The sequence below is a fragment of the Engystomops pustulosus genome, chromosome 10 (assembly GCF_040894005.1).
Source record: "Engystomops pustulosus chromosome 10, aEngPut4.maternal, whole genome shotgun sequence".
Taxonomy (NCBI): Eukaryota; Metazoa; Chordata; class Amphibia; order Anura; family Leptodactylidae; genus Engystomops; species Engystomops pustulosus.
This window is the reverse complement of record NC_092420.1, coordinates 101017004-101077951: the sequence shown is the minus strand read 5'-3', so window position 1 is coordinate 101077951 and position 60948 is coordinate 101017004. Positions and strand designations below refer to the sequence as shown.

Here is a 60948-nt window from a genome sequence, read left to right as displayed (position 1 = left end):
CATTATATCCCTGGTCATGTGATGTCACACAGGTGCATGGTTCGTTATATCCCTGGTCATGTGATGTCACACAGGTGCATGACTCTTTATATCCCTGGTCATGTGATGTCACACAGGTGCATGGCTCGTTATATCCCTGGTCATGTGATGTCACACAGGTGCATGGCTCGTTATATCCCTGGTAATGTGATGTCACACAGGTGCACGGCTCGTTATATCCCTGGTCATGTGATGTCACACAGGTGCATGGCTCTTTATATCCCTGGTCATGTGATGTCACACAGGTGCACGGCTCATTATATCCCTGGTCATGTGATGTCACACAGGTGCACGGCTCATTAGATCACTGGTCATGTGATGTCACACAGGTGCACGGCTCGTTATATCCCTGGTCATGTGATGTCACACAGGTGCACGGCTCGTTATATCCCTGGTCACGTGATGTCACACAGGTGCACAGCTCATTATATCGCTGGTCACGTGATGTCACACAGGTGCACAGCTCATTATATCCCTGGTCATGTGATGTCACACAGGTGCACGGCTCGTTATATCCCTGGTCATGTGATGTCACACAGGTGCATGGCTTGATATATTCCTGGTCACGTGATGTCACACAGGTGCACAGCTCTTTATGTTCCTGGTTATGTGATGTCACACAGGTGCACGGCTCGTTATATCCCTGGTCATGTGATGTCACACAGGTGCATGGCTCGTTATATCCCTGGTCATGTGATGTCACACAGGTGCACAGCTCGTTATATCCCTGGTCACGTGATGTCACACAGATGCACGGCTCGTTATATCCCTGGTCACGTGATGTCACACAGGTGCACAGCTCATTATATCGCTGGTCACGTGATGTCACACGGGTGCACAGCTCATTATATCCCTGGTCATGTGATGTCACACAGGTGCACGGCTCGTTATATCCCTGGTCATGTGATGTCACACAGGTGCATGGTTTGATATATTCCTGGTCACGTGATGTCACACAGGTGCACAGCTCTTTATGTTCCTGGTCATGTGATGTCACACAGGTGCACAGCTCGTTATATCCCTGGTCATGTGATGTCACACAGGTGCACAGCTCATTATATCGCTGGTCACGTGATGTCACACAGGTGCACGGCTCGTTATATCCCTGGTCATGTGATGTCACACAGGTGCACGGCTCGTTATATCCCTGGTCATGTGATGTCACACAGGTGCACAGCTCGTTATATCCCTGGTCATGTGATGTCACACAGGTGCACAGCTCTATGTTCCTGGTCATGTGATGTCACACAGGTGCACGGCTCGTTATATCCCTGGTCATGTGATGTCACACAGGTGCACGGCTCATTATATCCCTGGTCATGTGATGTCACACAGGTGCACGGCTCATTATATCCCTGGTCATGTGATGTCACACAGGTGCACGGCTCGTTATATCCCTGGTCATGTGATGTCACACAGGTGCACAGCTCGTTATATCTCTGGTCATGTGATGTCACACAGGTGCACGGCTCTGATTACTCTCTGTGATTCTAAGGAGCCGTGCACCTGTGTGACATCACATGACCGTTTTATATCCACAAGAAGTAAACAATGAAGCTTCCTATATCAGGCAGAGATTTGATAAACTGCCTGAATATTGTATAAAACCCTCAGTAAATGTGGCGCACAACTTTTCTGATGCAAATGACTCCAGTTTTCGGGTGTAAACAGGTTGATAAATCTCGCCCACTATAATAATTCTTGTGCATTATATGAGATAAAAGAAGGTCCAGTTGCAGTACCAGCCTCTGCCCACAGACACTGGAGGCGCAGATTCTGGTGACAGCCGCCATGTTTTTGTAGTCTGGACTGGTTCTTGCTCAATCTGTGTCGGTCTATGGACACTGGAGACGCCGTTTATGGTGACAGCCGCCAAGGTTGTGTAGTCTCTCTTTGTGGTCCGGTTGTTGCTCGGCCCTCGTCGGTCTATGGACACTGAAGACGCCGTTTCTGGTGACAGCCGCCATGGTTTTGTAGTCTCTCTTTGTGGTCCGGTTGTTGCTCGGCCCTCGTCAGTCTATGGACACTGGAGACGCCGTTTCCGGAGACGTCACGATTTCCCAGTTATCCAGAAAGAAACAATTGGAAACCCTCCACCAACCCTAATGGACAGCAACGGCTCCTCATCAGTAAGACGCTCCTCTACGACGCCGGATTTCTTCATAAAGTTCTTGTCTGAAGCGCAACATTTCATCAACGTTTTTGTACGACAACATCTCCTCGATGGAAACCCTTCTGGCGCCTCCAAGAAGCATTTGTGATTTTGAGTTCATAGCCTTCAGCATCTCCACGGCAGCCGAGACGGATTCTTCCATCGTCGCATAACAGGGGAAAATACGGATGTTCCAGAGACTCAAAGCCTTTCGGTCGCCGGAGAAAAGATCTTCAGAAACTTGGATGCCCCAAAGCTCCAGACGCTGAACGAGACTCCCCCCAAATATCTGAAGTGCGTTCAGATCCGACAAGGAACCAACGTTCTTCTTCAGGTTATCCTCAATCCCAAACAAGATGGTTGCATACATTACTCGGCCATCAATCATCAGACTTAATGAACTCACGAAAGATTTGTCTGGGACGACGCATCTAATCCTTATGCATGAGCCGCTGATAACGCAGGATCCCCCCACGGACACGCCGGGGCCCAGCCTGGAATATTCAATGACTGAGCGCGGGGAAACTTTGCATTTTGCATCTAATAGGCTGTGAATGACACAAACCTCTCGGCTCAGATTTTCATCTTGATCCGCAACGATGCTAAAAACTTCCGACTGTAATCCCAGTTCTGCCTGGAGGGAAGTATCTGCCGTGAGATGATACAAGTATTCCTGCAACGTCCCAATGTGGCAGAACTTGGAGTTGTTCAAGACTATGACAGTGAATTCTGTGCCTCGAAGGAGAGAGAAGATCTTCTTCCTCACTTCCGCGAGCTCGGCCTCCACTTTGGAGACGTTGGCCGTGTTTTCGGTGTAGTCTAATGTTGCGTCGGGTCCCAGGGCTTGCAGAAAATCTCCGTAAGCGTCGATCTCGCAGTTGATGGCTCCTAGTTCTTCTAAGAAGCCGAGTAAGACTTTCACAGTCCCGTGGTCCATGTAGAAGAGACTGTCGGTATAGACCACCTCGGACAATGAGGCGTCCTTAGGACTTCTCGAAGGATCGAGGCTCCTTGGGTTAAGGGTTACGGCCCCGGATTCATGCATTTTGGCAATGTTGGGCTTGTGCAGGTAGGATCTACATGATCTATATTGTAAATCTCTATATTCAGAGTCAGAATCCTCCAGCACAAACACCCCGTGCGTCGTTCCGATTTCCAGCGTCGATGGGTGAGCCAGAGCCGTAATGCCCGGTCTATCGAATGTGACCGCCAGTCCGCCGCTGCTGTACAGTTCTATGTCGTCTGCACAAGTTACCAATACACCGGGACGCATACTGGAAGGGAAATCCACGTAAATGGCCAGTTTGACGTCCAGCATTTGATAGACAGGATCACCGAACGGTAAAGCGGTAAAGATCTTCCCCAAGGCGCTCGCGTTTGGCAATCGCTGACTGTAACCACCTGTATAAAGGAAGAAAAAGAGGAAAAAATCATATAACGCGAACATGGAGTCAACCATAGAGGGTATATAAGAACAGGTCAATCAATAGCTCTGTATATCAGCCACCACAATTTATGACATCAGTCAGGGGTGCCTGGGCGGAGCTACACCATTTTTGGGAATAAATTATAAAGTAAAAAAACTAGAATATATGGTAGAGAGATCCATGTAATGATCTTTATTAAACCACATGTTATGATACATGGTACAGGGTCAGGAGGGGCCGGGATGTCTGCAGTGTAATAATATCACATGTTATGGATGATACATGGTATAGGGTCAGGAGGGGCCGGGATGTCTGCAGTGTAATAATATCACATGTTATGGATGATACATGGTACAGGGTCAGGAGGGGCCGGGATGTCTGCAGTGTAATAATATCACATGTTATGGATGATACATGGTACAGGGTCAGGAGGGGCCGGGATGTCTGCAGTGTAATAATATCACATGTTATGGATGATACATGGTACAGGGTCAGGAGGGGCCGGGATGTCTGCAGTGTAATAATATCACATGTTATGGATGATACATGGTACAGGGTCAGGAGGGGCCCGGGATATCTGCAGTGTAATATTATCACATGTTATGGATGATACATGGTACAGGGTCAGGAGGGGCCGGGATGTCTGCAGTGTAATAATATCACATGTTATGGATGATGCATGGTGCAGGGTCAGGAGGGGCCGGGATGTCTGCAGTGTAATAATATCACATGTTATGGATGATACATGGTACAGAGTCAGGAGGGGCCGGGATGTCTGCAGTGTAATAATATCACATGTTATGGAGGATACATGGTACAGGGTCAGGAGGGGCCGGGATGTCTGCAGTGTAATAATATCACATGTTATGGATGATACATGGTGCAGGGTCAGGAGGGGCCGGGATGTCTGCAGTGTAATAATATCACATGTTATGGATGATACATGGTACAGGGTCAGGAGGGGCCGGGATGTCTGCAGTGTAATAATATCACATGTTATGGATGATACATGGCACAGGGTAAGGAGGGGCCGGGATGTCTGCAGTGTAATAATAGCACATGTTATGATATATGGTACAGGGTCAGGAGGGGCCGGGATGTCTGCAGTGTAATAATAGCACATGTTATGATACATGGTACAGGGTCAGGAGGGGCCGGGATGTCTGCAGTGTAATAATATCACATGTTATGGATGATACATGGTACAGGGTCAGGAGGGGTCGGGATGTCTGCAGTGTAATAATATCACATGTTATGGATGATACATGGTACAGGGTCAGGAGGGGTCAGGAAGTCTGCAGTGTAATAATATCACATGTTATGGATGATACAAGGTACAGGGTCAGGAGGAGGGGCCGGGATGTCTGCAGTGTAATAATATCACATGTTATGGATGATGCATGGTACAGGGTCAGGAGGGGCCGGGATGTCTGCAGTGTAATAATATCACATGTTATGGATGATACATGGTACAGGGTCAGGAGGGGACCGGATGTCTGCAGTGTAATAATATCACATGTTATGGATGATACATGGTACAGGGTCAGGAGGGGCCGGGAGGTCTGCAGTGTAATAATATCACATGTTATGGATGATACATGCTACAGGGTCAGGAGGAGGGGCCGGGATGTCTGCAGTGTAATAATATCACATGTTATGGATGATACATGGCACAGGGTCAGGAGGGGTTGGGATGTCTGCAGTGTAATAATATCACATGTTATGGATGATGCATGGTACAGGGTCAGGAGGGGCCGGGATGTCTGCAGTGTAATAATATCACATGTTATGGATGATACATGGTACAGGGTCAGGAGGGGACCGGATGTCTGCAGTGTAATAATATCACATGTTATGGATGATACATGGTACAAGGTCAGGAGGGGCCGGGATGTCTGCAGTGTAATAATATCACATGTTATGGAGGATACATGGTACAGGGTCAGGAGGGGTTGGGATGTCTGCAGTGTAATAATATCACATGTTATGGATGATACATGGTACAGGGTCAGGAGGGGCCGGGATGTCTGCAGTGTAATAATATCACATGTTATGGAGGATACATGGTACAGGGTCAGGAGGGGTTGGGATGTCTGCAGTGTAATAATATCACATGTTATGGATGATACATGGTACAGGGTCAGGAGGGGCCGGGATGTCTGCAGTGTAATAATATCACATGTTATGGATGATACATGGTACAGGCTCAGGAGGGGACGGGATGTCTGCAGTGTAATAATATCACATGTTATGGATGATACATGGTACAGGGTCAGGAGGGGACGGGATGTCTGCAGTGTAATAATATCACATGTTATGGATGATACATGGTACAGGGTCAGGAGAGGATGTCTGCAGTGTAATAATATCACATGTTATGGATGATACATGGTACAGGGTCAGGAGAGGATGTCTGCAGTGTAATAATATCACATGTTATGGATGATACGTGGTACAGGGTCAGGAGGGGCCGGGATGCCTGCAGTGTAATAATATCACATGTTATGGATGATACATGGTACAGGGTCAGGAGGGGCCGGGATGTCTGCAGTGTAATAATATCACATGTTATGGATGATACATGGTACAGGGTCAGGAGGGGCCGGGATGTCTGCAGTGTAATAATATCACATGTTATGGATGATGCATGGTACAGGGTCAGGAGGGGCCGGGATGTCTGCAGTGTAATAATATCACATGTTATGGATGATACATGGTACAGGGTCGGGAGGGGCCGGGATGTCTGCAGTGTAATAATATCACATGTTATGGATGATACATGGTACAGGGTCAGGAGGAGCCGGGATGTCTGCAGTGTAATAATATCACATGTTGTGGATGATACATGGTACAGGGTCAGGAGGGCCGGATGTCTGCAGTGTAATAATATCACATGTTATGGATGATACATGGTACAGGGTCAGGAGGGGCCGGGATGTCTGCAGTGTAATAATATCACATGTTATGGATGATACATGGTACAGGGTCAGGAGGGGCCGGGATGTCTGCAGTGTAATAATATCACATGTTATGGGTGATACATGGTACAGGGTCAGGAGGGGCCAGGATGTCTGCAGTGTAATAATATCACATGTTATGGATGATACATGGTGCAGGGTCAGGAGGGGCCGGGATGTCTGCAGTGTAATAATATCACATGTTATGGATAATACATGGTACAGGGTCAGGAGGGGCCGGGATGTCTGCAGTGTAATAATATCACATGTTATGGATGATACATGGTTCAGGGTCAGGAGGGGTTGGATGGGTTAATCCAGGAATTTCCAGTACCTCCCATGTGGAGTGTGATTCCAGGTATTCAGCACAGTTGAGGATTAGTCTCACCATTTAGACAATCTCTACGTGACACGGGGACGGATGTTCGGTTAATTGATAATCGTTACGAGTCCCATTCAATTAAAGTGCATTGATTATGTTTAATTAGTTACAACAAGATGACTGGAGATTATCCATCGACTAAAGGGAAAAAGCCAGGAATATCCGGATCCGGCTAATTATTCCTGGTGTAATGAGAAAATGATGAATGAAATGTCCGGCACCTACCGGCATGGATCAGGATCACGGCATAGGAATCCAACTCTGCGGGATAGAGCCGGTGCAGGGAGCGCAGGGCGTGGAGCGTCGAGCCCCCGTTACCTTCATGGACAAAAACAAAGACATTTCTAGGAAAATGCATCAATCAGTGGGAAGAGAGAAGGTCCTGCATTATTAACCCCTTACCCACCTATTTCCCAGGATCTCATCAAAGACTTACGAGGGCTTGTTTTTCGTAGGCCGAGTGGAATTTTTTCGAACGTAACCGTATTGAGGGGCGTAGAATTTATTGATCAACTTTTCTGACTCCAATAAAGAAGATCGGAACCCATCCTGATAAACCAGGGACATTACTCATAGATCCGGGCACCGGGACTGTGGTATCAGGTTCTATTTGTTATCCATGGCCTCCTTCCTTCTAAAATCAACTTTTAAAATTTTGCTAATAAGTCAGAAGGGCTCTGACGGGTGTTACCAGAGGCCTTTTGTGCTGTAGCTTCACAGGCTGTTACAGTGTCTCCCCTCCCCACTGCTCACTCAGCACTTCCCCTTTATTCTGCCTGTTGTAATCTCACTCCTCCACAGTGTAACGGTGCTACAATGTCTCTCCTTCCCCCTCAGAACTTTCCTGCTTCTGCAGTGTAACAGCCTGTGAAGTTGCAGTACAGAGAGGCTCTGGTAACACCCACTCCATAGCCCTTCTGGCTCATAAGCATAATTTTTAAAGTTGATTTTAGAAAGAAGGAAATGCCACCGTCACAGTGTCTGGATCTCCGAGTAATGTCCCTGGTTTCTTTAATTGGGGGAGGGGAGGGGGGTTATCATTCTGATTACGGGGCGGTGTTTGAGCGTGATTTTTTTCCAAGACAATTTGCAGAATTCCAGCCATGGATCGTATTACAAATACACATTGGAGATCTCTATTATGTGTTATATACCGCCATACTGTACTTGTAGCTGCCCATACGTTACCATATTACTATGCACACAGGTGTATAACAGGCAGCGCGGGGCAGTATAAAGACATAAAACCTGTCAGCGCTGATGAAGATGCCTCGTGCATGTACCGCACATCCGGTCACGTCCTGCGGGGGATGGGTGAACAGGGCCGGGAAGTGTTACCCCCGTCACATGGACACGTGCAACAACTGATACAATGTTGCAACAATGTAAATAGTGTTTAATAAAATAAAAAAACTGAAAATAATGTTCAGCTGCGACTCGCGTTAGGACCTGGGCCAATATCTCAGAGGGCTGGATGACTCACCGGCTGTCACGGAGATGTGTGACCCCCTGCCGCACCACCAGCACACAGCGGGGGTCCGAGCTGTCACCATCTATTGCACAGGAGGAGTAAACCCCCAATAATGAGCTCAGAGGGAAGAATCCTCTGCTAATTTTACGTACAATATAAGGTCCATAGGTTTGTTCTTAGGTTGAATTTGTATGCAAGTCGGAACTGTATATTTTATAATTGTAGTTCCAGACAAAAAATGTTTTTCCATAAGTGACAATTGGAGTTTCAAAATTTTTTGCTGTAATTGGACCATGAATTATCCATAAAGCTTCATTACAGACACCTTACAGCTGATCATTGCAGCCCGGGACCATAGTAACATCCAGAGAGGTCACCAGAGGTCACAGGGGTCCGTCTGTAACTAGGTGCCGTCTGTAAGTCGGGTGTCCTTAAAGAGAACCTGTCACCAGGAGACACATTTTTAGCACTCCCCCAGTCCCCACAGAGCATAGTATATACATTGCCAAAGTGTATAAAAAATAGGTTTTACAGAAAAAAAGATCTGTTATATTGTACCTTTCATTAGCATCTGCTGTGTGACTAGGCACTCGTCCCCTGGGAGGGGCTGGAAAGGAGCATTTCCCCCCCCCCACCCTTGGGGAACAGCTCCTCCATGTGACCTTTTCAAATCACTGGGCTTAGCGACGCCCCCTGCTCCTCTACAGCCAATCCCGAGTGAGGGGAGTTATTCATATATTTGAAAAGGTCACATGTTTCCCAAGGGTGGGGGGGAACTGCTCCTTTCCAGCCCCTCCCAATTGGCAACTGCCTAGTCACACAGCAGATGCTAATGAAAGGTACAATATAACATTTTTTTTTCTGTAAAACCTATTTTTTATACAAAAACTCTTTGTCAGTGTATGTACTATGCTCTGTGGGGACTGGGGGAGGGATAAAAATGGGTCTCCTGGTGACAGGTTAGGTCCCTCTAAGGACTGCCTGTATGGCGAGAATGGAGACACAGCCATAGTAATATCCCTTTAAAGGCAACCCGTCAGCAGCTGTGAGCATACCTACCTACCTTTGTGCATGCAGTGAGGCAGTGCCATACAGATGGCGCCATTATACGGGATAAGGAATATAATTAAATTGTCTCTTTATAGGGGAGAATTTATCAATCAGGCTGAAGTTTGGCCGCTAAAATACCTCCAGCCACATTTACATTTTTAAAGATAACCCACCACCAGATTTTACCCCATTAGCTACCAGACCCCTTAGGTGGGAGATGAAATATCTAGCATTCCCTATTGTTACGGGAAATCTCACCTGTTTACCTGTACAAAATCTCCTCTAAAGTCAAGAAACAATAATCAGAGTAGAGTCATATTTGCCTGAGATGAGTCAGGCTCAGAGGCTGGATAGGGTGTGGCAATTTAGAGGCCTATATCTCGGGTTCTATAGATGCTACAGACATGGTTCCGGTGTCATATTAAAGAAGAGAAATGCATTCTTTACACTCATATGGTTGGTGCCTCTGTGAACTACAGAGCCAGAGGTAGCAGGTAAAATCCCAGCTGTAAATGTGAGCTGCAGCAAAAGGCAACGGCCTATATTTTCGGTTCTATATCAACTACAGTTGTGGTTTCAGTGTCAAGTTAAAGAGAATTTCATCTTTTACATTGTATAAGGTTTGTGCCTTTGTGAACAGGCGAGCAAGTGGTAGCACGAAAAATCCTAACTGTGAATGCGAGCTGCAGCTACAGATCCAATGCCATCCTGTAATGCCAACTGTAGCTCAAAGAACCACAAGACTAATGCGATTTCAAAGATGCAATTCTCTTCTATAAAAGGTTCATGGTACTAAGTACTAAAAAGCCCAATACATGGGCATCCAGCCTCTCAGCCTGACTCATCTCAGGCAAAGACGAGTGAGGCTCAGAGGCTGGAGGGGAAGCATCATTTGAGAGGCCTATGTCTTGGGTTCTATAAGAGGTGGAACCATGGTCCTATGGACTGTGGTGTTCTGAGCTACAGAACCGGAGATACGGAGTATTTGGGAAAGGTGGGAAGTAAAAAGGCAGGAATTGGGTCTTTCTCTTCATATTCCTGGTCCGGAAGCTCACAGAGACCAGACCTCCTCCATACCATCTGGACTTATGGGCTTCAAAAGCCACATAAAGGCCACTGTGCTCCAATAACTTTTGGATAGAGTTACAGGCCGGACCCCCCGGATCTTGTGCATTGGGGATCGAAGTTATTAATGACTCTTTAAAAGGAATTTTCTGCATTGTTGCCTATGAATGTGTCTGCGTTGCGATCAGCATGGAGTGTACACAGCACCTGACGCGCTCATACACTGGGAGATTTGGTGACAGTTCATTAAGTGACAGTCCCCGGGGGGCGCAGCAGTTATTTGGGAAGTCAAGTGTTGTAGAGAGAAGATTAGAGGGGACGCCGGATTGTTTCTCTAACTAACAATAAGGCTCCGGAACGTCGGGATATTTATAGACTCGGATCAAACGCTAATTGGCGACCCGTGTGCAGAGCGGCAGCCACAAAGCCACAGATGGAAGCGCAGCTCCGGGCCGCAGACGACCAATTATAAAAATAGCTGAAGAGCTCACCTATTTTTGGTCCCGGTGGATCAGAGAAAACGTGATAACGAACTCCGAGAGGAAGTTCTCTCCGCGCCAGTTTATCAGCAATCTGCTGCCGATAAGCCCCCTCCTGCCGTGCGTCAGCCGCTGTAATGACAACCACGTCCCAGAATTCCCCAGCCTGCGCCGCTCTACCTGTACGGGGTGTAAGCAAGACACAGAATCAGAGCACAGACAACAATCCGGAACATAGTATAACAAAGTATCGATCCCAACGTGATGGGACGCCGCAGCATTAAGGAGCAACCCCTTCCCCGTCTACTCCCAGGAGGACGATTTATAGACTTGTGCCTTACGCTCATTTTTAAATACGTATAATACAGGCAAAAATACATAGAAAGAAATGAACAGCGATGTCCTGTGTGTCCTGACACCTTTCTATCATAGCCAGCAGTGGTCAGGGGTCAGCATGGGCGCTCTGACCCCTCTGTGACTACACCCCCCATACACAGTGAGCTGCCATGTCCTGTGTGTCCTGACACCTTTCTATCATAGCCAGCAGTGGTCAGGGGTCAGCATGGGTGCTCTGACCCCTCTGTGACTACACCCCCCATACACAGCGAGCTGCCATGTCCTGTGTGTCCTGACACCTTTCTATCATAGCCAGCAGTGGTCAGGGGTCAGCATGGGCGCTCTGACCTCTCTGTGACTACTCCCCCCATACACAGCGAGCTGCCATGTCCTGTGTCCTGACACCTTTCTATCATAGCCAGCAGTGGTCAGGGGTCAGCATGGGCGCTCTGACCCCTCTGTGACTATACCCCCCATACACAGCGAGCTGCCATGTCCTGTGTCCTGACACCTTTCTATCATAGCCAGCAGTGGTCAGGGATCAGCATGGGTGCTCTGACCCCTCTGTGACTACACCCCCCATACACAGCGAGCTGCCATGTCCTGTGTGTCCTGACACCTTTCTATCATAACCAGCAGTGGTCAGGGGTCAGCATGGGTGCTCTGACCCCTCTGTGACTACACCCCCCATACACAGCGAGCTGCCATGTCCTGTGTCCTGACACCTTTCTATCATAGCCAGCAGTGGTCAGGGATCAGCATGGGTGCTCTGACCCCTCTGTGACTACACCCCTCATACACAGCGAGCTGCCATGTCCTGTGTGTCCTGACACCTTTCTATCATAGCCAGCAGTGGTCAGGGGTCAGCATGGGTGCTCTGACCCCTCTGTGACTACACCCCCCATACACAGCGAGCTGCCATGTCCTGTGTGTCCTGACACCTTTCTATCATAGCCAGCAGTGGTCAGGGGTCAGCATGGGTGCTCTGACCCCTCTGTGACTACACCCCCCATACACAGCGAGCTGCCATGTCCTGTGTGTCCTGACACCTTTCTATCATAGCCAGCAGTGGTCAGGGGTCAGCATGGGTGCTCTGACCCCTCTGTGACTACACCCCCCATACACAGCGAGCTGCCATGTCCTGTGTCCTGACACCTTTCTATCATAGCCAGCAGTGATCAGGGGTCAGCATGGGTGCTCTGACCTCTCTGTGACTACACCCCCATACACAGCGAGCTGCCATGTCCTGTGTCTCCTGACACCTTTCTATCATAGCCAGCAGTGGTCAGGGGTCAGCATGTGCGCTCTGACCCCTCTGTGACTACACCCCCCCATACACAGCGAGCTGTCATGTCCTGTGTCCTGACACCTTTCTATCATAGCCAGCAGTGGTCAGGGGTCAGCATGGGCGCTCTGACCCCTCTGTGACTACACCCCCCATACACAGCGAGCTGCCATGTCCTGTGTGTCCTGACACCTTTCTATCATAGCCAGCAGTGGTCAGGGGTCAGCATGGGCGCTCTGACCCCTCTGTGACTACACCCCCCATACACAGGGAGCTGCCATGTCCTGTGTGTCCTGACACCTTTCTATCATAGCCAGCAGTGGTCAGGGGTCAGCATGGGCGCTCTGACCCCTCTGTGACTACACCCCCCATACACAGCGAGCTGCCATGTCCTGTGTGTCCTGACACCTTTCTATCATAGCCAGCAGTGGTCAGGGGTCAGCATGGGCGCTCTGACCCCTCTGTGACTATTTCCCACATACACAGGGAGCTGCCATGTCCTGTGTGTCCTGACACCTTTCTATCATAGCCAGCAGTGGTCAGGGGTCAGCATGGGCGCTCTGACCCCTCTGTGACTACACCCCCCATACACAGCGAGCTGCCATGTCCTGTGTCCTGACACCTTTCTATCATAGCCAGTCAGGGGTCAGCATGGGCGCTCTGACCTCTCTGTGACTACACCCCCCATACACAGCGAGCTGCCATGTCCTGTGTCCTGACACCTTTCTATCATAGCCAGCAGTGGTCAGGGGTCAGCATGGGCGCTCTGACCTCTCTGTGACTACACCCCCCATACACAGCGAGCTGCCATGTCCTGTGTCCTGACACCTTTCTATCATAGCCAGTCAGGGGTCAGCATGGGCGCTCTGACCTCTCTGTGACTACACCCCCCATACACAGCGAGCTGCCATGTCCTGTGTGTCCTGACACCTTTCTATCATAGCCAGCAGGGGTCAGGAGTCAGCATGGGCGCTCTGACCCCTCTGTGACTACACCCCCCATACACAGCGAGCTGCCATGTCCTGTGTGTCCTGACACCTTTCTATCATAGCCAGCAGTGGTCAGGGGTCAGCATGGGTGCTCTGACCTCTCTGTGACTACACCCCCCATACACAGCGAGCTGCCATGTCCTGTGTGTCCTGACACCTTTCTATCATAGCCAGCAGTGGTCAGGGGTCAGCTTGGGTGCTCTGACCCCTCTGTGACTACACCCCCCATACACAGCGAGCTGCCATGTCCTGTGTCCTGACACCTTTCTATCATAGCCAGCAGTGGTCAGGGGTCAGCATGGGCGCTCTGACCCCTCTGTGACTACACCCCCCATACACAGCGAGCTGCCATGTCCTGTGTGTCCTGACACCTTTCTATCATAGCCAGCAGTGGTCAGGGGTCAGCATGGGCGCTCTGACCCCTCTGTGACTACACCCCCCCCCCCCCCCATACACAGCGAGCTGCCATGTCCTGTGTGTCCTGACACCTTTCTATCATAGCCAGCAGTGGTCAGGGGTCAGCATGGGCGCTCTGACCCCTCTGTGACTACACCCCCCATACACAGGGAGCTGCCATGTCCTGTGTGTCCTGACACCTTTCTATCATAGCCAGCAGTGGTCAGGGGTCAGCATGGGCGCTCTGACCCCTCTGTGACTACACCCCCCATACACAGCGAGCTGCCATGTCCTGTGTGTCCTGACACCTTTCTATCATAGCCAGCAGTGGTCAGGGGTCAGCATGGGTGCTCTGACCCCTCTGTGACTACACCCCCCATACACAGCGAGCTGCCATGTCCTGTGTGTCCTGACACCTTTCTATCATAGCCAGCAGTGGTCAGGGGTCAGCATGGGTGCTCTGACCCCTCTGTGACTACACCCCCCATACACAGCGAGCTGCCATGTCCTGTGTGTCCTGACACCTTTCTATCATAGCCAGCAGTGGTCAGGGGTCAGCATGGGTGCTCTGACCCCTCTGTGACTACACCCCCCATACACAGCGAGCTGCCATGTCCTGTGTGTCCTGACACCTTTCTATCATAGCCAGCAGTGGTCAGCATGGGCGCTCTGACCCCTCTGTGACTACACCCCCCATACACAGCGAGCTGCCATGTCCTGTGTGTCCTGACACCTTTCTATCATAGCCAGCAGTGGTCAGGGGTCAGCATGGGCGCTCTGACCCCTCTGTGACTACACCCCCATACACAGCGAGCTGCCATGTCCTGTGTGTCCTGACACCTTTCTATCATAGCCAGCAGTGGTCAGGGGTCAGCATGGGCGCTCTGATCCCTCTGTGACTACACCCCCCATACACAGCGAGCTGCCATGTCCTGTGTGTCCTGACACCTTTCTATCATAGCCAGCAGTGGTCAGGGGTCAGCATGGGCGCTCTGACCCCTCTGTGACTACATCCCCCATACACAGCGAGCTGCCATGTCCTGTGTCCTGACACCTTTCTATCATAGCCAACAGTGGTCAGGGGTCAGCATGGGCGCTCTGACCCCACTGTGACTACACCCCTCCCCATACACAGCGAGCTGCCATGTCCTGTGTGTCCTGACACCTTTCTATCATAGCCAGCAGTGGTCAGGGGTCAGCATGGGTGCTCTGACCCCTCTGTGACTACATCCCCCATACACAGCGAGCTGCCATGTCCTGTGTCCTGACACCTTTCTATCATAGCCAGCAGTGGTCAGGGGTCAGCATGGGCGCTCTGACCTCTCTGTGACTACACCCCCCATACACAGCGTGCTGCCATGTCCTGTGTGTCCTGACACCTTTCTATCATAGCCAGCAGTGGTCAGGGGTCAGCATGGGTGCTCTGACCCCTCTGTGACTACACCCCCCATACACAGCGAGCTGCCATGTCCTGTGTGTCCCGACACCTTTCTATCATAGCCAGCAGGGGTCAGCATAGGCGCTCTGACCCCTCTGTGACTACACCCCCTATACACAGCGAGCTGCCATGTCCTGTGTGTCCTGACACCTTTCTATCATAGCCAGCAGTGGTTAGGGGTCAGCATGGGCGCTCTGACCCCTCTGTGACTACACCCCCCATACACAGCGAGCTGCCATGTCCTGTGTGTCCTGACACGTTTCTATCATAGCCAGCAGTGGTCAGGGGTCAGCATGGGCGCTCTGACCCCTCTGTGACTACATCCGCCATACACAGCGAGCTGCCATGTCCTGTGTGTACTGACACCTTTCTATCATAGCCAGCAGTGGTCAGGGGTCAGCATGGGCGCTCTGACCCCTCTGTGACTACACCTCCATACACAGCGAGCTGCCATGTCCTGTGTGTCCTGACACCTTTCTATCATAGCCAGCAGTGGTCAGGGGTCAGCATGGGTGCTCTGACCCCTCTATGACTACACCCCTCATACACAGCGAGCTGCCATGTCCTGTGTGTCCTGACACCTTTCTATCATAGCCAGCAGTGGTCAGGGGTCAGCATGGGCGCTCTGACCCCTCTGTGACTACACCCCCCATACACAGCGAGCTGCCATGTCCTGTGTGTCCTGACACCTTTCTATCATAGCCAGCAGTGGTCAGGGGTCAGCATGGGTGCTCTGACCCCTCTGTGACTACACCCCCCATACACAGCGAGCTGCCATGTCCTGTGTGTCCTGACACCTTTCTATCATAGCCAGCAGTGGTCAGGGGTCAGCATGGGTGCTCTGACCCCTCTGTGACTACACCCCCCATACACAGCGAGCTGCCATGTCCTGTGTGTCCTGACACCTTTCTATCATAGCCAGCAGTGGTCAGGGGTCAGCATGGACGCTCTGACCCCTCTGTGACTACACTCCCCCATACACAGCGAGCTGCCATGTCCTGTGTGTCCTGACACCTTTCTATCATAGCCAGCAGTGGTCAGGGGTCAGCATGGGTGCTCTGACCTCTCTGTGACTACACCCTCCATACACAGCGAGCTGCCATGTCCTGTGTGTCCTGACACCTTTCTATCATAGCCAGCAGTGGTCAGGGGTCAGCATGGGCGCTCTGACCCCTCTGTGACTACACCCCCCCCCCCCATACACAGCGAGCTGCCATGTCCTGTGTCCTTACACCTTTCTATCACAGCCAGCAGTGGTCAGGGGTCAGCATGGGCGCTCTGACCCCTCTGTGACTACACCCCCATACACAGCGAGCCGCCATGTCCTGTGTCCTGACACCTTTCTATCATAGCCAGCAGTGGTCAGGGGTCAGCATGGGCGCTCTGACCCCTCTGTGACTACACCCCCCATACACAGCGAGCTGCCATGTCCTGTGTGTCCTGACACCTTTCTATCATAGCCAGCAGTGGTCAGGGGTCAGCATGGGCGCTCTGACCCCTCTGTGACTACATCCCCCATACACAGCGAGCTGCCATGTCCTGTGTGTCCTGACACCTTTCTATCATAGCCAGCAGTGGTCAGGGGTCAGCATGGGTGCTCTGACCCCTCTGTGACTACACCCCCCATACACAGCGAGCTGCCATGTCCTGTGTGTCCTGACACCTTTCTATCATAGCCAGCAGTGGTCAGGGGTCAGCATGGGCGCTCTGACCCCTCTGTGACTACACCCCCCATACACAGCGAGCTGCCATGTCCTGTGTGTCCTGACACCTTTCTATCATAGCCAGCAGTGGTCAGGGGTCAGCATGGGCGCTCTGACCCCTCTGTGACTACACCCCCCATACACAGCGAGCTGCCATGTCCTGTGTGTCCTGACACCTTTCTATCATAGCCAGCAGTGGTCAGGGGTCAGCATGGGTGCTCTGACCCCTCTGTGACTACATCCCCCATACACAGCGAGCTGCCATGTCCTGTGTGTCCTGACACCTTTCTATCATAGCCAGCAGTGGTCAGGGGTCAGCATGGGTGCTCTGACCCCTCTGTGACTACACCCCCCATACACAGCGAGCTGCCATGTCCTGTGTGTCCTGACACCTTTCTATCATAGCCAGCAGTGGTCAGGGGTCAGCATGGACGCTCTGACCCCTCTGTGACTACACTCCCCCATACACAGCGAGCTGCCATGTCCTGTGTGTCCTGACACCTTTCTATCATAGCCAGCAGTGGTCAGGGGTCAGCATGGGTGCTCTGACCTCTCTGTGACTACACCCTCCATACACAGCGAGCTGCCATGTCCTGTGTGTCCTGACACCTTTCTATCATAGCCAGCAGTGGTCAGGGGTCAGCATGGGCGCTCTGACCCCTCTGTGACTACACCCCCCCCCCCATACACAGCGAGCTGCCATGTCCTGTGTCCTTACACCTTTCTATCACAGCCAGCAGTGGTCAGGGGTCAGCATGGGCGCTCTGACCCCTCTGTGACTACACCCCCATACACAGCGAGCCGCCATGTCCTGTGTCCTGACACCTTTCTATCATAGCCAGCAGTGGTCAGGGGTCAGCATGGGCGCTCTGACCCCTCTGTGACTACACCCCCCATACACAGCGAGCTGCCATGTCCTGTGTGTCCTGACACCTTTCTATCATAGCCAGCAGTGGTCAGGGGTCAGCATGGGCGCTCTGACCCCTCTGTGACTACATCCCCCATACACAGCGAGCTGCCATGTCCTGTGTGTCCTGACACCTTTCTATCATAGCCAGCAGTGGTCAGGGGTCAGCATGGGTGCTCTGACCCCTCTGTGACTACACCCCCCATACACAGCGAGCTGCCATGTCCTGTGTGTCCTGACACCTTTCTATCATAGCCAGCAGTGGTCAGGGGTCAGCATGGGCGCTCTGACCCCTCTGTGACTACACCCCCCATACACAGCGAGCTGCCATGTCCTGTGTGTCCTGACACCTTTCTATCATAGCCAGCAGTGGTCAGGGGTCAGCATGGGCGCTCTGACCCCTCTGTGACTACACCCCCCATACACAGCGAGCTGCCATGTCCTGTGTGTCCTGACACCTTTCTATCATAGCCAGCAGTGGTCAGGGGTCAGCATGGGTGCTCTGACCCCTCTGTGACTACATCCCCCATACACAGCGAGCTGCCATGTCCTGTGTGTCCTGACACCTTTCTATCATAGCCAGCAGTGGTCAGGGGTCAGCATGGGCGCTCTGACCCCTCTGTGACTACACCCCCATACACAGCAAGCTGCCATGTCCTGTGTGTCCTGACACCTTTCTATCATAGCCAGCAGTGGTCAGGTGTCATCATGGGTGCTCTGACCTCTCTGTAACTACACCCCCCATACACAGCGAGCTGCCATGTCCTGTGTGTCCTGACACCTTTCTATCATAGCCAGCAGTGGTCAGGGGTCAGCATGGGCGCTCTGACCTCTCTGTGACTACACCCCCCATACACAGCGAGCTGCCATGTCCTGTGTGTCCTGACACCTTTCTATCATAGCCAGCAGTGGTCAGGGGTCAGCATGGGCGCTCTGACCCCTCTGTGACGGCACCGCTCCCTACGATCTCCCCAGGCCTGTAGTAATATAATATAATATAATGTAATATATATAGGTTTTGTGGACTGTGCAGCTTCTGTGGAGCTCATTTTGCCCCCTCCCCCATCCCTCTTATATCTGCAGCCGCTGGAGGCGACGTTTATGACAAGATGTCCAATCCGCCAATATGCTGCATATATAACATATGATTAATGCAGTGTGAATCCCTATTAATCACCAGCGGCCCATTACACATATAATTACCTATGAAGGCTAATTACCAGCGCTCTGCTCAAAAATCCAGGGGAGAAGGAAAAAAACTGCAGGAAATATGACAACTGTAATCTTAGGCTTTTTAGAAAGGCTTGTATTCTGTATCCGTGCTGTATGGACCCCGTAGATCATTATGGACCCACACGGATCCTAGGATTACATGCAAGGTACATATAGAGCGCTTATAGGCCCATAATACAGGACCGCAGGGTCTCTGCTACGTACAGACTCCATGCACTAATGTCAGGGACCATGCACAAGGGACCATACAGACCGGACCGCGCAGGCTTGGGACCCTAACACTAGGGACCGTGCATATTTTGACATAGTAATGATGGGTTGTTCGTGAATGACCCAGCACTAAGAGCCGGCTCTTCTAGGTGACGGATAGGAGTCACTATGCAGGGATCATGCCCCCTTTTAACCCAAAAATTTCAGACTAGAAGTGGAGTGGGGTTAGGTGCTTGGCTGCTGCCCGAAATCGATTCCCTATGCAACTAAATAGGGTGCCATTCAGGAGCTGGGCGAGCCTAATGACCCAGCTCCCTATAAAGAGCCGGTTTTCCCATCACGAATGGAAAGACGCTTTTTGTGTTGGTCCATCCGTATTAGTCCTGGAATTTACATAAAAAATTACTTAAATGCTTTAAAGGGGTCAGGGAACCAGTGATCACCTGATGTGCCCCAGACTTGTGCCCATGTTTGACTTGCAGCCTCTCCTCTGGGTGGCTTACAGGACATCAGCTCCTAAAAGCCCCCCCTCCCCCCCCGGGCTCCGACCGAGGACCAATACCTGCACTCCATTTGGCCATTTTAGGGGACTTTGGGCACTGCAGCTTCTCTGCACCCCTTACACCTTTTTTTTGAATGAGGGGTAACAATGCGCCCACTTCTTTTTGCAAACCTCTAGCTAGAGTCACTCAGCTCGCCCCCATTCTGATGATGCCAGGAAAGCTGGGTGACAATCACTGTGGGAATCCTATTCCAACCATTCACCCAGCTTTCCCATTAACTACAAATCCACGATATATCCGGCACAGGCTTTGCACACGAGCTGCAGGAGCTGTCATGTCCCCTCTCATTTACATGCTGCGGCTCCGTTTGGTGACAGGATGGATGGTGACACAGTATTCTCGTTCCCGGGGGACCTGCAGGATCCACAGTGCACGGCAGCAGATTCATTAAGATTTGGGACTAGCCCTATGGCCGCAGCCTCTGGTGCCGCACGTGAACTTGTCAGGAAATCCTGCGTTACTTTTAATTGACGGAAGCGGCCGTCGCCGGATATTTAGAGGCGTTCGAATGAGACTTAATTACTGACGGATCTCCCTGTGCGATATCTGCAGGTAAGAGGACGAGGCGGCCGCTGGATTGGTAGTCAAAACGTTACTCCCCGGGCACGTGCCAGTCAGCTGGGAGTCAGCGTTAACACCTCCAGTGCCAACCTGTAGCGTTATAATGGCCAAAACTGTAGGGGCGGCAGCACAGATTAAGGGGCACTTAGATTTTTCTTTCTAGCCCCCGCATACCCTGAGATATCAGTCCCAGTATCTGACCATTACAATCCTCTGCACTGTCAGAGAGGAGGAGGAGGAGCGCATAATGCTGTGATATAAAGATACAATGTACACTGCAGCCACATGACAACACTTCCTGGTACAGTCCAGGAGCAGCTGTGATCCTCCCTCCTAGTACAGATCTGACAAACTACAGAATCTGTCAGATTAGAAGAAATACTGCAAAAATGTGCATTGTACAGTGCAAGTGTTCCAGCGCGCGGCTCAGTGGCCCCCGGCTCCAGCGCGCGGCTCAGTGGCCCCCGGCTCTGGAAACCTAATGATCTAAGAACAGGGGGTAAGTGCTAACTGGGCAGGTCTTAAAACTGAAGCCCCTCCCCTCTACTAGACATCCAGAGGGGCAGCCTGTCTACACTGTGACTTCATGGTGAAAGAATGGCACAAAGTGCTGATAATCTGTGGAATTTCCGGGACTTGTGACTTTTCCCTTCTCCATGTCCATTAAAGGATTAAGACAGACGGTTCCCTGCCGCCTAAAGCAACCAATCAGAAAGCAGGTTGCAGATGACCAGAGCGGATCAGGAAATAAAAGCTGAGCTCTGATAAAGCTGTCTGTACCTCTGAGGGAGCTGTACCGCGCCAGCCTGCGCCGGGTCTCCCCCTGCAGACTGTCAGCTCCGGGCTCACACATCCTGGCAGCACCAGACAGGTAACTGACCAGGTACAACAGCGGCAAACTCTGACCCCTGACGTCACCTGACACGTCTACTGCGCGGCGGCGGCCATGTTTGTTAAGGGCAAAGACGGAAAACAAATTACAACCAGGAAGTGTGATGTCACGGAGTGGGCGGAGCTCCGGTTTAGGGGGAAAGGGGGTTACAGTGATTTAGTGTAGATGTCATGTAGATCGCAAAACCTGCATAGACTGAAATATTTATCATATTTACATGTATAAGCCAATAAATGCCGGCCCCAGACCCCACGTGACAGTGCGCGGGGCCCCAGACACCACCTGACAGTGCGCGGGGCCCCAGACCCCACCTGACAGTGTGCGGGGGCCCCAGACCCCACGTGACAGTGCGCGGGGCCCCAGACACCACGTGACAGCGCGCGGGGGCCCCAGACACCACGTGACAGCGCGCGGGGGCCCCAGACACCACGTGACAGCGCGCGGGGGCCGCAGACACCATGTGACAGTGCGCGGGGCCCAAGACACTACGTGACAGTGCGCGGGGCCCCAGACCCCACGTGACAGTGCGCGGGGCCCCAGACACCACGTGACAGTGCGCGGGGCCCCAGACACCACGTGACAGCGCGCGGGGGCCCCAGACACCACGTGACAGCGCCCCGGGGACCCAGACACCACGAGACAGTGCGCGGGGCCCAAGACACCACGTGACAGTGCGCGGGGTCCAAGACACCACGTGACAGTGCGCGGGGCCCCAAATACCACATGACAGTGCGCGGGGCCCCAGACACCACGTGACAGTGCGCGGGGCCCCAAGACACCACGTGACAGTGCGCGGGGCCCCAAATACCACATGACAGTGTGCGGGGCCCCAGACCCCACGTGACAGTGCGCGGGGCCCCAGATACCACATGACAATGCACGGGGGCTCCAGACACCATGTGACAGTGCGCGGGGCCTAAGACACCACGTGACAGTGCGCGGGGCCCCAGACACCACGTGACAGTGTGCGGGCCCCAGACACCACGTGACAGTGTGTGGGGCCCCAGACACCACGTGACAGTGTGCGGGGCCCCAGACACCATGTGACAATGCGCGGGGGCCCCAGACACCACGTGACAGCGCGCGGGGCCCCCAGACACCACGTGACAGTGTGCGGGTCCCCAGACACCACGTGACAGTGTGCGGGTCCCCAGACACCACGTGACAGTGCGCGGGGGCCCCAGACACCACGTGACTGTGGCCGGGGCCCCAGACACCACATGACAGTGTGCGGGGTCCCAGACACCACGTGACCTTCCAGCCTCATGTGCTCATATATCATTATGCTCGTATAATATCTTTCCTCATAGTCACCCCTTCCTGTCTAACTTGTCTGGTTATGGTGATAACACCCATCCGGTATCAGATGCATCTATAACACCCATCCGGTATCAGATGCCCCTATAACACCCATCCGGTATCAGATGCCCCTATAACACCCATCCGGTATCAGATGCCCCTATAACACCCATCCGGTATCAGATGCCCCTATAACACCCATCCGGTATCAGATGCCCCTATAACACCCATCCGGTATCAGATGCCCCTATAACACCCATCCGGTATCAGATGCCCCTATAACACCCATCCGGTATCAGATGCCCCTATAACACCCATCCGGTATCAGATGCCCCTATAACACCCATCCGATATCAGATGCCCCTATAACACTCATCCGGTATCAGATGCCCCTATAACACCCATCCGATATCAGATGCCCCTATAACACCCATCCGGTATCAGATGCCCCTATAACACCCATCCGGTATCAGATGCCCCTATAACACCCATCCGGTATCAGATGCCCCTATAACACTCATCCGGTATCAGATGCCCCTATAACGCCCATCCGGTATCAGATGCCCCTATAACACCCATCCGGTATCAGATGCCCCTATAACACCCGTCCGGTATCAGATGCCCCTATAACACCCGTCCGGTATCAGATGTCCCTATAACACCCGTCCGGTATCAGATGCTCCTATAACACCCGTCCGGTATCAGATGCCCCTATAACACCCATCCGGTATCAGATGCCCCTATAACACCCATCCGGTATCAGATGCCCCTATAACGCCCATCCGGTATCAGATGCCCCTATAACACCCATCCGATATCAGATGCCCCTATAACACCCATCCGGTATCAGATGCCCCTATAACACCCATCCGGTATCAGATGCCCCTATAACACCCATCCGGTATCAGATGCCCCTATAACGCCCATCCGGTATCAGATGCCCCTATAACACCCATCCGGTATCAGATGTCCCTATAACACACAATGTAAACATGAAGTAAAAAATATGAATCTACCCCCCCCCCCCCCACAAGGTTTTATAAAACATAAGAAAATATTTGGACCTATGCGGGTCCATTATCCGGTTCTGTTCTATAATAATAATAATCTGCTCCTATTGTTGGATGATGATAAAGTTACGTAACCTTTGACCCCTTAGGGTAAGAAATACAATGTAACAAATCCTTGTCCTTCTGTGATGATGAGAGCAGAGCCATCTGTTAACCCTTTGTCCTCTGTGATTAGAGAGCAGAGCCCTCTGTTAACCCTTTGTCCTCCGTCCGCAGGCTGACAATGGGGCGGGGCGTCATTCCCGGCGTCTCTGGCCCTTTAAGGCCGGTTGTGGTCACCATGGCAGCAGAACATAACACACATCATGTATCCGAACTTCTCAGCACAAGACAAGCGCAGGAGCTCAGGTAACTGTATCCAACTCTCAGGAAGCTTCCAACTGGGAATATCAGATATACAATGTATACAGCGCAGCGGCAGGGGCTCACACTGCTGTCCCTGGGCTCTGTGCTCTGCTGCAGTGTCACCTACTCATTAACCCTTCCTCTTCCATGGGCCATACAGAGGTCTGTGTGCCGCTATACTGAGTACTACGTCTACAGATGTAGCAGGGATAACTTGGTCATTGTGAAGGAAAATTCTGAAGTTTCTATGAATTTTGTATTTATACAAAATTATTGTGACCTTGAGTCTCAAAAAATAAGAACCCCTAATGATTTTTTGAGACAGTGATAATGAATGAATATATTATGTACTAGCCAATAATAGTATAATGCTGCCATATAGTCCACATATTATACCGCACATATATTCCTAAATAAAACCCTGTAAAATAACACTGAACACTTTAGTCTGCACCTGTTGTCCCTAATTTTGGGTGTCCCATTGGAATGGCGGCCCAGGGGTCACTAGTCGCCTGATTTATCACCCCCTATAAGGATAACATTATATAGTAAGTATTATAGGAAATCCACCATCAGAATCCATCCTGATAAACCCGGGACATCACTCCTAGATCCAGGCACCGGGACTGTGGGATCTTCTTATATCTGATATCTGTGGCCTCCTTCCTTCTAATATCACCAATTTAAATTTGCCAATGAATCTGAAGGAATCTGGGGGTATTTCCAGAGCTCCTCTGTGCTGTAGTTTCACATGTTGTTATACTGTCTCCCCTGTTCCCTCAGCACTTCCCCCTTCCCTCTGCCTCCTGTATTCATACACAGTGGGAGTGTGAAAGGAGACAGTGTAACAGTAAATGAAGCTGCAGCACAGAGGGGCACTGGTAATACCCTCCAGAGCCGTTCAGACAGATTTTATGATTTGTAAAACGCTACAGTATTTGATGGCGCTATATATAAAAAGATTATTATTATTTTAGAAGGCAGGAGGCCATAAATAACAGATATAAGAAGATTACCACAGTCCCGGTGCCTGGACCTTGTGGGGGCCCTTAGTAAATGGTGGCCCCGGACTGCTGCCCAGTTTTCCACCCCCCTTATGACCTGTGTACATTTATACTTTATAGGTTCCCAGGGGATGATATGATAAGATGGAAGAAAGTTATCTTATCCAAGCTTCGGAGAGCCTCCTACTGGAACATGGGCGCTCACAGGAGAAGGGTCGGACTACGGAGAACTTGGTCATTTTACATTTAGGGAAACATCTCCTGAAGCAGGTGGACGTCCTGGAGTCCTGCGCCGCCCTGCGCTTCTGCACTCTGGCCAATAACTACATCACAGACATCGCGCCGCTCAGGAATTGCGTAGAGATGATAAAGTTAGACGTACACGGAAACCAGGTAGGTTGTAGGTTGCATTACAGCGCCACTCTTACAGAAAGGCTGGGATCGGTATTACAACTAAGAAATCATTCCAGTGTCCAAATCCTGGGCAATCATTTTTTTATGACATTTGCGGTGACAAGAACTTTCTTGACCAGGGACCCTTGACAGGAGTCACAATAGTGGGCGGGGGAGGGGCGGGGCGCCCATAATTGTGGCAAATAGAAATTAGTTGTTGGCTTATTGAGGAGAACAGAGGCAGCGAAACATTGGGCGCAGGACAACCCGTGGGTCCCATCCCTATAATCATCCAATAATTACAACCAAAAACTCATAAAGAAGCTGCAAACCTTCCTCCAACTTTTGGGTCCGAAACTCACTAAGAGAACAGATGATGAAAAGAGGTTCACAGCGTCTCATTTATTTTTAGTGACTAACCCAGGAAGCTTCCTGTTGAAGTACAATAAGAACAATTTAATTGCAAGAGCATAATTTATCTCCTGGCTCCGGTCTCCCAGCTGACAGCACTTTTAATCAGGTCCATAAGTGCCATCAGGTGACCGGGACGGCCATTGTTGCATGAACAAATGAATGTTAAAAATAAAGTAATTTAAATATACATTTGGTGAGAGTCTGGGGAAAATTGTCCTGTTCCCGGCTCCGAGATGAACATTTTCCAAAAATATCTTTTTTTAACATGTATAAAATTAAATGTAATTAACTCTAACATTCTAATTCAGCACCAGGGAGACTTTGGGCAGGAGGATACTGTAAGGAGAGTGGATTGTGTAGCAAAATGAATGTAAGTTTTACTCCAGAACATCCACTAACTGCATCCACTGCCATTCATAGAATCATCAGCTCCTCAGGGGCGGAGCTTATCACAATACAAGAAGATCAGAAGAGTCTGTAGCCAAGCTGCTGGACTGGCTGGCACAGTGGCAGTGCTGTAGCTGAGCTCCTGGACTGGCTGGCACAGTGGCAGTGTTGTAGCCGAGCTGCTGGACTGGCTGGCCTCAGTGGCAGTGCTGTATCCGAGCAGCTGGACTAGCTGGCACAGTGGCAGTGCTGTACCCAAGCTGCTGGACTGGCTGGCCTCAGTGGCAGTGCTGTATCCAAGCTCCTGGACTGGCTGGCCTCAGTGGCAGTGCTGTATCCGAGCTCCTGGACTGGCTGGCCTCAGTGGCAGTGCTGTGTCCGAGCTCCTGGACTGGCTGGCCTCAGTGGCAGTGCTGTAGCCGAGCTGCTGGACTGGCTGGCACAGTGGCAGTGCTGTAGCCAAGCTGCTGGACTGGCTGGCACAGTGGCAGTGCTGTAACTGAGCTGCTGGACTGGCTGGCACAGTGGCAGTGCTGTAGCCGAGCTCCTGGACTGGCTGGCCTCAGTGGCAGTGCTATAGCCGAGCTGCTGGACTGGCTGGCACAGTGGCAGTGCTGTAGCCGAGCTCCTGGACTGGCTGGCACAGTGGCTGTGCTGTAGCCGAGCTGGTGGACTGGCTGGCACAGTGGCAGTGCTGTAGCCAAGCTGCTGGACTGGCTGGCACAGTGGCAGTGCTGTAGCCGAGCTCCTGGACTGGCTGGCACAGTGGCTGTGCTGTAGCTGAACTGGTGGACTGGCTGGCACTGTGGCAGTGCCGTAGCCGAGCTGCTGGACTGGCTGGCACAGTGGCAGTGCTGTAGCCGAGCTGCTGGACTAGCTGGCACAGTGGCAGTGCTGTAGCCAAGCTGCTGGACTAGCTGGCACAGTGGCAGTGCTGTAGCCAAGCTGCTGGACTGGCTGGCACAGTGGCAGTGCTGTAGCCGAGCTGCTGGACTGGCTGGCACAGTGGCAGTGCTGTAGCCGAGCTGCTGGACTGGCTGGCCTCAGTGACAGTGCTGTATCCGAGCTCCTGGACTGGCTGGCCTCAGTGGCAGTGCTGTATCCGAGCTCCTGGACTGGCTGGCACAGTGGCAGTGCTGTAGCCGAGCTCCTGGACTGGCTGGCCTCAGTGGCAGTAATACTTACTACTAGTCCTAGTCACCATGCCAGTACCATGTGCCACTGCTTCCCTGAGAGTTCTCTCCCCTCCTCTAACAGATCATTAAGTGTAATCTGTGAGGAAGTAACACTAACCTAACACTAATACTTGTCAGGTAACCAAATCAGCCAACCAGGTAGGTACTAAGAGGTTGATCAGCTGGCAGGTGGGTGAGTTGTTGGAGGCAACCGCATGTTTGGCCTGGTGGCACCGGTGTTGCACATTACTCGCACAGACCATCAGCTCACAGCTATGAGCTGACTTCAGACTCTGCTGGTGGGGGCCCCTTATGAGTAAAGTGATGGGGACCCTGGGGTGTGCACCCCTGGAGCCCTCTATATAATTCAGCCCTGATAGTGTGTAATAATGAAGAAACAGGATTGTTAATACTCCTCTGTAACAGGCAATAAGTCAGGGCATGAGGCAGAGGGGCAATAAAGTAATCAGGCTGGGGACATACTCAGGTATTCTCAGTAGTAAAAAACACCTTTACATGGACTAGTAATCCAGATACTTTGTTGATCATGGAAATTTTCATTGGAAAAGATGTTTTATATGACTTAAAGTCTGTTAACGGGGAGGTTGGACTTTTAAGACCAAGCGGGAAAATGGCAGCAGATGACAATAATGACAGCTATTGTCTCTTTCAGATTCAGGATCTACCAGATAAGGACTTTTGGAGGCAATTCAAGAACTTGAAGCTGCTGTATCTTCACGACAACAGGATCAGAAGTGTGGACCACGTGGAGTCATTGTCCTTCTGTCCAGATCTCACCGGACTGACCCTGTATGACACCCCACTGAGCCTGCACAGGAGCTACCGGCACATGGTGGTCAATAGCTTATGGTCACTCAAAGCCTTGGATCACTTTGTTGTGTCTGACGAAGAAATCATTGAAGATTGGAACCTCCAGGGAAAGTTCAAGGCTCTTAGTCCTGATTTACACATGAACATGTTACCGGCATCGGGGAAGGTGATGTAGAATAAGAAGTCAAGCCAGATCTGCTCTTAGGATACAAATATGTTACAGTAGAGCAAATTTACAAATTGTACCTTTTTTTGCCAATTGACTATTAAGTTGATAGATAGAAGGACAAAATTAGGTTTGGCAACAAGTATTTCATGATCAGGGGAACAGCAGCCCCCAAAGTGCCACACGGTCTAATCCCACCCAAAATTCGCCCACCTGACACCAGGAAGCCTAATTAGCATATTAAAAGGCAAAAGTTACAGTGCTGATTCCCATCATGATAAATCGGGGACACATTGGCCCCATGCACACGACTCCAATGGGCAATATGTCCATCCGTGTACACGGCCGTATTGTCCACCGCACCGTAACGTAAGCGAGCCCTATACAAATATAGAGCATGTCCTATTTACCACCGTATTTCCATTCATAGAAGTCAATAGGAACGTATATAAAATACGGGCTGCATACGTGCTGCGGAAGGCTGTGCACCCTATGCTGCCATATATACGTGCAGCATCCAGGACCAGTGGGAGGGGCATTCTGTCATCCAGCCAATAGTCACCCATCATCTGCCCGCCCATCATATTTTATACAGATACGGTACGGATACAGTGTATTATGTTGCTATACTGTTGCAATACATTGCGTATTTACGGTCAGAATACAGCCGTATACACAGAACAGAAAAGACCATGAGACATTACTCATAGATCCGGGCACCGGACTGTGATAACCTCTTATATCTGTTATCCATGGCCTCCTTCCTTCTTTGTAATATCAACTTTTAGAATTATGCTAATGAGCTTGAGGGGCTCTAGGGCGTGTTCCCAGCCCTTCAGTGATTGCTACAGTGAGCAGCGCAGGTCTCCCATCCCCCTGCACTTCCTACTACAGCAAGATTACGCAGGCAGAGGGAGGAGGGAGAGAGCAACCTCTCTGCTCAGTGTAACAGCCTGTGAACATATAGCACTGAGGGGCCCTGGTAACACCCCCACATGCCTTCAGTTTCATTATCATAGAAGGAATAGATTTTTTGAAGGAAGGAGGCCATGGATAAGTGTCACTGGTTCATCATGATGGATATTGATTTTCAATAAATATTACTTAAAGAAACCCCAAAGACCTCATTTTCGTCGGGTTTCACGTTTTTTTTTTTTCCGTTTTGCCCTGAATTGCCCCGGGTTTTTTACGCACACGATCGGATTGTGTCGCATTGGCGCCGACTCGCATGCGACACAAATTGGGTGCTGCGCCGTCCGACAACCCAACTGATTCGGACAAACCGCGGAATTTGAAAAGCAAATTGTGTGGCAAGATCAGTACTTACATGCACCGGGAAGAAGAAGGTGAACTCGGGCGGACCTCGGCGCAGCAGCGACAAATGCTGGAACACAGACGCATAATCTTAGTGAATTGCGGCAGCTCCGAATCCTCGTCGGACAACACGCGCTGGGGATTGTGACGGGAAGGGTAAGTAAATGTGCCCCAATATTGAAGAATGAGGAACCACAAGTCTCCATGAGTCACACTATACCAGCTGGACTTTTGGGGTCTGGTCCCATAGAAGTCAATGGAGAGAAGGACAGAGCTGTGTCCTTTCCTCTAATCGCATCTAGGGACGTCCAAGATGGATGGAACAATTCAGGAATGATTGTGGGGGAGTTATGACACCTAAGACCCTCGGATCCACAGTACGAGGGGCTTCAGAAGTCCTATAGAAGGCATTAGAGGAAAGGACACGGCTCCGCTCTGCCCTACACTGGGACTTATTGGAGTGAGGGGGACCTGAGGTCCTTCAGCCAAATCCTGCAGGTAGGAGATAAGTATTGAACCTGATGCTGCTCCTGTAAGTGAGAGGTTAGTGCATAAGGTGCGTCCATGTGGTAAAGGTCAGAAAATCCCCAGTAAATGAGCTTGTCCTTTCTGTGATCCCTCCTGACCCTCATTATCGCACACGTCCTACAGGCCCCGGCTGTAACCCACTAATAAGACCCAACGCTCCGTCTTCATGGCCGATCTCCAATAATTGGCGCTTAAGCCTCGGGAGCGTCTGTGTGTGCGGGCGTCACGTGTCGCATTGATTGTGTTCTTGTTATGTTGCAGGATTTCAGCCCGGAGAATGAAATGAAAGCGCTGAATGAAATCATTAGGAAAATCAATGGCGTTCTGGCAACTTGTTCCCCGGTGCTAATTGTCCAGAAGTGGATCCGAGGATATTTAGTGCGGCGGCGAATGGGGTACGCACCATAGTTTTGCTACTTTTTATGTTTGTTTTGAGCAAAACGGGCAAAAAAAAAAATAAATAGTGTTTCAGAAAGTGGTTTATGTTCCCATAAAGCATTTGGGCCCCAGCGTGCCGTGAACATGCGGCTATATAACAATAATAGGCTCCTATAAAGGGCCCGCACCTCCCTTAGCCCTGTGCCTATGGGTGGAATAAAGTCTTAAGTAGCAAAGTCTGGAGGGCACGAGCGCAGAGAAAATATTCATTCTCTGATGTGTGGCGGAGAGAGGAGAAAATGCCGACTCAGCAACGCAGACGATAAGGGGAGGTTATTGGGGAGACCGACAGCACAGAGCGATCCGACCCATGGAGTACAGGGGCTCTTCTAAAATAATAAAATAATGAGTCAATGACACTGGTCTTGTCCTGCTCTGCTCATGTGACCCCAAGCTCCAAAGAATTTCCCTAATGTAGGGTGTAATGGGGGCCGCGAGCAGCTTAGGAGGCCCCCAATGCAGTCCTGGATCTCCCTGGAAGGCATTTCCTATGACTACCATATATTTCATTGGAGTAGACCCCAAAATGCATCAATTTCACATTTAAACTGCTTTACCCTTTGTTGGTAAAAGTCCAACATTAAAGTCCAGCCCCTAATCCCGCTTTTTAGCAGAATTTGCATAAAATCCATCCAGTGGGTGGGATTTTTTTGGACAAAATTGTCTCTAAATAATTGATTTCCATATGTAATGGACGATTCCATGATAGACAGATAGTGATGGACACATAAATATGAATAAATAGATAAATTATTAGAGAAATATATAGATAAGAGATAGATATGGAGGATAGAACAGATATGTGAGACATAGATACATCACATAATAGATGGTTAGAAAGATATAGATGTCTTGCCATAGGCTGTGATATACCACGGACTGATATAAACCCCCCCCCCACACCCTCCCATCACTCTTCCCAGGGCGGCGCTAGCACTGGGCATTCCTGGGCAAGTGCCGGGGCCCAGAGCTGCTGGGGGGACCCACATAAGGCTGTACATAAGGAATCCATGGGGGTGAGGGGGGGGTGTACCTTATAAATCCATAGGGGGTGATGGGGGCTGTAGCATATAAATCCATAGGGGGTGATGGGGGCATATAGAAAATAACCGTGAGGGGGCTGTTTTGGATGATAAACTAGGAAATATTTTAGGAAACAGGAGAATATTTAATGTTTTCATGTGAGTTCACTGCAAAGGGGCCCAGTGAGGCTCTGTCACCCAGGGGCCTACTGAGACCTGGAGCCGACCCTGACTCTGCCCCCCATTATTCACCCTGTCTCCCACAACCCCCTATTCACCAAATGCTTTGGCAATGCAAATTTTTATTTGGTCCTGCCAAAATTTGCATATTAATAAGCAGTTGATTATCTCTGTTACTGCCTGTATTAGAGCTCCCTACGTGCCGGTTATATCGGGTTGTATTTTTGACCCATCAGGCCTCTTTAAGACATAAGATTAGTTTCCCTCCTCTGCCTCGGTATTTCTGGCTGATATTGGCGGCCCACGTCCTCCTGTCCACTCATCCCCGGATCTGGATAACGCGGCCGAGTTTTCCTTGGAGAGATAGACCTGTCTCAGTGAAGAGTTTGCAAGTGAAGGGAGCGCAGACGGAGCAGGTAGCTGAGAGATAGCTCACAGCTAAAGAGAGCGCTGGGACCGGGGGAGAAGTGATGGCCACATAAAAAAGAGAAACGAAGGATCCACATACAAAATAAAATAAGATACAGAAAATCCAATCTTCACTACGGCTGCAGAACCAAATCTCCATTATTAATGTGCGGGGTCACCGTCTTCACCCTTCATATATTACCTTATTATGTTGTGTGTGTTCTCCGCAGCCTTATTCCGCAGCTGGAGATGAAGACGATGAGATTACATTACGGGCGTAGAGGGAGCCTGGAGGTCCAATCCAGCCCTCGTGTGGAAGCTGCAGTCCTACACAACTTCTGGGACCTTCCATTGACACGCAGAAGACTCCCCGTGATCAAACAAACACACATTGGGAATAAGGTAGCCAGAAAGGGTTAATGTTTATTTAGGGGGTTGGCTGAGGGTTGGTCTTCCCATATTGGAACCTGAAGGGATTTTCCCATAATCAACAAAATAGCATGGGGGGGTCCAATTGCCAAATATTGGGACAACCCCCCCCCCCCATTGAGCTTCAGTTTGAGGCGTTGCTGAAGTTGTGACTATACTCACTGCTGGTCAACCCCATGAAAAACTAAAATGTGACCTCTGTTATCTGCGCTGCTCTTCAAAAACAGCATAAAGCCAAAACAATCTAAAGCCAAAATAAATCTAAAGCTAAAAAATGTCCAAAATTTGTACTTTGCTTTGTAAATTATTTGTTGAAAGGGGCGTAATATAACCCCCCCCCCCTCTGTAGCGGGTGGCGGGCGTCTTTATGGGGGGCGCGGAGGTTAAATTCATGGCAGAAGTTATATACAACATCATTTGATCCATAACCTGCGCTGTGTGACCTTGGGGAGAGGCGCCCGTAACGCGGGGACATTGTCGCGCATCAGGACCCGATTTCACAAGACTTTCCTATTACTGACATTTAACAGCCCATGAGAAGAGTAAAGAGCACTGCGGATCTGCCGCCGGTGATGCGTCTTACCGTGGATCTGTGGAGACTACAGCGAGATGTTCTGCAGGTGAGGAGCCGGGCATGGGGGCGGGGCAACATCTAATTGGATGACAATTGGCTACAAAAATTCAGGAATTAACTACCTCTGCATCACTGGATGGTCTCAGTAGTGGAGCCATTGGGATGCTGAGGTCAGCTAGAGTGGTGGTGAAAAAATGTGGGTGTCTTTTTGGTGGAAATCAGTTTAGATTAATTTTTTGTACCAAATAATTTTAAAGGGAACCTGTCATCAGCAATTGACCTAATAAACCACTTCCAGTATATTATCAAGCAGCGTAGCACCTTCCAGTTTTTGTTTCATGGCCCAGGGTGGAGGCATCATCCAGAAAATCATCATCTTTGAAGTGAGATGTAAATTGGTTGTATAAAGTCAAGGAGGCGGAGAGTTTAACACTGAAGTCACGGTGCAGAGCTGTGAACGCCTCCTCCTCTGTGACTGACATCATGCATCGGACTCCAGGAGATCTGGTTAGTGATGTCTCTGGGTGCAGGACCATCAAATACAGTGAAGGGGCTTTGTGAGGCAGGGAGAGCTTGACTTCAGTGTTAAACTCTCCACCTCCTTGACTTTATACAATCAATTTATGTCTCACTTCAAAGTAGATGTTCTGGATGATGCCACCACCCTGTGCCATGAAAACAAACAAGATCTGGAAGGTGCTCAGCTGCCTGACAACATACTGGTTGTGGCTCATTTCTGCTGACAGGTTGTGGTTGTGGTCCATTTCTGCTGACAGGTTCCCTTCATGTCATTTTGCCATTGTGTTTAATTAGTTGTAAAAATGTAACATTTATTACTGTGTGCACTCGTTTTCTAATACAAAGTAAATGTCTAATTTATCTAGGGGTTGACTCTAAGGGGTTTCCAGGTTCTATACATTAGAAAGGTCATCAGTATCACCTGGGACTCTCATCGATCAGCTAAAACTGGAAACATTACAGAGTCCTCGGGGCCACCAGCGAAAAGTATTCTGAGGGCCCCATCACCCACCAACCCCTAGTAAATAGACCTGAGTAGGCTCTGAATGAGGTGAACTTCTCCTGATAAGTTGCTCCATCCTTTGATTTTGGTGGGACAACCCAACGATCTGACGTGAATGGATTCTCCTGACTCTTCTTCGACAAACGATTGGAGAGTGAAATAGTTGTGTGCCCTGAATTTTAGGGATTAATCTTTTTTCCCCCCTGGAGGTGACCACTTGCATGTCGCTTTTGGCTGAACCAATCGAAAATGTGCAGCCCCCATACAGAATCAACTTGGCCTCGCTAGGAAGAAAGGAGTAGCCATTGCCCAACACCTCTGGCCGTGACTCATCTGCTGGATGGACCATTTTTAAGAGAAATCTTTCTCCTGTCGAGCCCAGTTGGGGCACTGCCATTCAGCGGCCAGTCCACCTTTTATCACAAATTTGACAACTGGAATGTGTGTGGCCTTGTTTAGGTTCTCATATAATGAGGTAGAAAGCTCCAAATCAGTCGTTCTCTAATGCCCCAATCCTTTGATACAGTTCCTTATGTTGTAGTGACCCCCAACCTATTTTCATTGCTACTTCATAACCCAAGTAGCCAGCTGTCACAATGAGCCCCCCAGTAGTCACAGTGATGCTTCCAGTAGCCAGAAGTCACAGTGAGCCCCCCAGTAGTCACAGGAATAACCCCAGTAGTCATAGTGATGCCCCCAGTAGCCAGTAGTAATAGTGATGCCCCCAGTAGCCAGTAGTCACAGTGATGCCCCCGGTAGCCAGTAGTAATAGTGCTGCCCCCAGTAGCCAGTAGTCACAGTGATGCCCCCGGTAGCCAGTAGTAATAGTGATGCCCCCAGTAGCCAGTAGTCATAGTGATGCCCCCAGTAGCCAGTAGTCATAGTGATGCCCCCAGTAGTCATAGTGATGCCCAAACTAGCCAGTAGTAATAGTGATGCCTCCAGTACCCAGTAGTCATAGTGATGCCCCCAGTACCCAGTAGTCATAGTGATGCCCCCAGTAGCCAGTAGTCATAGTGATGTCCACAGTAGCCAGTAGTCAAAGTAGTCTACTATCACACAGATCCTGCGCTCGCAGACTGTGTGACACATGGAGAGCAGCCACACGTGGGAGAAGCCAGCCCTCAGCCCTGTGGTGGTCTTAGACAACCTCTGTGAAAAGGTTGTTAGGGGTTGTGACCCACAGGTTGAGAACTGCTGCTTTATGTTATCCCTTTGATTGCCGACGGCAAAGCTGCCGACGGCATTGACGTCATTGTGGAGCAGCGATCCGTTGCTATGACAGCCTTGGGTCACACAAAGACCTGAGGCTGTCATGTTTTAGGCTATCTATCACAATGTGCAATTTGCACATTGTAATAGATGATGTGCAAAATCCCCATATACTGTAGAGGTGTAGTATGGCAGTATATGGTAGGATCAATCAGACAACCTAGGGTTAAAGTACCCTAGGGGGGTCTGAAAAATAGTAAGAAAAAAATTCAAAAAAAGAACTGATATAAATATAAATAAACACTAAAAATCATAAACATGTCAGGCATCTCTGCATCCAAAAATGTTCGATCTATCAAAAAATAATAATGTTTTTTCCCAGCGTTTAACTCTGGAAATTGGCGCCCAAAGTCGAAAATGACACTTTTTTTGCCATTTTGCAAAATATAAGAAATTCAATAAAAAGTGATCAAAAGGTCCTCAAAATGGTAGCATTGAAAACGGCATCAAAATTGTCAAAAAATGACACCACCCTCAGCTCCGTGCACAGAAGTATGAAAAAGTTATTAGCGCCAGAAGACGGCAAAATGAAGAATTTTTTTTTTTTCTATAGGAGGTTTTAATTCTTGTAAATGAAGCAGAACTATGGCAATCACCTGATCGTGATTCAACCCAGAGAGGACATAGGTGCAGGTCGGGGGGAGTCCCCTAGAGTCATGAATAGTGTCACATGACTTGTCATATGTATCCAGAAGAGATGTCTACTATCTACCTGTCAAGCTGTCACCATCCAGCTACAAAGAACAGAAATAAGCCCCAGCACCTCGGACAGCGCCTCGGACAGCGCCACGGACAGCACCTCGGACAGCACCTCGGACAGCGCCTCGGACACCGCCTCGGACAGCACCTCGGACAGAGCCTTGGACAGCGCCCCGGACAGAGCCTCGGACAGAGCCTCGGACAGTGCCTCGAACAGCGCCTCGGACAGCGCCTCTGACAGCGCCTCGGACAGCGCCTCGGACAGTGACTCGGACAGTGCCTCGAACAGCGACTCGGACAGCGACTCGGACAGCGACTCGGACAGAGCCTCGGACAGAGCCTCGGACAGTATCTCGAACAGCGCCTCGGACAGCACCTCGAACAGCCATTCGGACAGCGCCTCAAACAGCCACTCGGACAGCGCCTCGGACAGAGCCTTGGACAGCACCTCGAACAGCCACTCGGACAGCACCGCGGACAGAGCCTCGGACAGCACCTGAGTGACTTTATCCGTTTCTGTCAGATTTTCTGCAGAATAAAGATTCCAGGATTCCAAGAAATTGTAATGTAAGTAAAAAAAAAAGAAAATCTTCAGTCTCCCAAAACCTTCAGTGAGAACCAACAGAGAGGCAAAGTTTATTACAATTCCCATTATAAGTGAGAATATAACGGAGGCGTCTCCCTGGGATTCGGCTTCTGGTTTGGCTTTTGTGATTGCTTTCCGCTCGGAGATGAAACGAGTTATCCAGAGCGATGGTGTGAATGACGCCCTACGGTCCAGGCTGCTTTGTTTTCTTGCTTATCTGATCTCCAGCAAATATCTCGGGGTGAAATCCGCATCATGTACTCAAAAAATGGCCAAAAAAAAAAATAAGTCGCTGAGTCGATTTCTCTCAAGTTGTTATCAATTTTCTCTCTTTGCGGGACTCGTCCGGGTATATAAAGAGCAAAATTGTATCTTAAAAACTGATAAATGTTCAAATGCTGAATTTAATTCTGGATCTGGGAAAAGCGCGGATAATGCCTCAATGTGACTGCGATGAATAGGTCAGAGGACTCTGCCGAATGTGACGAAGATGTTCTGTCCAAACTATTAATAAAGAATTCACATTCACGTTGCGATTGTGTCACAAGCGACCCATTTTTTGCACAGCTGCATCGGCTTCCATACAATATAAATTAGGGGACGATCCAACTGATTTGGACTGAACGTGGGATTTAACTTTAAAATTTTGTTGCATCCAATGCACTTATATGCACCAGGAAGACGACCTGAGCGGGGAAGCAACACATGCAGGATATCGGGCGCAGGATCTTAGTGACTCCCCGCACAGCCCATTATACACGAACAATGCACTTACATGCACCAGGAAGAAGAGGGTGAACTCCAGGGACCTGAGCGGGGAAGCAACACATGCAGGATATCGGGCGCAGGATCTTAGTGACTCCCCGCAAAGCCCATTATACACGAACAATGCACTTACATGCACCAGGAAGAAGAAGGTGAACTCCAGGGACCTGAGCGGGGAAGTGACACATGCAGGATATCGGGTGCACGATCTTAGTGACTCCCCGCACAGCGCATTATACACGGACAATGCACTTACATACACCAGGAAGAAGAAGGTGAACTCCAGGGACCTGAGCGGGGAAGCGACACATGCAGGATATCGGGCACAGGATCTTAGTGACTCCCTGCACAGCACATTATACACGGACAATGCACTTACATGCACCAGGAAGAAGGTGAACTCCGTGGACCTGAGCGGGGAAGCAACACATGCAGGATATCGGGCGCAGGATCTTAGTGACTCCCTGCACAGCGCATTATACACGGACAATGCACTTACATGCACCAGGAAGAAGAAGGTGAACTCCGGGGACCTGAGCGGGGAAGCAACACATGCAGGATATTGGGCGCAGGATCTTAGTGACTCCCTGCACAGCACATTATACACGGACAATGCACTTACATGCACCAGGAAGAAGAAGGTGAACTCCGGGGACCTGAGCGGGGAAGTGACACATGCAGGATATCGGGTGCAGGATCTTACTGACTCCCCGCACAGCGCATTATACACAGACAATGCACTTACATGCATCAGGAAGAAGAAGGTGAACTCCTGGGACCTGAGCGGGGAAGTGACACATGCAGGATATCGGACGCACGATCTTAGTGACTCCCCGCACAGCGCATTATACACGGACAATGCACTTACATGCACCAGGAAGATGAAGGTGAACTCCGGGGACCTGAGCGGGGAAGCGACACATGCAGGATATCGGGCGCACAATCTTAGTGACTCCCTGCACAGTGCATTATACACGGACAATGCACTTACATGCACCAGGAAGAAGAAGGTGAACTCCGGGGACCTGAGCGGGGAAGCGACACATGCAGGATATAGGGCGCACAATCTTAGTGACTCCCTGCACAACGCATTATACATGGACAATGCACTTACATGCACCAGGAAGAAGAAGGTGAACTCCGGGGACCTGAGCGGGGAAGCGACACATGCAGGATATAGGGCGCACAATCTTAGTGACTCCCTGCACAGCGCATTATACACGGACAATGCACTTACATGCACCAGGAAGAAGAAGGTGATCTCCGGGGACCTGAGCAGGGAAGCGACACATGCAGGATATCGGGCGCAGGATCTTAGTGCCTCCCCGCACAGCGCATTATACACGGACAATGCACTTACATGCACCAGGAAGAAGAAGGTGAACTCCAGGGACCTGAGCGGGGAAGCGACACATGCAGGATATCGGGTGCAGGATCTTAGTGACTCCCCGCACAGCGCATTATACACGGACAATGCACTTACATGCACCAGGAAGAAGAAGGTGAACTCCGGGGACCTGAGCGGGGAAGCGACACATGCAGGATATCGGGCGCACAATTTTAGTTCCGGTCGAACAATGCACTTTCGGGGATCACGCAGGACTGGTAAGTAAACATGGCCCAATGACTTTAACTCCATCTGGGTTGGAGGGGGATTTAGGATTTTAATATTAGGGGGTTATGGCTAAGGTGAATCTTTTAGGGCTGACAATATCTTGGCACTTGATGAATGATTTACAATAATTTGGCACAGATTTGTGCAGAGCAAATGCAGCTCATCATGAAACTGTTGGAGCTACGTTTATGGTGTATATATATTTATATATATATAATGATATGATTAGGGTTAGAGCTCCTGGGGCTGATGGGGTTAGAGGACTAGTGGAACATTTGGGGGTAACGTTACAGGGTCACAGTGCAAGTTGGAGATTTAGAACTTGATGGATGATTCTGTGTTGTACAAGTTTGGGCTTTGGGAATCCAACTCATCCATCAGGCAGTAGTTGGGGTTATGTGTAGGGGTTATATATATAATGTATGAAGTTATACCATCTAGCCCTGACAGGGGTATAGTAAGTGTTGAACATTTGGGGGCTTGTGTTACCATCTAGCCCTGACAGGGGTATAGTAAGTGTTGAACATTTGGGGGCTTGTGTTACCATCTAGCCCTGACAGGGGTATAGTACATGTTGAACATTTGGGAGCTTGTGTTACCATCTCGCCCTGACAGGGGTATAGTAAGTGTTGAACATTTGGGAGCTGGTAATGACAGGGTTATAGTACAAGTTTATGATTCAGTACTTGATGGATGATTCACAATGTTGTAGCTGCACATTAGTGTTTAGGGAATACGACCCATACGTCAGGTAAAGGTTGGGGGGGTCACAGATGTTACGTAAGGTTATCACTCGCAGGGGTAGAGTAAGTGGAAGAGTTTGGGGCAGGCGTCTTCTTAGTGTTTGATGAATGATTCACTGTAGTAGTTCCAGTTATGTGTAAGGGTCCGGGGTGCGCCGAGCATGAAATACTAAGGTTCTGCTCTTCCAGGGCCATAGGGGGACGGCCTGGACTGGGTCAGAGTACAGTCACAGCGCTTGATGGATGATTGGGGTAAGGGAATGCACTTCATCCATCAGGCAGTAGTCGGGGTTACAGATGTCCTGTACATGAAATGCTGAGGGTTATAGTACAACGAGAAGAGTTTGTAGCTGACATCATCTTAGTGTTTGATGAATGATTCATGGTTCACTATGTTGTAGCACAAATTTGTGCTAAGGGATCGCAACTCATACATTAAGCACCAGTAAGAGGAACGCGTGAGGGTCGGAGATGTACAAAGCGAGAAATGCTCAGGTTTTACACTTATAGGGCAAGTGGAAAATGTTGCATTTGATGAATCATTCATAACATTGTAGCAAAAGTGTGTGCTTATTGAATAAAATGTATGTGTAAGATTATGTGTAAGAGTGATAGATGTACATAAATGCTAAAGTTATGCTCCCCATATGTACAGGGGGAATGGAAAGTATTCAGACCCCTTCATATTTTGCAGTCTTTGTTTCATTGCAGCCAATTGGTAAGATCAAAAAAGTATTTTTTTGCTTACTAATGTGTACAGTGGCCCCCAGTAATGTGCCCTGTGACCCCCCCCCCAGTAATGTGCCCTGTGACCCCCCCCCAGTAATGTGCCCTCTGACCCCCCCCCAGTAATGTGCCCTGTGACCCCCCCCCCAGTAATGTGCCCTCTGATCCCCCCAGTAATGTGCCCTGTGACCCCCCCCCCCAGTAATGTGCCCTCTGATCCCCCCAGTAATGTGCTCTCTGACCCTCCCAGTAATGTGCACTGTGACCCCCCCCAGTAATGTGCCCTCTGACACCCCCCGGTAATGTGCAGTCTACCCCCCCCCCCCCAGTAATGTGCCCTCTGCCTCCCCCAGTAATGTGCACTCTGACCCCCCCCCCAGTAATGTGCCCTCTGGCCCTCCCAGTGATGTGCACTCTGAACCCCCCCCCCCAGTAATGTGCTCTCTGACCCTCCCAGTAATGTGCACTCTGCCCCCCCCCCAGTAATGTGCACTCTGCCCCCCCCCAGTAATGTGCACTGTGACCACCCCCAGTAATGTGCCCTCTGACCCCCCCAGTAATGTGCCCTCTGGCCCTCCCAGTGATGTGCACTCTGAACCCCCCCCCCCCAGTAATGTGCTCTCTGACCCTCCCAGTAATGTGCACTCTGCCCCCCCCCCCAGTAATGTGCACTGTGACCACCCCCAGTAATGTGCCCTCTGACCCCCCCAGTAATGTGCTCTCTGACCCTCCCAGTAATGGCCATTGTGCCCCCAGTTCATTTGCATAATTTTTGAAACTCTTTTTTCTTAAACAAGGGCATAAGAAGCTAAAAGAACAGCAGATCCTCCCAGAGGGTACACACACCAGTATGTCAGTGCTTGGTTTACAATAGTTCATCCTGGTGGTAGATGTCCTTTAAGGTATTATCTCTTCTTCTTACCTGATGTCAGTATCGGTGACGCTGCACGGAAAACCCACTTACTAATAAATAGGCGTCATATATAACTATTGGATGGGACATAGGGGGCGCCATTCTATAGTTCGCCCCCTGCAGGCAGCCGTAATAATTCCAGTTTCATTCACTGACAGGAAGCAGAGATCTTTAAAGAGGAAAATCAGAGTATCTGAAAAAGTTACAGAAGTTTCCATTGTGGGACGATTAAGCCGTATTTACATGTCACCCGGTTTGGCGGTCCTGTCCATCAGCGCCGGTCGCGTGGCGGATTATTCGCCATTATTCCGTGTGTATCTCATTACAAGTTACTGATTCACCACTAATATATTTGCCGGAGTTTTTATGTTTGCAGCCGGTAGACAATTTATCCAGCAATGAATGGGCTTAAGAGCAGCCGAGATTCACTGGAAGAAAAGCGATTTAAGCTTCTCGGATTTATCAGCTTAAGTTTAAATACTCAACGCGCTCGGCGAAGCGGAACCTCAATCCATAAACAATAAAATTATGATGAGAGGAAGAACCATAAATTCTGCATCGTACAGAAAAAATGAGAAATTAATGCCGTCCTCTGCATATCTGGAAATGATCTCCCGTAACTGCTCCCCCACCCCCGGCGCTCGCCATCTGTCTAAGTATTGACACGGACGCAGATCTATGTCCTATACATTAAGAGGGGAGGAGGGAATCAATGGCTCCTGCCGATGCGATGAGAGGGGCAGCATCTTCCAGGGTCCATTCATCCTCTGTATGAGCCAGTCACAGTTAGGATATAGCATATGGTGTGCAGCATCATTTCACGCTTCAGTAAAGATGGCGACAATCCTATATTTGTTGGAATTGTCCCGGGTTATCCTGGAAAATTCAGCTCAGAGTGATCTTACAAACAGAATAGTGAGTGCAGCTCTGGGGTATAATACAGGATGTAACTCAGGATCAGTACAGGATAAGTAATGTCATGTATGTACACAGTGACTGCACCAGCAGCAGAATAGTGAGTGCAGCTCTGGGGTATAATACAGGATGTAACTCAGGATCAGTACAGGATAAGTAATGTCATGTATGTACACAGTGACTGCACCAGCAGCAGAATAGTGAGTGCAGCTCTGGGGTATAATACAGGATGTAACTCAGGATCAGTACAGGATAAGTAATGACATGTATGTACACAGTGACTGCACCAGCAGCAGAATAGTGAGTGCAGCTCTGGGGTATAATACAGGATGTAACTCAGGATCAGTACAGGATAAGTAATGTCATGTATGTACACAGTGACTGCACCAGCAGCAGAATAGTGAGTGCAGCTCTGGGGTATATTTTAGGCTATTGCTCAGGATCAGTGGAGGATACGGTATGTACTGTAACATTGTTACAAAGAGTCTCAATATTTTCCAAATATAACTGCTCTGTACCATGGAGATGGATCTGCCCTTACATGCCGGTGATACATGATGAATCATTATGCTTTGGTTCCTTTCCTCTGATGTCGCTGGTCCGGTCGGATTGTTCTTGCTCCGGGCGCTGGCGTTGTGTCCTTGTAACCAATCATATTGTTAGTCACAATGGGTTTAAAGCAACGTGACGCTAACAGAGCTGAACATTTATTGCATCAGATAACAGCGATAACACGATGTCTCCACAATTGTATCACTTTGTGTCTCTTTATGAGCAGGTTTTGCCTGAAGCAGAAATTGTTTATGATCTGGGGAACCAAAATCAGCGACCTCCTCCTATAACCGAGGGTTTACATGGAGAGAAAAGAGCAAAGGACGTCACATTCACAGCAGCCGAGCACGGAGACCAAGGTCAGGCATCTGCGCCTCTTCTTTTCATTGGTTTTATAAGGTTTTTATGGCGTTTGAAGCTAAAAATTAAACTGCAGTTCCATTTTGAGGCCACTAGGCAGGATTGTTCTCAGTCTAACAATTTGAGCTCAGTTTTAAAATCTCTACCAGTGTTTGTATCTATCATGATATTGGTGGTATTTTTATAGGATTTGCTATGTATTTGATATTTCAATTTCACAATTTCGTAAGTTGTCTTCTGATCCTGTTAAAATTAAAGGAGTTGACCAGTTTTTTTCATAAGTTTCCCAAGTGCCTTAACAATAATCCTTGAATGTCCATCAAGTTATTCAGCAGTCCTGATACTTACATTTGTGCTGTGTGCAGACTCTCTGTGTATCTTTGTTTACATGTCTGAGCTCTGATGAATAGGAGGAGCTGTAGCAGGATGAGTTATGAGTCATCCTGATTTTCCCTGCCCTCTGGACAGACTGTGAGAGAAAGAGGCCCAGAGATTGGTTACACACAAACTTTTTCTGTGACATTATGGGGCAGATTTAATTACCCGGTCCAGTTGCGATCCAGCGGCAGGTTTTCCGACGCTGATTCGGGTCTTCCGGCGACTCACTAAGGTCGTGCGCCCGATGTCCACCAGGTGTCGCTGCTGCGCTGAAGTCCATCGGAGTTCACTGAAGTTCACCAAGCTATCCTGGGTGCAGGTAAGTGAGTGTTGAGCGGCACATCTTTTTAAAAAAATACGGCCTTTTTTCAGAATCCGTCGGGTTTTCTTACGGCCACGCCCCCCGATTTCCGTCGCGTGCATGCCGGCGCCGATGCGCCACAATCCGATTGCATGCGCCAAAAATCCGAGGCAATTCGGACGATTTGGACCCTTAGTAAATGTGCCCCTCTGTCTTCTAGCGTCTCAACTTCTGGTTTGTGGATCTTGAAAAGTGGTTTGACCCTTTCTAGAAAGTGGAGGATGAAATATTCGCCCCATCAAAGTTTTCTTCTCTTTCAGGCCACCCAGATCCTGAGCAAAATAGTGAAGGCAAACTTGGTCTTTTTGGGAAAAAAGTCATGGTCCATGAGTCGGACCCATCAAAAGACAACATGATATCCAATGAAAGGTCAGCAGAGGACATCCGCTGCGCCATACAAGAAATCCACTCCACTGTGCAGGCGAAGAGAGAAGGAGCAAATCTCATAAAAGATCAGTCTACCACGAGGCGCACGGGAGACAGCGGACGTCTGATGAAGCTCTTACCCCTGTGCGCTGTAGACAAAGCCTACGAAAACCGTGAAAAACATAACAGTCAGATAAAGAAAAGGAACCTGGTGCTGAAGATACAAGACGACAGAAGAAGAGCAAAGGATAACATTGATGAGTTCCTTGGAGACAAAGTTAAAGACGCCGTAGACCAAGATGCCCGGGACTCCCAGATCCTACAACAACAAGTACAAAACAACTTCTTGGACTCCTCCAACTCGATCGACAAAGTCAAACAAAGGCACAGACTTTTTTGTAATCAAAAAGAGGCAAAGCGGTCAGAATATTTACTGGCCAAGGAGTTTAACATCCACCACTTGTCCGTCGCGAAGACTTTGCTCAGACATGACCGAATGATCCGAGGTCAAGAGGAGATGAAGGAGAAGATCCGACTCGTGCAGAATGTGAGAGAAGATGAAGATGGACAGAAGGAATTTATGAAGTGTCTACAGGAACACAGGTAAGGGCTGGACTTAGCTCCGCACCTCACTGCTTGACCCCGTCCAAAGTCACTCCATAAAATGTGGATTATATGATGGAACCGTCATGTTGATGCTTGGAGTCTCTGCCTCCCATTGGGACTTCTAGCATCCTATAAGACTATGATGCCAGGAGTCCAAGTCCCCATGAAGGTTGCAGTCTTAAAAATACAACCATAGCCCCCATCATCCTTCTCATACATTGCAAGCTGCTTTCAGATATTTGCGGTTGGTGAACCCAGTCATAGGAAGGTGGCCAAACATACTCGCAACTCCACATTCATCTCTGTGGTCCTCATCTCCCATTGATTGAGTGCAGAGCAGCTTGTAGCTGCAGACACCTTACATTTGGACTGAAGGCAAAGGAAAAGGAGACCTCTGCATCCCAGAGATGGGCCCCCAACTATTAGGTATTATTGACGATAAGACCCCTTGGAGGAGCCTTTACCCCTCAGCATCGTTCTCCTATGAGAAGCAGATTGCCCTCCTTCTGCTCGAGATCCTGAGCTGTGACCGAGTCCATGGTCTGGTTTGTAACATCGACAAGACAATTATCATCCTGTTTGTATTGACTTCTGGTTGGTCGAGCCGCCATCTTGTCCACGCAGTAATGATGGTGACGTGTATTACTTTGAGCTCTGTGACATCTCTTGTCTCTGTCCATGGTCAATTCTCTTCCCTTGGGAATTTGGGTCTCCAAGAACGAACCTGGAATATTCCATCTGGAATTTCTTTTCAGTTTGCGCGGCCAATGTCCAAGCTCAGTTACATCCATTAATAACCATTTTAAGCAATTCATAGATTCACATTTTTATACATTTTTTAAGGATTTTTACTAGTCCATAATATGGTTTACCTCAATACAATCTAATACTAAGAGGCTCACGTGGATCTCACGCAGATGAATCGCTATGTAGGAACCTGATGTCCAAATAGTTAAAGGGGGTTCCCAGCTTTTTGATGTAGAAGAGCTATTCATAACACAGGTCATCAGAGCCTTAGCTCCACTCTATGTGTAGAGGCCGGACGTGGTCACTGCAGCTCAGATCCCATTGGATGAATGAAGTGAATGGGAGCTGAACTGCAGTAACACTTCTTGACCACTATACAAAGAATGGAGCTGTTCCTCTGTGTCTGCTATCTATGTTCATTTTATCTCCTTAGTCAACTGATTGATATGAATCCTGAATGTCTGCCCCCAATGATCTGATACCGATGATCTACCCAATGGCGCCAGGGTGGGTGATCAATAGATCGTTGGGGGGTCTGACACAAAGGACTTTTTGGGACGCTTGAGACAAAAACATATTGTAAAAGCTTTAACAATAAAGGCTTCCCATATAGTCTGTGTATATAGAGTATACAGTGAATAGCTCAGCACTATATCCTCTTCCTTAAAGGGATTGTTCAGCGGTAGAAAAACATGGCTGCTTAATTCCATAAATAGGGCAATCGCCCTAACTATGGTTTGTGCCGGTATTGCACCTCAGTAATATAGAGAGGAATGGACCAGCACCAGGGACTATCCAGGGGTGGCGCTGTTTATGGAAGTAATAAACCCGCTTTTTTCAACCTTTTCATTGTGCTGCTGCGAGGTCTTAAAGGGGTTGTCCGGACAACCCCTTTAAGACCTTGCAGCAGCACAATGAAAAGTAAATGCAATTTAATAAATGTTACAAAATGATCTTGAACGAGCTGTAACCCTGAGCCACCGGCACGTTCCGGGTGCGAATCTAAATCAATCACCGTCACGGAATGCGGAGGAGACAAAGGTTTCATATTCCCGATGTCTGATTATTTACAGGCAGCTGCTGCTCCAGATTGAAAACGCTTCAGAAAAGGCGACGCTCGGGTCCCTGGTCCTGCAGAAATCTAATGACAGGTTACATGAAGCCCGGGCTCGTGTCACCGCCACCAAGGGTCAACGCGTCACGGCCCAAGCAATGTGCAAAGTGGCCGTGAAACAGCCGGTTACCAAGGGGACGCCACAAAAACATGGCCGCACTTAATGTAACTGTAGGACGAGATCCGCCGCCACGAAGACCGGAGAGATGTTATTTCTCCATCGACATAAATTTCTGTGTTTTGTTTGTTTGTTTTTATTTTTAGATTCCATGGAGGTTCCGTCCCTCGGGGGCTGCGCGGAGCGGATGCATTGTGTCTGTTTTCACTGCTTTTAAAATTAGTAATAAATGGATATTATGTTTCATATTTTTCAATGTTGGGAGAAGAAACTTAAAGCGGAACCAATCTCCTATCCCGAAGCCATGACTTGTGATGACCCGGTGGATGATGGGGGGATGATGTCATGTTCTGGCTGATGCAGTGACCCATATACTGGTCCGTCTGCCCTGGACCGTCTCCTGATTTCAAAATTTGTGTCAGGCTTCTGGGGTAGTGAACCCCCCGGACCACCGCGGACAATGACGTAAGCCGACTCCTGGGACCGGACTCTATGTGGCTCCCAGTTTTCACCAGAGCCCGCTGCAGAGCGAGTTGGTCTTGCTGCGACGTGGTACCACTAGGTCGTTCCACAGATGCGACTTGTCCACAGTGGCAGCCAAGGTACATAATCAGCAGGCAGGTCAGGTCTCGTGGTCAGGAGCAGGCAGGAGGTCAAGGCAGGCAGCAATGGTTCCGGGTCTGGGACGGAGCAGGAGGTCAGGGCAGGCGGCAATGGTTCCGGGTCTGGGACGGAACAGAAGGTCATGGCTGGCAGCGAAGGAGCGGAATCAGGAACAGGTGCCGGGTCACAATGGGAGGTCAGTACACGGGAGCAGGTCACAGGATAGAGATTTCTCAGAGGCATAAAGCGCAAAGATCCGACCGGGGATGCGGGGAGAAGTCGGCTTTTGAGGAATCCTGGGAAGTGTCCAGCGCCAATCAGCAGTGCGCTGGCCCTTTACATTTGCGAGTGCCGGCATGCTCGCTGGGAAGCCGGGATGGGAGCAGGAACGTGGAGAGTTAAGCGAGGTCAGGAAGGGCTGCGACAATTTGTTCCCCTGCTTTTAGGAGAACCAGAGCAGGACCCTCAGCCCTCCCCAATCATGACATCATCAAAGGTCCTTCACCAAGTACAAACCATCCGTGTTCTGTGCTCGGCATCTTTTAGGTGACGTCTGGAACATAGCTGCCATCTTGAAAGCCTTGTTATTGGATGTAATTGAAATGTGTAACAGAGAGGAAGGGAAATGTCTCAAAAATCGATTGGCGCAATCAGATTTACAATGGGCCAGATTTACTTACCCGCTCCATTCGCGATCCACCGGTGCGTTCTCTGTGGAGGATTCGGGTCTTCCGGCGATTCACTAAGGTAGTGCGCCCAATGTCCACCAGGTGTCGCTGCTGCGCTGAAGTCCATCGGAGTTCACTGGAGTTCACGATCCGTTGCTGGGTGCAGGTAAGCGCATGTCAAGCGACACTTTTTTTTAAAAAAAATACGGCGTTTTTTCCGAATCCATTGGGATTTCTTACGGCCAATGGCAATTCAGGGAAAATCGGAGCAAAACGGTAAAATTCGGGTAACCTGAGGGAGAAAAGCAATTCGGGCCCTTAGTAAATGACCCCCATTGTCTCTTGTGGTTCAAAAGATTTCTTATGTCGGTTCAGAACAATTGGATCCACCCTTAAAGGACATCTCCCATCAGGAGGAAGGATTGTAAACCTAGCACTTACATACTGGTGTGCGCCCCCTCTGTTAGGTTCTGCTTTTCTTTGAACTTCTTGGAAACTGTTTTTTTTTATGAAATAAAGGTTTTAAAAATTATGCAAATGAGCCCGAGGGGCTCCAGGCTCAGTAGATATGAATGGAGCTTTTAAAAAATATAAAATGGGTAACACCCTGTGTGAACGGTGTCTTTCTTCCACCAGATAAAAGGACAGATAACCTCTTGTGTGTATTACAGTAGGGATCAGTGTACACATAAATCTCACAAGTGGACCCAAAATTGATTGTACTGGTCCATTTGGGAATGGGGTGATACAACACTGTCTCTCTCACATAGCGACACTACAGGTGGTAATAGAGACCCTGCGCGTCTCTAGAGGACATATCACCAGGCGTCAACATATTCTCATCTGGGCAATTACATTTAATTAAGTTTATCTGCCATTTACATACATTTCTCCAATTGGATGTTATTTAAAAAAAATTTACACAGGGAGATTTATTTTAATAACATCCAACTGAAGAAATGTTTAAAACACCAGGGGCAACACGTCTCATAGCTGTGCATCGCAGGGAACGCACCTGGTCGTTGTTGATAACTCTGATGCCACAAGAGATATTACAGATCTGATTGTGACAATCGATTTTGGAGGAAAATTAGTTCTTTTCTGATATTCTTTATGACCACTTTCTCTTTGAAACTTTGATCCAATGTTGCAGCTTGTAAGATGGCGGCCAAGGTCCGGACAGACCCCTCACGCGTTACTCGGATGTCTCTTCCCTTTCCTTTCTGACATGAAAGGTTATGATGGGACTAATATTAATAATTCCTTTGTTTATATAGCGCACACAGATACCGCAGCGCGGCACAGAGCTTATCACATCAGTCCCTGTCCCCATGGGACTCACAATCCAATCCACCTACCAGTATGTATGGAGTGTGGGAGGAAACCGGAGGAAACCCACGCAAACATTTCTTATTGATTATGATGAACTATCCAGGTAATTGGTCGCCAATCGCTGAATTATTAAGCATTGTGAATTATCGAAAGGGTGAAGACGCCCCTGGTTCTCCGCTATTATAAAGTCTTCTATTACTGAGAGCAAAAAGAAGCAAAAATCCCCGGTAAAGGCATTTCTCCCCTGGAGACGCCGGGGCCTTGTTATCTGTCTGTGTCATGGTGGAGGTTTATGATAATTTGTGATCTTCATGTCTATGAATCTCAGCACCGAGGCAAATTTAGTGGGGGAACTTTTTATGTCAGAACAGACAATTATACAATTCAGCGACAATCCGCAACAATGTATTCACCGGGGTCTACAGGGAGCGGATTATACACAACCACACGGATAATATATACAGGATTATACACAGCCGGACAGATACTATATACAGAGCTATACACAGCCACACGGATAATATATACAGAATTATACAGATACTATATACAGAGCTATACAAATACTATATACAGCCGTACAGATACTATATACAGAGCTATACATATACTATATACAGCCGTACAGATACTATATACAGAGCTATACACAGCCACACGGATAATATATACAGGATTATACAGATACTATATACAGTAACTACACACAGCCATATAGATACTATATACAGAGCTATACATATACTATATACAGCCATATAGATACTATATACAGAGCTATACATATACTATATACAGCCATACAGATACTATATACAGAGCTATACACAGCCATACAGATACTATATACAGTTACTACACACAACCATATAGATACTATATGCAGCCATACACATACTATATACAGCCATACAGATACTATATACAGAGCTAAACATATACTATATACAGCCATACAGATACTATATACAGCCATACAGATACTATATACAGAGCTATACACAACCACACGGATAATATATACAGGATTATACACAGCCGGACAGATACTATATACAGAGCTATACATATACTATATACAGCCATACAGATACTATATACAGAGCTATACACAGCCGTATAGATACTATATACAGTTACTACACACAGCCATATAGATACTATATACAGAGCTATACATATACTATATACAGCCATATAGATACTATATACAGAGCTATACATATACTATATACAGCCATATAGATACTATATACAGAGCTATACATATACTATATACAGCCATATAGATACTATATACAGAGCTATACATATACTATATACAGCCATACAGATACTATATACAGAGCTATACACAGCCATACAGATACTATATACAGTTACTACACACAACCATATAGATACTATATGCAGCCATACAGATACTATATACAGCCATACAGATACTATATACAGAGCTAAACATATACAATATACAGCCATACAGATACTATATACAGCCATACAGATACTATATACAGAGCTATACACAACCACACGGATAATATATACAGGATTATACACAGCCGGACAGATACTATATACAGAGCTATACATATACTATATACAGCCATACAGATACTATATACAGAGCTATACACAGCCGTATAGATACTATATACAGTTACTACACACAGCCATATAGATACTATATACAGAGCTATACATATACTATATACAGCCATATAGATACTATATACAGAGCTATACATATACTATATACAGCCATATAGATACTATATACAGAGCTATACATATACTATATACAGAGCTATACATATACTATATACAGCCATATAGATACTATATACAGAGCTATACATATACTATATACAGCCATATAGATACTATATACAGAGCTATACATATACTATATACAGAGCTATACATATACTATATACAGCCATACAGATACTATATACAGAGCTATACACAGCCATACAGATACTATATACAGTTACTACACACAACCATATAGATACTATATGCAGCCATACAGATACTATATACAGCCATACAGATACTATATACAGAGCTAAACATATACTATATACAGCCATACAGATACTATATACAGCCATACAGATACTATATACAGAGCTATACACAACCACACGGATAATATATACAGGATTATACACAGCCGGACAGATACTATATACAGAGCTATACATATACTATATACAGCCATACAGATACTATATACAGAGCTATACACAGCCGTATAGATACTATATACAGTTACTACACACAGCCATATAGATACTATATACAGAGCTATACATATACTATATACAGCCATATAGATACTATATACAGAGCTATACATATACTATATACAGCCATATAGATACTATATACAGAGCTATACATATACTATATACAGCCATATAGATACTATATACAGAGCTATACATATACTATATACAGCCATACAGATACTATATACAGAGCTATACACAGCCATACAGATACTATATACAGTTACTACACACAACCATATAGATACTATATGCAGCCATACAGATACTATATACAGCCATACAGATACTATATACAGAGCTAAACATATACTATATACAGCCATACAGATACTATATACAGCCATACAGATACTATATACAGAGCTATACACAACCACACGGATAATATATACAGGATTATACAGATGCTATATACAGAGCTATACATATACTATATACAGCCATACAGATACTATATACAGAGCTATACACAACCACACGGATAATATATACAGGATTATACACAGCCGGACAGATACTATATACAGAGCTATACATATACTATATACAGCCATACAGATACTATATACAGAGCTATACACAGCCGTATAGATACTATATACAGTTACTACACACAGCCATATAGATACTATATACAGAGCTATACATATACTATATACAGCCATACAGATACTATATACAGAGCTATACATATACTATATACAGCCATACAGATACTATATACAGAGCTATACACAGCCATACAGATACTATATTCAGTAACTACACACAGCCATATAGATACTATATACAGAGCTATACATATACTATATACAGCCATACAGATACTATATACAGCCATACAGATACTATATACAGAGCTATACATATACTATATACAGCCATACAGATACTATACACAGCCATACAGATACTATATACAGAGCTATACACAACCACACGGATAATATATACAGGATTATACACAGCCGGACAGATACTATATACAGAGCTATACATATACTATATACAGCCATACAGATACTATATACAGTTACTACACACAGCCATATAGATACTATACACAGCCATACAGATACTATATACAGCCATACAGATACTATATACAGAGATATACATTTACTATACACAACCATACAGATACTATATACAGCCATACAGATACTATATACAGAGATATACATATACTATACACAACCATACAGATACTATATACAGCCATACAGATACTATATACAGAGATATACATTTACTATACACAACCATACAGATACTATATACAGCCATACAGATACTATATACAGAGATATACATATACTATACACAACCATACAGATACTATATACAGCCATACAGATACTATATACAGAGATATACATTTACTATACACAACCATACAGATACTATATACAGCCATACAGATACTATATACAGAGATATACATATACTATACACAACCATACAGATACTATATACAGCCATACAGATACTATATACAGAGATATACATATACTATACACAACCATACAGATACTATATACAGAGATATACATATACTATACACAACCATACAGATACTATATACAGAGATATACATATACTATACACAACCACACGGATAATATATACAGAGATATACATATACTATACACAACCATACAGATACTATATACAGAGATATACATATACTATACACAACCACACGGATAATATATACAGAATATACAAATCCTCTCCGATCTGATTCGGTACCGTTCCTGTTCCTGCAAGTCGGAGCACTACACAAAGAGAGACTGGAGCACAATTACTTACCTGGTCCGCGGAGTTCACGAATGTACATTGTTCAACAAAAATGCACCGCAGCGAAAATCACGGAAACATCTGAAAATCTGACAAAGGTGCGGCCGGGGACCCTTAGTAAATAAGCCCCACTGTTTTTCGATGTGCTACCTCGTCTCCTACGTCTTCTGTCCTGTCGGGTTTTCCGTGGTTGCAGCTCCATGCACCCGTGCTTAACTGGAAGACGGGGGAGATTCCTCGGTGGTGACTGTGGTTCCTCATCCAGCGCCTATCACGGTCTCTTCTGTGTCCACCACGCCACTGGTGGGTCTCCCAGCTCCTTACCGAGATTTCGTGAATGTCTTTTTGAAGAAGCAAGCAGAGACTTTGCCGCTGCACCGTCCCTACACTGCCCTCACATTGCTCACGTGTGGCTGGGCACCCTGGGGTGCAGCCCTCTGTCGCCCTCATTTCCCATTTCTATTGGTGGCCTGATCTGGTCAAGGATTTACGGGATTTTGTGGGTTCCTGCACTTCTTATGCCCGACATCAGCCATCTTGCCGTCTGCTCCACGCCTTGCCAGTCTGTTCTTCCTTCACATCTTCCGGCTCCATGGACTTCCCCAGCACATCGTTTCTGACCTGGGGGGTTCGATTTGTTTCTAAATTCTGGTGATTCCGGTGCAAACAGCTTCTAGTGAAATTGGACTTTTCTTCTGCCTATCACCCACAGCCTAATGGTCAGGTGGAAAGAGTTAACCAGACTCTGGGCTGCGCTATTTTGTCCACTCTGTTGCCATGGGCAAAGTTTTCTTATAACTCACTGGATTCTGTATCTGCCGGCTCTGCTCGAACCAAGGTCCAGGCCGATAAGAAACGATAAGAAATCTTCTCTCCAGGTGACAAAGTCTGGTTGTCCTCCAGGTAAGTCCGGCTAAAGATCCCTGGCTACAAACTTGGTCCACGTTTCCTGGGCACTTTCAAGCCGCTGAGGCGCATCAATCCTGTGGCCTCCCACCATGCGCATCCCAAACTCCTTCCACGTATCTGTACTCACGCCTGTCATCCTGAACCACTTCTCCCGGCACTCCTCCTGCTCTTGAGGCAAACTCCACTGATGTCTTCGAGGTAAAGGAGATCTCAGATCTGAAGATTGTGAGAGGTAAGTGGTTCTCCTTGGTTGATTGGAAGGGGTTCGGGCAGAGATTCCTCCAGACCGAGAAGAGGTGGGGGCTGAAGGGGGGGGGGTACCCATGCCCCTCTCTGTCCCCAACCGCCCGCAGCTCCCACTCACCTGGCCTTGCTCCTCTTCTCGGCCCGGTGGTCAGGAACGCGTGTCCCCACCTAGGGCGCACGCGCGCCGGTTCCCGAAGATATAAACTTGGTCCACGTTTCCAGGGTCCTTTCGAGGTGCTGAGGCACATCAATCCTGTGGCCTGCAAGCTGCGCCTTCCTCCCATCATGTCCATTCCGAACTCCTTCCACGTATCTCTACTCAAGCCAGCGCACCATTGATTGGTGCTGGCTATTCCCGGGATTCCTCATAAGCCTCTTCCTGCACACCCCGCCGGATCTCCGTGCCCTATAGCCATTGAGAAAGCTTGACCCTGATGCCCTGTGTTTCCTTTGTGATTTCCTGTTGTGACCCCGGTTCTGTTATTGACTCTGATCCTGTGCTGCCAGCCCTGACCTACCGCTAAGTCCCTGAACCTGTGCCACCTGTCGTGACTCTTGCCTGTGGAGCGACCTGGTGGTACCACGCAGCAGCAAATTCAACCCACTTTGCGGCGGCTGTGGTGAAAACCGGGTGCCACTTAGACTCCGCTCCCAGGTGTTGCCTTACGTCATTGTCCGCAGTGGTGGCGAACTTATGGCACTGGTGCCAGAGGCGGCACTCTGAGCCCTTTCTGTGGGCACCCCGGCCACTGCCCCGGAATGAAGTTCACCAAACAGGACTCAAAGAATCTGCCTGTAGAACCTTCCTACAATGACAGCGGCAGGTCTGCGGCAGCTCCTCCTGCAGTGCCTCTTCATACTTCAAGCCGGCGCAAGGTCTGCGACGGCTCCGTGCACGTACCCGGCCGGCCCACAACTATGATGTCAGCCGCAGCGCAGGGAGCAGTCCTGGCCTTGGTGCCCCGGCTTGAAGTAAGAAGAGGCACTGCGGGAGGAGCTGCCGCGGACCTGCCATTGCCCGGGTCATCGGAATGGTGAGTACAGAGGGTTTTTTTTTTTTTTAAAATATACCAGAGTATAAGCCGAGTGGGGAATTTTCAGCACAAAAACTGTGCTGAAAAACTCAGCTTATACTCGAGTATATACGGTAAGTGGCTTTTGGTTGAAGTTTGGGCACTAAGGCTCTAAAAGGTTCGTCATCACTGGTCTAGTGGGTCCACTACCCCAGAAGCCTGACACCATACACCATATACCATATACATATACTATACTACAGCCATACAGATACTATATATAGCCATATAGATACTATATACAGCCATATACACTCACCGGCCACTTTATTAGGTACACCTGTCCAACTGCTCGTTAACACTTAATTTCTAATCAGCCAATCACATGGCGGCAACTCAGTGCATTTAGGCATGTAGACATGGTCAAGACAATCTCCTGCAGTTCTCCCGAGCATCAGTATGGGGAAGAAAGGTGATTTGTGGCCTTTGAACGTGGCATGGTAGTTGGTGCCAGAAGGGCTGGTCTGAGTATTTCAGAAACTGCTGATCTACTGGGATTTTCACGCACAACCATCTCTAGGGTTTACAGAGAATGGTCCGAAAAAGAAAAAACATCCAGTGAGCGGCAGTTCTGTGGGCGGAAATGCCTTGTTGATGCCAGAGGTCAGAGGAGAATGGGCAGACTGGTTCGAGCTGATAGAAAGGCAACAGTGACTCAAATCACCACCCGTTACAACCAAGGTAGGCAGAAGAGCATCTCTGAACGCACAGTACGTCCAACTTTGAGGCAGATGGGCTACAGCAGCAGAAGACCACACCGGGTGCCACTCCTTTCAGCTAAGAACAGGAAACTGAGGCTACAATTTGCACAAGCTCATCGAAATTGGACAGTAGAAGATTGGAAAAACGTTGCCTGGTCTGATGAGTCTCGATTTCTGCTGCGACATTCGGATGGTAGGGTCAGAATTTGGCGTCAACAACATGAAAGCATGGATCCATCCTGCCTTGTATCAGCGGCTCAGGCTGGTGGTGGTGGTGTCATGGATCCATCCTGCCTTGTATCAGCGGGTCAGGCTGGTGGTGCTGGTGTCATGGATCCATCCTGCCTTGTATCAGCGGGTCAGGCTGGTGGTGCTGGTGTCATGGATCCATCCTGCCTTGTATCAGCGGCTCAGGCTGATGGTGCTGGTGTCATGGATCCATCCTGCCTTGTATCAGCGGCTCAGGCTGGTGGTGGTGGTGTCATGGATCCATCCTGCCTTGTATCAGCGGGTCAGGCTGGTGGTGCTGGTGTCATGGATCCATCCTGCCTTGTATCAGCGGGTCAGGCTGGTGGTGCTGGTGTCATGGATCCATCCTGCCTTGTATCAGCGGCTCAGGCTGGTGGTGCTGGTGTCATGGATCCATCCCGCCTTGTATCAGCGGCTCAGGCTGGTGGTGGTGGTGTCATGGATCCATCCTGCCTTGTATCAGCAGGTCAGGCTGGTGGTGGTGGTGTCATGGATCCATCCTGCCTTGTATCAGCGGGTCAGGCTGGTGGTGGTGGTGTCATGGATCCATCCTGCCTTGTATCAGCGGGTCAGGCTGGTGGTGGTGGTGTCATGGATCCATCCTGCCTTGTATCAGCGGGTCAGGCTGGTGGTGGTGGTGTCATGGATCCATCCTGCCTTGTATCAGCGGCTCAGGCTGGTGGTGGTGGTGTCATGGATCCATCCTGCCTTGTATCAGCGGCTCAGGCTGGTGGTGGTGGTGTCATGGATCCATCCTGCCTTGTATCAGCGGGTCAGGCTGGTGGTGGTGGTGTCATGGATCCATCCTGCCTTGTATCAGCGGGTCAGGCTGGTGGTGCTGGTGTCATGGATCCATCCTGCCTTGTATCAGCGGCTCAGGCTGGTGGTGCTGGTGTCATGGATCCATCCTGCCTTGTATCAGCGGCTCAGGCTGGTGGTGGTGGTGTCATGGATCCATCCTGCCTTGTATCAGCGGGTCAGGCTGGTGGTGCTGGTGTCATGGATCCATCCTGCCTTGTATCAGCGGGTCAGGCTGGTGGTGCTGGTGTCATGGATCCATCCTGCCTTGTATCAGCGGCTCAGGCTGGTGGTGGTGGTGTCATGGATCCATCCTGCCTTGTATCAGCGGCTCAGGCTGGTGCTGGTGGTGTCATGGATCCATCCTGCCTTGTATCAGCGGGTCAGGCTGGTGGTGGTGGTGTCATGGATCCATCCTGCCTTGTATCAGCGGGTCAGGCTGGTGGTGCTGGTGTCATGGATCCATCCTGCCTTGTATCAGCGGGTCAGGCTGGTGGTGGTGGTGTCATGGATCCATCCTGCCTTGTATCAGCGGGTCAGGCTGGTGGTGCTGGTGTCATGGATCCATCCTGCCTTGTATCAGCGGCTCAGGCTGGTGGTGGTGGTGTCATGGATCCATCCTGCCTTGTATCAGCAGGTCAGGCTGGTGGTGGTGGTGTCATGGATCCATCCTGCCTTGTATCAGCGGGTCAGGCTGGTGGTGCTGGTGTCATGGATCCATCCTGCCTTGTATCAGCGGGTCAGGCTGGTGGTGCTGGTGTCATGGATCCATCCTGCCTTGTATCAGTGGCTCAGGCTGGTGGTGGTGGTGTCATGGATCCATCCTGCCTTGTATCAGCGGGTCATGCTGGTGGTGGTGGTGTCATGGATCCATCCTGCCTTGTATCAGCAGGTCAGGCTGGTGGTGCTGGTGTCATGGTGTTGTTGCTGACCATGTCCATCCCTTTATGAGCACAATGTACCCTGTAACATCTGATGGCTACTTTCAGCAGGATAATGCGCCAGGTCATAAAGCTGGAATCATCTCAGACTGGTTTCTTGAACATGACAATGAGGTCACTGGACACAAATGGCTCCACAGTCACCAGATCTCAATCCAATAGAGCATCTTTGGGATGTGGTGGAACGGGAGATTCGCATCATGGATGTGCAGCCGACAAATCTGCGGCAACTGTGTGATGCCATCATGTCACTATGGACCAGAATCTCTGAGGAGCTTCCAGCACCTTGTTGTATCTATGCCACGAAGAATTGAGGCAGTTCTGAAGGCAAAAGGGGGTCCAACCCGTTACTAGCATGGTGTCCCTAATAAAGTGGCCGGTGAGTGTAGATACTATATACAGCCATACAGATACTATATACAGTCATGCAGATACTTCTGTAAATTAATGAGCAAAAAAAACCAATTGTCTACAATGAAACAAAGAGTGAAAAATTTAAAGGGGTGTGAATACTTTCCGTACCCCCTGTAACAGCTTGTGACGCTACAGCACAGAGGGACTATGAGAAATGTCCCTGTTTTATCAGGATGGATTCTGATGGTGGATTACCTTTAAGTATTATCCCGGGACAGATGTGTAATCACACCTTTGTGTACATTGTTAGTAGCAGCAGGACTGTGAAGCATGGACATACAAGTATATGGGGCCTCATCCTCTGTGCAGTAGTATAATGGAGTATATACTGGTTGTCTGTATACTCCTGATATATTAATGAGCCCTCAATGCCAGGAGGAGCCGTCCTTTCCTCTCGGCTCAGGTTTTCTCGGTACGTGGTGGGTGGGGGGAAGGGCTCTGCTGCGGCGTGCTGCGATCCTGATGGCCATGTTTCAGAAACAAATCAGCTTGTTTGTGTAATAAATCAGAGTCGCAGCAGCTTTCGCCGGCTGTAGATGGAGCTGACAGGTCCGCAGATTATCTCATCTCGGGTTCTCCCGGCTCTGGGAGTGAAGCAATGCAATTAATGGAGAAAGCAGCGGTACTGACAGCGCGGCGCCGCTCATGTGATCTCACTTTATTGGCCGTTTTATGCGGCTGGAAAATAATTGTACAAGAAAAGCTGATCTCAGCCTTTTTACTAAAATTGTGCTGTTTTTATCATGTGGTAGGTGGTAGGTAGGTGGTAGGTAGGTGGTAGGTAGGTGGTTGGTGGTAGGTAGGTAGGTGGTAGGTAGGTAGGTGGTAGGTGGTTGGTGGTAGGTAGGTGGTTGGTCGTAGGTAGGTGGTTGGTGGTAGGTAGGTGGTAGGTGGTTGGTGGTAGGTAGGTGGTAGGTAGGTGGTTGGTGGTAGGTAGGTGGTAGGTAGGTGGTAGGTGGTAGGTAGGTGGTAGGTAGGTGGTTGGTGGTAGGTAGGTGGTTGGTAGGTGGTAGGTAGGTGGTAGGTAGGTGGTAGGTAGGTGGTTGGTGGTAGGTAGGTGGTAGGTGGTTGGTGGTAGGTAGGTGGTAGGTAGGTGCGGGTTACAGACCTTATGTATAGTCTGATCCTGCAGCCGCTTATCACTGCCTTCCGTCTTCTCTTCTGCTTCTTAATAACAAACAAACAGAGGAAAAAGAATTGTGCAGCTTCAGGATCCGACTACACAGAGATTATTTGTAGTCTGAAACCATGGAAACAAATGGATTTGTAAAGTAACTTTGTATCTTTTCATTTTTGGATGCATCAGAGCAATAAAAAGTTGGTTGTCAAAGAATTCATACAAATAAAAGAGAAACAATCCACCGTGGGACCCTGCAAAGCTGCAGATAGTGTATTGTCCCTGGAGAGATGTGTAATCAGACCTTTGTGTGTTGTTACTAGCAGCAGAACTGTGAAATATGAATGTATATTCCAGGATTGTACCTTTACCAAGTGAGCTGGGGGCATGTCCTCACACTGCTGTGGTCTGTGCTCTCTGCAGCC

General features: G+C 48.7%; 2 protein-coding genes across 5 annotated transcripts; one reads left to right on the top strand and one right to left on the bottom strand.

Moving 5' to 3' along the window:
- Positions 1 to 1597: 1597 nt before the first annotated feature.
- FPGT (fucose-1-phosphate guanylyltransferase) lies at positions 1598 to 21582 on the bottom strand. Of its 2 annotated transcripts, XM_072128314.1 has the most exons (4): positions 21424 to 21582; positions 11035 to 11202; positions 7183 to 7275; positions 1612 to 3592 (listed from the first exon to the last, which is right to left on the bottom strand). In XM_072128314.1, exons 1-4 carry the CDS (start codon positions 21494 to 21496, stop codon positions 2166 to 2168), a joined length of 1761 nt encoding a protein of 586 aa, XP_071984415.1. In that variant the 5' UTR covers positions 21497 to 21582; the 3' UTR covers positions 1612 to 2165. The 2 variants fall into 2 exon arrangements, with proteins under 2 accessions (XP_071984416.1, XP_071984415.1); XM_072128315.1 differs by lacking the exon at positions 11035 to 11202 and having other exon boundaries at positions 1598 to 3592.
- Positions 21388 to 49125, top strand: LRRIQ3 (leucine rich repeats and IQ motif containing 3). 3 transcript variants are annotated; one of them, XM_072128313.1, is made up of 11 exons: positions 23525 to 23994; positions 24121 to 24252; positions 25374 to 25646; positions 28296 to 28619; positions 30723 to 30856; positions 32740 to 32911; positions 33469 to 33558; positions 43546 to 43678; positions 44679 to 45387; positions 47211 to 47416; positions 47516 to 49125. In XM_072128313.1, the coding sequence occupies exons 3-10, from the start codon at positions 25398 to 25400 to the stop codon at positions 47413 to 47415; spliced, it is 2016 nt and encodes a 671-aa protein (XP_071984414.1). In that variant the 5' UTR covers positions 23525 to 23994; positions 24121 to 24252; positions 25374 to 25397; the 3' UTR covers position 47416; positions 47516 to 49125. The 3 variants fall into 3 exon arrangements, with proteins under 3 accessions (XP_071984413.1, XP_071984414.1, XP_071984412.1); XM_072128312.1 differs by lacking the exon at positions 23525 to 23994 and adding an exon at positions 21388 to 21514 and having other exon boundaries at positions 47211 to 49125; XM_072128311.1 differs by having other exon boundaries at positions 47211 to 49125.
- Positions 49126 to 60948: the final 11823 nt, after the last annotated feature.

Excerpts from the sequence above, each read along its gene's own strand:
- FPGT (XM_072128314.1), bottom strand. The coding sequence starts at position 21,496 with ATGTGTGAGCCCGGAGCTGACAGTCTGCAGGGGGAGACCCGGCGCAGG. Across the intron at positions 11,203-21,423 it reads GCGGTACAGCTCCCTCAGAG|GTAGAGCGGCGCAGGCTGGG; the intron begins GTACAGACAGCT and ends CACCCCGTACAG. Across the intron at positions 3,593-7,182 it reads CGTGATCCTGATCCATGCCG|GTGGTTACAGTCAGCGATTG; the intron begins GTAGGTGCCGGA and ends TCCTTTATACAG.
- LRRIQ3 (XM_072128312.1), top strand. The coding sequence starts at position 25,398 with ATGGAAGAAAGTTATCTTATCCAAGCTTCGGAGAGCCTCCTACTGGAA. Across the intron at positions 32,912-33,468 it reads AAACACACATTGGGAATAAG|CCCATGAGAAGAGTAAAGAG; the intron begins GTAGCCAGAAAG and ends GACATTTAACAG. Across the intron at positions 43,679-44,678 it reads AGCCGAGCACGGAGACCAAG|GCCACCCAGATCCTGAGCAA; the intron begins GTCAGGCATCTG and ends CTTCTCTTTCAG.